The following is a 72,089-nucleotide window of genomic DNA, read 5'->3' as shown; positions in this document are numbered from 1 at the left end:
GCCCCCCAAACTACTTTTTAATAATAGTTGATACAGTTCAGCACTCAGTCGCTCAGTCATGTCTGACTTTTTGCTTCCCCATGGACTGTAGTTCTCCAGGCTCCTCCTCCTCTCCAGGCTTCTCCATGGACTTTTCTAGGCAAAAATACTGGAATAGGTTGCCATTTCCTGCTCCAAGGGATCTTTAGGACCAGGGATTGAACCTGTGTCTCTTGAGTCTCCTGCGTCTTTGGGCAGGTTCTTTACCACCAGTGCACCTGGGAGGCGCAGGCAATTATAATAATGATGATTATATTTTTGTATGTGCCTTTTGAACAGAATGGGTACAACTATTATTTAATATTTGTAATGACTTAATGAGACTTAAGTTATCTATTATTAGCCCTGATTTTAGATAAGAAGAGTCCACTGGAGATTATATGCCCAAGATCACAATGCTATTGAGTAAGAGAATTAAGATTGGAAACAGATTTGCCTTTTGGTAAAATTTTTGCAGATAATGTTCTACACTCTGGGTGATTATCTCAGATGAAGCAATTCATCAATTATCTCTTCAGCAATATATAATCTTCCATTCAAACTGACAACAGAAAATTTATTTTGTTTTTCATATCTATATTTTTCTTATAAAAATTCTATTTGGTTCTTACAATAACCTGCTTATATTTTCTTCCTGGTTTTGTTTCCCTTGTCCTCCAATATAATATTAATTTGAATGTTTTGATTATGTTTATGAAAAACCTTTCATACTGGTCCTCTATCTCAGTTTTGGAGTGTATGTTTTCTTGTTTTTTTCTTTTCCTTCTGCTGACTCTTCCTCATAGTAGTAGCTTTACTTATGGCTATGAAACTTTTTAATGTAAACTAAGTTGTAGCTTCAGCAGTTTTCTGTGGCAATGTCCTATGTTCTTGGGGTGGGAAGTAGACGGTGAATGGAAAGACGTTTATGGATTTCAAAGTCCTAGGATAATTTTTATGTTAATTTATCTGCCTATGATTTATTATGCATAGCATAAACAGAAACATGAAAGCTATGCATGATGGAGTCCTCTACTCCCTATTTCTTGCAGCTAATTCTTTTTATATCCACGAGATGTTCCTGCAAGATATTACCTTCCTTAGTGACTGAGTAGTTTTTTCTTAATCCATTTCAGGTATGGAATAATTCTTTGTTTCATATTATTCAGTACTTTCAATTCCCTACAAACATAGGTTCTATAGTTTTAGCTCCCAAACCCAGCAGGAAAATCATTGCTGATAGAGAGCTAAGTTTTAACTTTTACTTACAGCCCAAACTCTAATTTTCTCTAGGTTTCTTTCACTAGGCACTTGAGAATTTCCATTTCTTGATTTCTGGCTCAGTTGTGTGTGTTTATAATTTTTATTTATAGTAAGTTCCTTACATACAAATGAGTTTCATTCCAAGGGCATGTTTGTAAGTCCAATCTGTTTGTAAGTCCAACAAAGTTAGCCTAGATACCTAACTAATGCAATTGGACATATAGTACCATACTGCAATAGGTTTATAGTACTTTTCACACAAATAATACATAAGAAACAAGCAAAACAAAAAATAATGAAAGCATTTTTAATTTTATAATTTGGTACCTTGAGAAGTATGGTAGTACCAGCTACATCACTGTTGCTTATCCTCTTGCTTCTAGACATCCTGGGCTTGAAATAAAATCCTGTACTCTCCTGCCAATACCAGAGATGTGGGTTAGAACCCTGGGTTGATTAGATCCCCTGGAGTAGGAAATGGCAACCCACTCCAGTATTACTCCAGTATTCTTGCCAGGAAAATTCCATGGACAGAGGACCCTGGTGGGCTACAGTCCCTGGGTAACAGAAGAGTTGGATTTGACTGAATAACTAAATGGCAACAGTGACTACTGTACTGTACACAGTGCTGTAAAGTGTACAACGCACAACCCCTTGCCGATGGTGCACGCATGTGACAATGTGTGCTGGACACGCGAACTAACTTACGTGATTGGACATGAGAATCCACATTTGCATTTTTGAAAGTTTGCAATTTGAAGGTTTGTATGTATGGGACTTACTGTATTTATTTATGTATCCATTCATTCATTCCTTCATTTAAATACTCCATTTCCCAGCTGTTTATGGTTTAAAGTAGGAAGGAGAATTCCTTCTTAGTCAACCATATTAAACTTTTATCTATCTCCTGGGTCCTAAATTGTATCACTTCTCAATATTAATCTTCCACTTTGAAATCTGTAAAATAATTGACATTGTGGAAACAGTAATTATGGCTTGTTCACAAAATCTCAGAAGACCATAATTAAGAAGCAGATGATAAAAATCAAAAGAGCAATCTGATAATGAGTAAAAGGGAGGAGATAGGGTCAAGATGGCCAAGAAGGAAGACCCTAGCTCACCTCCTCCCATGGCACACTGAAATTGCAGCTAGTCACAGAGCATCGACCTATGAGAATGACCTGAAGACAAGCACAAGTGATTTTCCACAACTAAATATATAAAGAATGAAGAGCATGCAGTAAATGGGAGACATGGAGATACAATACAGTCAAGACCCCCGCCTTGGGTAGGCCACACACAACAGGAGGATAATAACAATTTCAGAGGTTCTCCCCTAGAGTGAGGGGTTCAAAGCCCACACTGGACCTCCCAGCTGGGGGGTCATGCACTGAGAAGACGGGCCCTTAGAACGTCTGGATTTGAAGGCCAGTGCAGGGCTTCCATGGCGGCTCAGAGCTTTGCAGTGCAGGAGACACAGGAGATGCAGGTTCTATCCCTGGGTTGAGAAGATCCCCTGGGGGAGGGCATGACAACCCACTCCAGTATTCTTGCCTGGAGAATTCCATGGACAGAGGAGTCTGGCGGGCTACAGTCCATGGGGTCACAAACAGTCAGACACGACTAAAGCAACTTAGCACTCTAGTTTCCGGGGCTTACCCATTTGTCAGTGGGCCAGCCCCAGCTCTGGGCCTGTGGAACCCAATCTTGAGCCACACTGAAGATCAGTTCCACCTGATAATGGGCCGGAACCATCCCTCCTGGGACCCTTAGCTAGTAGCCCTGGAGCCCAGCCTTGTCATCAGGGGTTCAGCAGCCACTGCACAAGGCAGGGTCTGGCAGCCAGCCAAGCTCAATGCCAACCCCACCTATCAGCAAGCTCACAGTAGTTAGCCCAGCCCAACAGAAGGACTCACACAGCCCATCTTAGGAGTACTGATATAGCATATAGTGTGGTCACCAGGGTTGAATTGCTGCTGGTTCTTATAGGATATCTTCTATATAAGGTTATCTATATATCTATATATAGATATATATCTATATCAGGAGATCAGGAGGAGTAACTGAGCTTCCTTATACACAGAAACAAACATGGAGAATTAGGCAAAATGAGGGAACAAAATAATGCATTCCTAATGAAAGAACAAGACAAAACCCCAGAAGAAGAACTAAGAGAAGTGGAAATAATAAATTTACTCAAGAAAGATTTCAATAGACATAAAGATGCTCAAGCAACTTGAGAGAAAAATGATAAGAGAGTTATAAAAAAAGAGTTGGAAAATATAAAGAAGCAAATGGAGCTGAAGTATATAATAACTAAGATAAAACACATGCATACACTGCAAAGAATCAACAGTAGATTAGATGATGGACACAGGAAAGCAGTTCTAAGAGGGAAACAAGTAAAATCACTTTACCACTGAGCCATCCGGGAAGCACAAATTAGCATATGCATATTCATATTTTACACAAATGATATCATATTAATCAAACTTTCTGTATCTTGAATTTTAACTAAGCATTATACTTCAACCATAATTTTATACCAATGCCTACAGGGACTCTTTATCCTTTTTAACACTTACATAACAGTCTATTGTTTCCCGTTGGCTCAGTGATTTAAAAAATCTGCCTTCCAATGCAGGAGGTTGGGTTCTGATCCCTGGGTTTGCAAAATTCCCTGGAGGAAGAAATGGCAACCCACTCCAGTATTCTTGCCTGGGAAATCCCATGTATAGAGGAACCTGGTGGGCTACAGTCCATGGGGCCACAGAGTTGGATACAACTTAGCGACTGAGCAACAGTCTATTGTATGGATAAACTAGCTGGGTAGTCATTGGACTTTATACGGTTTCTAATATTAAGTGATATTTTAAAAATGTAAATCCCAAATACATTTTTCTAATTAAAAGTCTTAAGTGACTTATATGATACTTAGAAAAAAATCCAAAGATGTCACGCTAGCTTTTTATCCTAGCTTATAAAGCCATTAGTATCTGCTGCCTCTCTTCCATCCTGATTGCATCCTGCATTCCTCTTTTGTTTGCTCACTGTGATCTAGCCAAATTAACCTTTTTTCCTGTTTCCTCATTATATCAAGCTCCTCTTGCCTGATAGGTTTTGAACTGATATGTCCTTGGCATGCTATTCTCTCCAAGTTTTATGTGATCATCTTCTTCAGATTTTAATTTATATGACTATTCAATTTAAAGTAGTCACCAAGTTTTATTCTATGTAGTGTAATACTGGAATGGGTCACCATTTCCTTCTCCAGGGGATCTTCCCTACCCAGAGATCAGAACATGTCTCCTGCGTCTCCTGCATTGCAGGTGGATTCTTTACCCACTGAACTGTTGGGGAAACTCCCTATATAATGTCACACTGTTAATTGTCTGTATATCTATTTAAAGTCAAACACTGATAAAGATTTAGTGTGATCTCTGAGTGTGGCAGCCATAGGAATGCACATCTCAGAACTCTGACTGCAGTGACCAAGGGCTCCAGCTGTTGTTCTCTGAAATCTATGGCTTCATTTTCACCAAGGGCACACTTCCTTAGGGCTGTTCCCAGCTAATGATGGATTGGTGGCAAGGATGACAAGGAAGTGCATTCCTGAGATGTGTGGGACTTCTCTGATGAAGGTTTTGGCTTGAAGCAGACTTTCCTTAGAGGTGAAAAATGTAGGCAATGGTTTTTTTTTTTGTTGTTGTTGTTCTTTTTTAATTTGCTTATAGCAAAGGAGAGATTAGAGCATGTTTAATGGTGTATGGAAAGAATTCAGAAAAGGTTGAGAAACTGAAAACATAGGAGAAAGGATAACTACAGGAGTCAAATCCTCCAGGTTGATCGAATGGACAGGAACAAGAGCACAGCTGGAGTTTTGACTTTAGATATTCTCTATCAGAAAAATAAAGGAGGGAGTACAGACGTTGGTATAACTTCTGTTGAGTTCAGAAGTTAAACGACTTGTCCAGTGGATTCTTTTCTCTCCCTCATGCTCTCTTGCTCTCTCTCTCTTTAATCCCTCTGAAACAAAAGGCAAAGCTATGTTTTGAATGAAAAGGAGGAGAAAATGGGAGTCTTCAGGAAAGTAGAGAGCTTTTAAATAATTTTATTAGGAATGGGAGAGCAAGTTGACCTATGCTGGCTGTAATTGGTGACCATACATTTATAAATGTTCAACATTTATAAATGTTCAAAAATAAAACTATAATACAGTGCACTCATTCTAGAGTAGAGTTATAAACAGTGATTTAAAAGTACAGAAAAGAGAATGATTTATTGTACCTTAAATTATATTTAAGTATAATAATAGCTAACCTCTGCCAGGCTCTGTGCAGAATACTTATATCCATGACCTCAATTAATCTGAACATCAATGAAAGGCTGGTATTTTCTGAATTATCAGATAGCATATGAATGGACTGAGTAGCATGGACATGAGTAAGTTACCAAAATCTCACAGCTGATAAGTCATAAAAATAGGATGTGAACTCAAGGCTGACTAACCAAAAAACAAACAAACAAACAAACAAACAAAAACCCACCTGAGTTATTTTCATGCCTCAAACGTGTGATGTTAAAACTTGGCCTTAATTTGAGATCCAAAATGACCATGATCACTGAAATGTTTCTGAGCACTTTAAAAATGAGACTTCCAAGGTGCCACCGTGGTAGAGAGTCAGTCTGCCATTGCAGGAGATGCAAGAGATGCAGGTTTGATTCCTGGGTTGGGAAGATCCCCTAGGTAGGAAATGGCAACCCACTCCAGCATTCTTGCCTGAGAAATTCCATGGACAGAGGAGCCTGGTGGGCCACACTTCATAGGGTCGCAAAGAGTTGGACATGACTGAGCACACCTGCGATTTTTTTGTTTGTTTTTTTTTATTGTTCCTCAAACACTCTTCTAAATCACAGTACTAGTTCTGAAGCTTTTATCTTCTGAGGCCATGGTAGACATTGCTACTCAATCATGACACTAGTTTCCAGTAAGCTGAATGATCCCCATCCTGTTCTATCCAGTACTCAGGGTAGGCATGATTAATTGATCAAAGTCAACAGGAAAGTTGAGCATAGTATTTGCTGTCTCTGTTCTGAAAAGTAAACAGCCCTGTTGAATACAAATTTAAGAGGGAAATAGACTTTTAAAGGAAGATAAGATAGAGGAATCCTGTGGAAGATATCTAGATGAAGATTTAGTACATAGTGGGTGCTTTTGAATTTAGTAGACTCTTGATAAATTACAGATTGTGTACATATCAAAGAGAGAAGATGACTTCCTTTCCTTCCTTTTCTCTGTATTACTTAATCTCTGGAATTTTTGTGATATATCAGGAGGGCTTGTAAGTGGACGTTCTACTTTTCTGCTGTGAATATAGACTTCAACATGACTTGCTCTAAGATGAGCAAGAAAAGAGAATGTGAAGTGCTGTCTCCCAGTCTCCAAGATGCCTGTTCAGAACACTGACGAATGGCTGAATGAGGGCTGAGGGTAATTAGGTTGGTCAGCTGGAGGGCTTTCTCAAGTCCTGTAATCTGTCACCCCTTGACGCTGCCTTCCCCTGGAAGTGACAGATGATGCATTGAGCCACAGTGGTAATGTAAACCTTGGTGTGTCCCAGAATCCCATGTCTGCTCGTCTTATGACAAGCACTTCTTTTATAGACAATTTATTTCTCCCTGGAAAGCTCTGCCTAGACACAGCCTTAGTTTCTAGGATATTTCTTATCATGAATGCATTCTTCCCAAATTTGAGAAGTGAAATGCAGGATAGGCAATGAATCTTTCTGGAGGTCTGAGTTAGGATCCGTTTAGCATTGGAACTGTGGTCCACTCTGAATATGTCTCTTATGCATCATACTAGAGTTCATGGATCACAACAAACCCCATACTCCTACTATGTGAAAATTTTTACTATACTAGTCAAATTGAAAAATAATATTTCTATATGACGTGAAGTGAAGTCACTCAGTCGTGTCTGACTCTTTGCGACCCCATGGACTGTAGCCTACTGGGCTCCTCCGCCCATGGGATTTTCCAGGCAAGAACACTGGAGTGGGTTGCCATTTCCTTCTCCAGAGGATCTTCCAGACAAGGGATGGAGCCTGGATCTCCCACATTGTAGGCAGACGCTTTACAGTCTGAGCCACAAGGGAAGCCCTGTAATATTTTTACATATTTTCCCAAATTTACCTTAAATGGTTTATATTCCATCAATATATGAAATATATTCTATTTCCAGATAATAAAATATCACCTTCTCCCATCTCTGTACGTTTGTTATCCCCCTAACCTGGCTTTTTCTTTTCCTTTCTTTCCCTGCTTAGCATGACTTCCTGACTTGTGAAAGTATTAGTCACTCAGTTGTGTCCGACTCTTTGCAACTGCATGGACTGTAGCCCACCAGGTTTCTCTGACCATGAGATTCTCCAGGCAAGAATACTGGAGTGGGTAGCCATTACTTTCTCCAGGAGATCTTCCTGACCCAGGGATCAAACCGGGATCTCCCGCATTGCAGGCAGATTCATCTGAGTCACCAGGGAAGCCCATATGTATTTGGTCCTTTGTTTATTGTCTGACTTCCTACACTAGAGTGTAATGAACGATAACTTTGTCCTTTTTTGGTACACTAACCTTGGAATACTGCAACCACTTGGTATATATTAGTTCAAGTTTAATTAAATGGCAGATATAAAAAATAATTCTTTCAGTTCAGTTCAGTAGCTCAGTTGTGTCTGACTCTTTGCGACCCCATGAATTGCAGCATGCCAGGCCTCCCTGTCCATCACCAAATCCCGGAGTTCACTCAAACTCACATCCATTGAGTCGGTGATGCCATCCAGCCATCTCATCCTCTGTTGTCCCCTTCTCCTCCTGCCCCCAATCCCTCCCAACATCCCAGTCTTTTCCAATGAGTCAACTCTTCACATGAGGTGGCCAAAGTACTAGAGTTTCAGCTTTAGCATCAGTTTTTCCAAAGAACACTCAGGACCGATCTCCTTTAGAATGGACTGGTTGGATCTCCTTGCAGTCCAAGGGACTCTCAAGAATCTTCTCCAACACCACAGTTAAACAGAACAATTTGCATGATACAGTAGTGAGAATACTGAATTTGGAGTCAGAGAGGTTCTTGTTCCCTCTGAGACCTGGTATCTAAAAGCAAAGAGAATAAGCCTTGCTCCACCTATATCACTGAATTTTCCTGAGGATCATTTGACGTGACAACACCTTGAAAGTTTTCGATAATGCAAATATCAATTATAATCACTCTAAAATGTGCTCATAAACTCAGGAATATAGAGCAGGCTGTGTTTTGGTGGTCCTGTCAATGTGCAGAATTTTGGGGAGGAAGGCATGAGATTTTGGTTGCAGAGGGGCTCTTCAGAAGTGTTCTTTATCCAAAATCCTGCTCTTAGCCTCCCTCCTCCCTTTCTTCTTCTTTCCTGCCTTCCTTCCTTTCTTCCTTTCCTTCTCACTACTACATACATTCATTTGTTCAAGCAAAAAACTTTTCTTAAATAAAATTAGCATTTTATCTGTCATATGCCAGTAATAAATTTATACTGTTGAGATGAGCTGGCAGCTGGAGTTAAAGTCAATTCATTGAGGATATGTAGCTTTCTCTTTCCCTTGGTCAAATCAGTCCTTTTCCACTCCAAGTGTGAATTTGAAGCAACCGCAAGGAAAGAAGTAAGTTTTGGTAGAATCACAGTGTGTCTTATGCCCAAGAAGGGTTGAATGAGCAGATTTCTGGCTGGACTTATAGTCTGTTTATGCCATTTCACTCAAGTCTCTCTATTGCCAGCGAGATGACACATTAAGTTTCCTCTTAATCCATGTGGATAAAGACTGGACTTGAACACAGTGTAACTGGGGAAACAGTAAGAGGTTTGGAGTCATACAGAGCTAGTTTTGAGTCTTAGTTCTGACACCCATCTGTCATTGGTTCATGAGAAAGTAAAGTCTCTGAGAAAATAATGGTGTCTACCCCATAGGTCAGTGAGACTTCCTTGCTAAACCAAATGAATAATATACTGGGCACGGATTACAAGCCAAGAGCAATGACCAGAATTGGGATGTTGTGGAGAACAGCAAGTCTTGCCTTCATATGATCACCACCTCACTCCACATAATGACTCTAGCTTTCCCCTTTTCCTGACTTCTGTCACTCCTGGCATAGCAGCCCCAAACACAACCTCTAGATAAATGGCCATGACCAATGCCATTTACCAAATATTTCAAAGTTACAGGGTCAGGTCATTGTTACTTCCAAGAATCCAATTAATAAAGATGTGGAATATATTCTAATTTGTTTTAATAAGCTAATGTAAAGACAGGAGAATGGAAACTAATCCCAGCGTTCTCTCTCTAGGACTGTTCAGTTGACCAGTACCTCCTAAAATGCAGATGACTTCAGCTAGGGGTATGTAAACTGATTTCACATTATATGTGAACAATACTTTCAGTTTTAATTATTATACTTTCTATTTATCAGAAAAAATAACTAAATCCCATGAATTTTCCACAGTTTATTGTGATCCACACAGTCAAAGGCTTTGGCATAGTCAATAAAGCAGAAATAGATGTTTTTCTGGAACTCTCTTGCTTTTTCCATGATCCAGTGGATGTTGGCAATTTGATCTCTGTTTCCTCTGCCTTTTCTAAAACCAGCTTGAACATCTGGAAGTTCAAGGTTCACGTATTGCTGAAGCCTGGCTTGGAGAAATTTGAGCATTACTTTACTAGCGTATGAGATGAGTGCAATTGTGCGGTAGTTTGAACATTCTTTGGCATTGCCTTTCTTTGGGATTGGAATGAAAACTGACCTTTTCCAGTCCTGTGGCCACTGCTGAGTTTTCCAAATTTGCTGGCATATTGAGTGCAGCACTTTCACAGCATCATCTTTCAGGATTTGGAATAGCTCAACTGGAATTCCATCACCTCCACTAGCTTTGTTCGTAGTGATGCTTTCTAAGGCCCACTTGACTTCAAATTCCAGGATGTCTGGCTCTAGGTGAGTGATCACACCATTGTGATTATCTGGATCGTGAAGCTCTTTTTTGTACAGTTCTTCTGTGTATTCTTGCCACCTCTTCTTAATATCTTCTGCTTCTGTTAGGTCCATACCATTTATGTCCTTTATCAAGCCCATCTTTACATGAAATGTTCCCTTGGTATCTCTAATTTTCCTGATGATATCTCTAGTCTTTCCCATTCTGTCGTTTTCCTCTATTTCTTTGCATTGATCACTGAGGAAGGCTTTTTTATCTCTTCTCGCTATTCTTTGGAACTCTGCATTCAGATGCTTATATCTTTCCTTTTCTCCTTTGCTTTTCATTTCTCTTCTTTTCACAGCTATTTGTAAGGCCTCCCCAGACAGCCATTTTGCTTTTTTGCATTTCTTTTCCATGGGGATGGTCTTGATCCCTGTCTCCTGTACAATGTCACGAACCTCGGTCCATAGTTCATCAGGCACTCTATCTATTAGATTTAGTCCCTTAAGAAACCTAATGCAGGTCAGGAATCAACAGAACTGGACATGGAACAACAGACTGGTTCCAAGTAGGAAAAGGAGTACGTCAAGGCTGTATATTGTCACCCTGCTTATTTAACTTATATGCAGAGTACATCATGAGAAACGCTGGGCTGGAAGAAGCACAAGCTGGCATCAATATTGCCGGGATAAATATCAATAACCTCAGATACGCAGATGACACCACCCTTATGGCAGAAAGTAAAGAAGAACTAAAGAGCCTCTTGATTAAAGTGAAAGAGGAGAGTGAAAAAGTTGGCTTAAAAGTCAACATTCAGAAAACTAAGATCATGGCTTCCGATCCCATCACTTCATGGCAAATAGATGGGGAAACAGTGTCAGACTTTATTTTTTTGGGCTCCAAAATCACTGCAGATGGTGAGTGTAGCCATGAAATTAAAAGATGCTTACTCCTTGGAAGGAAAGTTATGATCAACCTAGATAACATATTGAAAAGCAGAGACATTACTTTGCCAACAAAGGTCTGTCTAGTCAAGGCTATGGTTTTTCCAGTGGTCATGTATGGATGTGAGAGTTGGACTGTGAAGAAAGCTGAGCACTGAAGAATTGATGCTTTTGAACTGTGGCATTGGAGAAGACTCTTGAGAGTCCCTTGGACTGCAAGGAGATCCAACCAGTCCATTCTCAAGGAGATCAGCCCTGGGATTTCTTTGGAAGGAATGATGCTAAACCTGAAACTCCAGTACTTTGGCCACCTCATGTGAAGAGTTGACTCATTGGAAAAGACTCTGATGCTGGGAGAGATTAAGGGCAGGAGGAGAAGGAGACGACGGAGGATGAGATGGCTGGATGGCATCACCGACTCAATGGATGTGAGTTTGGGTGAACTCCGGGAGTTGGTGATGGACAGGGAGGTCTGGCGTGGTGCAATTTATGGGGTCACAAAGAGTTGGACATGACTACGCGACTGAACTGAACTGAACTGAACTGAAGCCCATGAAAAATTATGATTGATCTTATATTTATTATGATTTATGTCAAAAAGTGAATTGAATGAAAACCATTAAGTAATTATACAGATGTTATGCAGAGATGTCAAAAACAGTGAAGGGAGAGTTTAACTAGTTGAGGTTTGGAAAGTCCACTTTAAAGATTCCCTCTGCCATTTCCTTATATACTAAATGAATAGTTCTTGAGATAAGAATTTCCAATTTACTATAAATGAGTGTTGATAAGATTATTATATAAATGTAAATGTACATATGTTGGTCAATTCCAAGTCATTTTCCACATACGGTCTTAATTCATCTTATAATAGTGCTGGGAAGTAGCAAGAGAGAGAGAGAAATAGAGAATCAGAGTGAGAGAGAGCACTGGACAAGAGGGCAGAATATTTGGGCTAAGAATTAAACCCCTGCAAATCACAATGTAAAATGAGAATATCACAGAAGGATGGAGGAAATTGTGGCTGTTCTGAAAGTTTTATTATATGAGGATTTATTGACCAACCAAGAGATGATTGATTTAGAGAAAAGATAATTACAGGAAACATGGGAATTTTTTTTAATATTAAAGGCTGTTTTGTGGAAGAGGAAACAAATTTATTCTGCATTGATCGAGAGAGAGAACTAGGATTAATGGCTGAAAGTTTCAAGAAAGCAGCTTTTAAATCAATGTAAGGCTGACCTTTCTAATAATTAGAATGTTCCACAATCAACTTCTGATCAGCTTTCCTAGACTACACCTACTCCTCCTTGCTGAATTCATAGTTTTTCTAAATATTCCAGTTTTCTTTTCAACTAACTCACATGCCAAAATCACTAATACAAGGTTTCTTTTCCTTCCTATTTCCTCCACATGAACATTAACTGAAACATTGCATTTAGAGCACAACCAAATTTAAATATTTGGCCTCTGTTAATACATCATTTCAGTCTCTCAGTCATGTCTGACTCTTTGCAACCCCATGGACTGCAGCATGCCAGGCCTCCTTGTCCATTGCCAACTCCTGGAGTTTACTGAAACTCATGTCCATTGAGTCAGTGATGCCATCCAACCATCTCATCCTCTGTCATCCCCTTCTCCTCCCACCTTCAATCTTTCCCATCATCAGGATCTTTTCAAATGAGTCAGTTCTTCACTTCAGGTGGCCAAAGTACTGGAGTTTCAGCTTCAAAATCAGTCCTTCCAATGAATATACAGGACTAATTTCCTTTAGGATTGAGTAGTTGGATCTCTTTGCAGTCCAAGGGACTCTCAAGACTCTTCTCTAACACCACAGTTCAAAAGCATCAATTCTTCAGCGCTCAGCTTTCTTTATAGTCCAACTCTCACATCCATACGTGACTACTGGAAAAACTATAGCCTTGACTAGATGGACCTTTGTTGACAAAGTAATGTCTCTGCTTTTTAATACGACATCTAGGTTGGTCATAACTTTTCTTCTAAGAAGTGTCTTTTAATTTCATGGCTGCCATCACCATCTGCAATGATTTGGGAGCCCTAAAAAATAAAGTCTGTCACTGTTTCCCCATCTATTTGCCATGAAGTGATGGGATCGGAAGCCATGATCTTAGTTTTCTGAATGTTGACTTTTAAGCCAACTTTTTCACTCTCCTCTTTCACTTTCATCAAGAGTCTGTTTAGTTTCTCTTCACTTTCTGCCATAAGGGTGGTATCATCTGCGTATCTGAGGTTATTGATATTTCTCTGGCAATCTTGATCCCAGCTTGTGCTTCATCCAGCCCAGCATTTCTCATGATGTACTCTGTATAGAAGTTAAATAAGCAGGGTGACAATATACAGCCTTGACATACTCCTTTCCCTGTTTGGAACCAGTCTGTTGTTCCATGTCCAGTTCTAACTGTTGCTTCCTGACCTGCATACAGATTTCTGAGGTGGTCTGGTATTCCCATCTCTTTAAGAATTTTCCAGAATTGGTTGTGGTCCACACAGTCAAAGGCTTTGGCATAGTTAATAAAGCAGAATTAGATGTTTTTCTAGAACTCTCATGCTTTTTTAGTGATCCAAAGGATGTTGGCAATTTGATCTCTTGTTCTTCTGCCTTTTCTAAATCCAGCTTGATTATCTGGAAGTTCATGGTTCATGTACTGTTGAAGCCTGGCTTGGAGAATTTTGAGCATTTCTTTACTAGTGTGTGGGATGAGTGCAAGTATGCAGTAGTTTGAGCATTCTTTGGCATTGCCTTTCTTTGGTATTGAAATGGAAACTGACCTTTCCCTGTCCTGTGACCACTGCTGAGTTTTCCAAATTTGCTGGCGTATTGAGTGCAGCACTTTCACAGCATCATTTTTCAGGATTTGAAATAGCTCAACTAGAATTCCATCACCTCCACTAGCGTTGTTCATAGTGATGTTTCCTAAGGCCCACTTGACTTCACATTCCAGGATGTCTGGCTCTAGGTAAGTGATCACACCATTATGATAATCTGGGTTGTGAAGATCTTTTTTGCATAGTTCTTCTGTGTATTCTTGCCACCTCTTCTTATCTTCTGCTTCTGTTAGGTCCATACCATTTATGTCCTTTATCGAGCCCATCTTTACATGAAATGTTCCCTTGGTACCTCTAATTTTCTTGAAGAGACCGCTAGTCTTTCCCATTCTATTGTTTTCCTGTTAATATTGGACCTAGACTTCAAATGTATGAATTATTTTTTGTAGGTAGGTTTTCCCTGTGTTAGAATAGTCTTCAATCTTTTCTCAAAAGCCTTCTTTTTAAACAACATAATTTTGAACTTCTCTTATCTATGGTTGTATAGCTAGCTCAGATCAAAAAAAAAAAAAAAAAAAAACCTGAAAACTTGGCCTAGCTTTACACAAATGACCTTGAGCAGAACATTTACGCCTTCTGGTTTGCAGTAACCTTCTTTTAAAATTAATCATTTGGATTGAATGATTGCTAGGGTTTTTACCAGCTCTAATTTTCTAGGATTCCATTAATCAGCTTTCCTCACAGTGGAGTAGGCAAACTCTTAATTATCCAATAAAACTGTGATGGATTCTCTGTAAATAGTTGTAATTCTTTCTTTGTGTTATACTCACTTAGGCTCCTCCTTAAATAAATAATTAGCTGCCTAATTTAGAATTGCATCCTTAGTCTGTTTAGCATATACATGCAGGCTTACCTGAGTGATACACATAACATGGAATGCTTTATTTACACATGTGAATTTTGTTCATAATGTTGGACTTGAAAACAAAAAGGAAAATGTCTTTCAAGTTTTAAATCTGGAGTACAATTCTTCTGTGTCTAGATGGAAATAGTGGTGCACTTCCTTTCTTAGAAATTGCTAACTTCACATTTCTCCCAGATATTTAAGAGTTGCTTTGGTTTCTTTAATTTCAAAGTATAGCCTAATTTCCATTATGATTTATTATTTTCTTCCATTGGTTATTTAGCAGTGCGGGCTTCCCAGGGGACTCAGTCCTAAAGAATCTGCTACCCGTACAGGAGACTCAGGTTCCATCCCTGTGCCAGGAAGATTCCCTGGAGAAGGAATGGCAATTCCCTCCAGTGTTCTTGCCTGGAGAATCCCATGGACAGAGGATCCTGGTGGTCTACAGTCCACAGGGTCTCAAAAGAGTCAGATAGGACTTAGAGACTGAAAGACAAATTTAGTAATGTGCTGTTGAATTTCCACATGTTTGTGACTTCCCAGATCCATGTTATTTCAGCTTGAAGAACTTCCCATAGTATTCTTTGTAAGGCTGATTTTCCAGAGACAAATACTCGTAGTTTCTGTTTATCCCGTAATGTCTTTCTTTTACTTTCATTTATGAGAGATACACTGCCAGTAAGTGTATGCTGCTGTGCTTGATGGTGTCCTGCGTGTCTCTGACACTTTGTTTGCTTTTCTTCCTCTCTTTTTGTCTCTGTTCTGTAGGTTGTATAACCTCTATTGATCTATCTTCAAGTTAACTAGTTCTTTTTTCTGCCAAGTCAAACATACTGCTGATCCTCTCTATTGAGTTTTTCATCTCATTTATCGTGTTTTGAGTGCATGCGTGCTAATTTGCTTCAGTTGTGTCCAGCTCTTTGAGATGCCATGGACTGTAGCTTGCCACAGTCCTCTGTCTATGGGAGTCTCCAGGCAAGAGTACTGTGCCCTCCTCCAGGGGAGCCTCCTGGCCCAGGGATCGAACCCGTGTCACTTGTCTCCTGCAGGTGTGTTCTTTACCTCTAGCACCACTTGCGAAGCCCTTATTGTGTTTTAGAACTCTAGAATTTCCAATTAAAAAGAAATAATTTATACTTTTTATTGATGTACTTTATTTGATAAGACATTGCCAGTGTTTGGTTCAGTCACTCAGTCATGTTTGACTCTGTGACCCCCATGGACTGCAGCACGCCAGGCTTCCACATCCTTCAGTGTAGCTCTATTTAATTTTTTATTCATGGCTTCCATTCCTTTAATTCTTTGAACATATTTATAATGACTACTTTGAAGTATTTGTCCATTAAATTGTAAATTTACTCATTGTGGTTCTGTTATCTGTTGTTGTTTTTTCCTGTTGTGTGGGTCAGACTTTTGTGTTTCTTAACTTTTTGTTGGAAACTTGATATTTAGATAATGTTCTGTAGCAACTCCAGATTTTGGCTTCCCATCCCCACTGGGATTTGTTATTGTTATTTACTTTTTTACTTTTTAGTGATTGATTGGATTATTTTGCTGAAGTCTATGTCCCCTGCAGTGAGTTAAATTATAACTGTTGATATCTAATTACCTCTAAGATAGACTTTTAGTGAAATTGTGAAAGTGGAGTGCGCAGAGCATGCTCCCAATTATATAGGGGGAACAAGTGGTCTGTCTATGCTTATGTGCGCTTAGTTGATTTCTAGAAAGAGACTTAAGAAACTGGTAAAGAAACTCCTTCTAGGAAGGAGGACCAAGAAGTGATGAGCTATTATGAAGACTAATTCACTTTTCCTTACTTACTATTTTTGCATACACTTTCTTTTGCCATTTGTGTGCAATTCTTCATAAATGTGTAAGGATATAACCACTGAGTTTGTTAGAAAAAGGATCCATTATCTCCTTATACTAATTTTGTGAATACATAATCTAAATGAGAAATTGTTTCATTTAGAAATACTGTTTGAGTGGAGATTCATGTATTATATAATGCATTGTATATATAATTTATTATGTATTACATAATATATATGTATATATGAAATAATATTGCATGATACTACATAATTATACATGTTGCATGATTATGTAACATGTTATATCTTATATAATATTGCATATAAATTGTATATATACATATAAAATATCAAAATGGATTATTGCAAATTTATTTTATAGTTTTCAAAAACCAATCTTGCCGTGCCCTGCTAAATCGCTTCAGTCTTGTTCAACTCTTTTCGACTTTATGAACTGTCGCCCACCAAGCTCCTCTGTCCATGGGGATTCTTCAGGCAAGAATACTGGAGTGGATTGCCAATCTTAGACTAGTGTTTAATCTGATAAAATCATTAATAAAATCTGAAAGTTCAACAACAAAAAAAATTATTTTAGAACTGCAGTGTTTATCTGGAGGAAATGCACATATTTGTTGATTGTAGTATTTCCTGCTTGGTTAGCCTCCAGTGATGGTTAGTAGCACAGCCCTTTGTGTTCATTTTGATACCACTAGGATCTCCACTTACAAGGCTGTTTCTCCTTGCTTTCATGAGAGTTCCAAGACCTTTCCCAGGGTGTATTTATTTCTCAACAGCTGTAGGCAACTCCTTCTCAAACTTCAGTGTCTGCATTCCTCTCCTGAGAGGCGTTCCTGCCTTCTCCCTTCAGAGTATGGCTCCTCTCTGATCACGTTCACCACTGCAAGATTAACCTGTCATTAAAAAGATATAATTGTGCTTCAGTGTTCTCCTGTTTCTTAAATGGATGCTGAACAGAGCTCCAAAGCCCCTTGCCAGAAGGCGGCTGCAAAGCCCTTGGCAACAGAAAGCTGATTATTTGCAAAACGGGGACTCCTAATTGGAAAATGTGATGGAATGAAAATAGTGAGTCCTCAGTAATCTCCTTTTAAAATGATAATGTGTGCCACTTAATGAATATTAATGTGTCATATTCATGAGCCTGGAAAATTTGAACCTGTGAGATAAGAATTTGTTCTACAGAGGAACCAACATTCTCACTCATTCACACTTTCCCCATTCACAGAGACAAGCAAGCTGCCATTCTTGATGGGATACCTCTCAGAGACAGCAATTAGCATGGATACAGACCTCTAATTGGTTGTTAATTTTTCTTATTTTTTTTTTCTGTTCCTGGGGATAATTATGCATGCTTTCATATTCTTTCTTCTGTTTGCTATAAATTCTTAACAGCAAGTGACCATGTATTTTACCTCTTTTTTAAATTCCTTACTGCCCACCGGTAACATGCAGCCTATGAGATTATAAAGAAACAAAATGGAAACTACATCCGGATATGTGTCGTGTGTATGTCAAGACTTCATTGAGGTTCTGCTTGTTCTGATAACGTAATTAGTACTTAAAACATATTTGGAAATCGATTTTGGGACCCAGTCAATTTTCCCAGTAAAGAGTGAAGTGAAGATCTGTACAATGATTAGCTGAGTAGAGCCAAATGTGATTCATTACTGTCTTATTTTTTTTTAATTATTTATTTTATTTTATTTTCTAGCTGTGCTGGCCCTTCGTTGCTGCTGGTGCGCTTTCTCTAGTTGCGGTGAGCAGGGTTGCAGTGTCCAGGATTCTCACTGCTGTGGCTTCTCTTGCTGAGGAGCACTGGCTCTCGGTTCTCAGGCTTCAGTAGTTGCAGCACGTGGGCTCAGTAGTTGCGATGCATGGGCTTTGTTTCTCTGAGTTACGTGTGCTCTTCCCAGACCAGGGGTGGAACCTGTGCTGCCTCCACTGGCAGTGAAAGTGAAAGTCGCTCAGTCGTGTCCGACTCTTTGCGATCCCATGGACTATTCAGTCCATGGAATTCTCCAGGCCAGAATACTGGAGTGGATAGCTTTCCCTTCTCCAGGGGATCTTCCTAACCCAGGGATGGAACACAGGTCTCCCACATTGCAGGCGGATTCCCTCCATTGGCAGGTGACTATCAATTACTGGACCACTAGAGAAGGCCATGATTTATTACATTTAAGACACAATTTTTGTATAATAATCAAAAATAGACCCAGTCAGGGACCCAGCATTGTCAGAATCTGTCCTTGAGATAATTCCAATTTTTAAAACTTTGGACTTAAGGACCAGCTTTTTTGGACTTCCTTGATGGTCTAGTGCTTAAGAGTATGCCTGCCAATTTAGAGGGCAAGGGTTCGATCCCTGGTTCAGGAAGATTTCACACGCCTCGGAGCAACTAAGCCCATGCACTCCAACTGCTGAGCCCAGGCTCTGGAGCCTGTGAGCCACAACTACTGAGCTCGAGCACCACAGCTAGAGAGAGTCCTCACTCAGTACAACTAGGAAAGCCCATTCGCAGCAACAAAAACATAGCAAAGTCAAAAATAAATACCTAAAATTTGAAAAAAAAAAACTTCATTGAGATTTATTTCATATGCCTATACCAGTTAGTGACCTATTTCAAGTATATGTTTTCTAGTACACTTTAATGCAAAGAGTCGGACACGACTGAGTGACTGAACTGAACTGAATATACTAAAGTGTAAAGTTTTTAGTATAGTCAAAAGATGGGCAACCAACACCACCAAAGTCAATTTTAGAACATTTTTATAATTTCAGAAAGAAACTGTATAACCATTACCAATCGCTTTCCATTCTGCCTTCTCCTGAGTAATCACTAATGTACTTTCTTTCCTGTTCTGGACATTCCCTTTAAAGGGAATCATACCGTCTGTGGTCCTTTGCAACTGGGATAGTGTTCTTAAGCAAAATATTTTCAAAGTTCATCTATGTTGTGCCATATTTCAGCATGTCATTCCTTTTTTTTTCCCTCAAAATTTAAAACTTGGAACTTTTAAAGAGAAAAACTAGTTATAGTGAAAACCTGCACAGATAGAATTTATTTTTTAATCAGTGGTGCATACATACATGAATATTTGTTAGATATACAAGTATGTGACAAACACCAAATATATTTTGTAGCAGAGAAAAATTAGATATTTCCCTAGCATCTTCTAGGATGAATAGAATCAGTGTGGAGAATCTTTTGTTTTATTTTGAGCTCAAAGCCAACCTGTGTGTAATGGCTTTTTCTTAGAGTTGAAATATTGGCTGTGTATAAGAAGTGAGGAAATGTGGGAGAAGGGGGGAAGTTTCTGAAGGGTGGGAGGAGGTAGGGGCTGCCTGGTGGAAGGGGTTCCCAGAGAGATGAGAGACCTAGGAATAGTAAGAGAGAAGACATTGGGAAAGAAGAGACAAGTTTGATGGAGGACTTATTGAAAAGTAAAATACTGTGTCTTAGGTTACTATGGTAGAGAAGGCAATGGCAGCCCATTCCAGTGCTCTTGCCTGGAAAATCCCATGGATGGCGGAGCCTGGTAGGCTGCAGACCATGGGGTCGCTAAGAGTCGGACATGACTGAGTGACTTCCCGTTCAATTTTCACTTTCAGGCATTGGAGATGGAAATGGCAACCCACTCCAGTGTTCTTGCCTGGAGAATCCCAGGGACGGGGGAGCCTGGTGGGCTTCTGTCTATGGGGTCGCACAGAGTCGGACACAACTGAAGCGACTTAGCAGCAGCAGCAGCAGCAGCAAGTTACTGTGGAATGAATTGTGTACATTCAAAATTTATATTTGGAAGCTCTTATCTCTAAAGTGATGGGGTTCAGAGAAGGGCCTTTGGAATATAATCAGGTTTGGCTGAAGTCATACAGGTAGAACACCCCCGATGGGATTAGTGCCCTTATAAGAAGAAGAAGAAGGGTTTCCCAGATGGCCCAGTGGTAAAGAATCTGCAATGCAGGAGATAAGGATTTGATCCTTGAGTCAGGAAGATCCCCTGGAGGAGGAAATGGGAATTCATTCCAGTTTTCTTGCCTGGGAAGTCCTACGGACAGAGGAGCCCGGTGGGCTGCTGTCCATAGGGTCGCACAGAATTGGACACGAATGAAGTGACTTAGCATGCATGCATGCGTTGGGGAAGGAAATGGCAACCCACTCCAGTGTTCTTGCCTGGAGAATCCCAGGGACAGAGGAGCCTGGTGAGCTTCCGACTATGGGGTCGCACAGAGTCAGACACAACTGATAGCAGCAGCAGCAGCAGCCAGTATTCTTGCCTTGGAAATCCTATGGACAGAGGAGCCTGGTGGGCTACAGTCTACAGGATTGCAAAGAGTCAGACAAGACTGAGCAACTGAACATTCACACAAGAGGAAGAGACAGTAGAACTTTGTACACATTGGCCATACAAGGACACAGCAAGAAGACAATTATCTGTAAATCAGAAAGAGCATTTCTCACCATGGGTTGGATCAGCCAGCGCCCTGATACTGGATTTCTCCTCCTTCAGAATGCTGAGGGATATTAATGAATGTCTATTATTTAAGCCACCTGGGCTATGGTATTTTGGTGTAGCAGCCCGAGCAGACTAATATATTTTTAAATACACTTTAAATTATTAAAATCTATACTTAGGACATCCTTGGTGGTCTAGTGGTTGGGAATCTGCCTGCCAATTCCAGGAGCACAGGTTTGATCCCTGTTCTGGGAAGTTCCCACATGTTGCAACTAAGCCTGTGGGCCACAACTGCGGAGCCCACACCCTGCAACTACCGAAGCCTGTGTGCCTAGAGCCCATGCTCTGCAACAAGAGAAGCCACCACAATAACAAGAGAATAACCCCCAATTGCAGCAACTAGTGTATAGCAATTAAGACCCAGCACACCCAAAAAATAAGTAAAATTATAAAAAAAAAAAACACCAAAAAACCAAAACTACACTCACAGAAAATCCTCAGTGAAAACTCAGTTTCATTTTGTGTTGATGGAGATACATACTCAGGGCTCTTTTGAGGGTTGTGTGTGAAGATCACAAGAGACTCCATCCCAATAGTTATGTTCCATTTCTGTGCACATCCATGGTAATATATGACCAGATGGGGTTGTATACTTTCTATGCTTCCTCCTGTTCTCAGCTTCCTCCTCTGGAGTCCCTCACAGTTTATTGCCAGCCACATGAATCACTTCCTTCCCGATCAGTGCTGACATATTAACTTTGAGGAAATCTCAGTGCAGAGATCCCAAGCCAAATCTTAAGAAACACCAAGGTTGGCAAAACTGTCACTGATAAAATCAGTTTCATAACAAATATGAAATTAGAGGGAGAACAATAAACAGTGGCATTGAATGTATGTTTTACTCTAAAAAATAAATAAAATTGTAGAGAATCCATTCCCCCAGAGAAAGAAAATTTCTCATCATTCTGAATCTGCTTAGGAAGGTAAATGTTTACCTGGCTCACTATTTAGGGTACATTGGTGCTGGCCACTGAGGAGCTGAGACAGACCACAACATTGCAAAGCAACCCTCACTTGCCTAGAACTAAAGGTCTTTTCAACTTGCATTCTCTCTGTTTCATTTTTTCCTGGGACTGAGAAACAGTGTTGAATGATGGTTAAGCGCCCAGACACTGAAGTTTGAAGACTCAGTGTGAGATTTACATAACCTCTCTGTCTCATTTGTAAACACAGATGAAAATCTTACTGTAGAGCTATCAGGAGGATTCAATGACTTGATGTTAGTAAAAGGTTTGTATGGATAGGAAGCATATAGGTGGCTCTTTGTACTTATTTCATTTTTGAGAAGATTAGGTAGGAAGTTGATGCAATCACTGGCCTTTTCACAAGTTATCTCATTGGTTTACAGTTGTCCAGGGATGACTGATATCCTGTGTAACTGGCTAGAAGGATGGAGTGTAAAGAGATTGCTCTTGGCACTGTTCAACGCCTGGTCCAGTGACTCTTTCCATAAGAACTCTCTACAAAGATGAGGATCAAAGAAGCCCAGCCACTGAGCCTCGGGCTGGCAAATTCGGAGTTGTGATTCTGATGTTTCCATGCACATGCTTATTCAGTCAGTCATGTCCAACTCTTTGCAACCCTATAGACTGTAGCCCCCCAGATTCCTCTGTCCATGAGATATTTCCAGGAGAAAATATGGAAGTGGGTTGTCATTTCCTCCAGGAGACGTTCCCAACCCAGGGACTGAGCTGCATCTCCTGCTGCTCCTGCATTGCAGGCAGATTACCTTTACCCCTGAGCCATCAGGACATCGATTCTGGGATATTTAAGCCTTTCAAAATTAATCATCCACAGATACTGCCCTCTCTGGAAATGGAGCAGGACCTGAGGCATTACAGAGGGAGAGGCTTCCGGCAACCAGAGTAGTAATAGTCCAGAATAAACAAAGAACAAAGAGATGAACAATTTCTTCGTGTCAATGGTGGTAATCTTGTACATTTACAGGTAGTTTTTATTTTTTCTACTGTCAACTGTAATAAATAACAATGCAGTTGGTGGAAAAGAATGAAGAAGATGATACATATAAGTCTATTAATGTTTTTAACCTTTCTTGGAGGAAAAAATCTAAAAGGAGAAGGGAAATGAGGTAAAACAAAGACAACACAGAAATGAAAGTGAGGTACTTCCCTGGTGGTCCGTGGTTAAAACGTCACCTTCTAATGCAGGGGGTGCCAGTTTGATCCCTGGTCAGGGAGCTAGGATCCGACATGTCTCATTGTCAAAAAAACCAAACAGAAAACAGAAGCAATACTGTAATACATTCAATAAAGATTTTAAACATGATCCACATCAAATCCCAAGAAATCTTTAAAAAAATGAAAAAAAAATTCATTGAGGCAAATGTGAATGATGTTTTTTCTTGTTTCTTTTTACATTTTAATAGTTTAAATGTTTTCTGTGTGTGTATGGGCCGACTTCCTAGGTGGCCCAGAGATAAAGAATCCTCCTGCCAATGTGGGAGAACTGGTTCGATCCCTGGGTTGGGAAGACATCCTGGAGAAGGAAATGGCAATTCACTCCAGTATTCTTGCCTGGAGAATCCCCATGGACAGAGGAGCTTTGTGGGCTACAGTCCATGGGGTCAGACATGTGTCTGACTCTTTTGAGACCCCATGGACTGCAGCACACTTCTCTATCCTTCACCATCTCTCGGAGCTTGCTCAAACTCATCTCCTTTGAGTCGGTGATGCCATTCAGCCATGTTGTCCTTTCTTATCCCCTTCTCCCTCTGCCTTCAATCTTGCCCAGCATCAGGGTCTTTTCTAATGAGTAAACTCTTTGCATAAGGTGGCCAAAGTATTAGAGCTTCAGCTTCAGCATCAGTCCCCCCAATGAATATTCAGGACTGATTTCCTTTAGGATGGACTGGTTGGATCTCCTTGCCATACAAGGGACTCTCAAGAGTCTTCTCCAGCACCACAGTTCAAAGCATCAATTCTTTGGTGCTCAGCCTTCTTTATGCTCCAACTCTCACATCCATACATGACTACTAGAAAAACCATAGTTTTGACTATATGGACCTATGTCAGCAAAGTAATGTCTCTGCATTTTTTTTAAATTTTATTTTATTTTTAAACTTTACAATATTGTATTAGTTTTGCCAAATATCGAAATGAATCCGCCACAGGTATACCCACGTTCCCCATCCTGAGCCCTCCTCCCTCTTCCCTCCCCTACCCTCCCTCTGGGTCGTCCCAGTGCACCAGCCCCAAGCATCCAGTACCGTGCATTGAACCTGGACTGGCGACTCGTTTCATACATGATATTATACATGTTTCAATGCTATTCTCCCAAATCTCCCCACCCTTTCCCTCTCCCACAGAGTCCATAAGTCCGATGCTGTCTAGGTCTATCATAGCTTTTCTTCCAAGGAGCAAGCATCTTTTAATTTCATGGCTGCAGTCACCATCTGCAGTGATTTTGGAGCCCAAGAAAACAAAGTCTGTCACTGTTTCCATTGTTTCCCCTTGTATTTGCCATGAAGTGATGGGACCGGATGCCATGATCTTCATTTGTTGAATGCTGAATTTTAAGCCAGCTTTTTCACTCTTCTTTTACTTTCATCAAGAGGATCGTTCATTCCTCTTCACTTTCTGTCACACGGAAAAAAGACAACACAAGACTGCACTAAAAATATTTTGTATGTTGCTTATTTTGTGTGTTTTTGGTAAAATGCTTTGCAGACTGTCTCTTATATTGCAGGCAGATTTTTTTTCCTGCTTGAGACCTCAGGGAAACCCTGTATTTGAGTAAACCTGGCGACTCAGCAGTAAGAAATCTGTCTGCCCATGCAGGAGACAAGGGTTCCATCCTTCGATCCCTGGGTCAGGAAGATCCCCTGGAGGAGGAAATGGCAAGCCACTAGAGTATTCTTGCCTAGAGAATCCCATGAACAGAGGAACTTGGTGGTCTATAGTCCATGGGGTTGCGAAAAGTTTAGACACGACTGAGTGACTGAACTCACACAATACAGTATTATAATGATGACAGAAGGTGTCCCCATCTGATCTCTTATTTTAATTTAGATATTATCCATTTAGGATAATATTTTTTACTGTGTTCGGTAGTCTATATTTTGTTTTTCTCCTTCATTTTTAATTAATGTTTTATTTAAGTTTTATTAAAGATAACTTCAGCATTGATTTATTTGTAAAAATTTTAATCCTTATTTTCTTAACATAATGTATCATGCAGATAAATTTTTTGATATCAACCATCTTGGTTTCCTGGAACCTTTCTTGGTTATAATGTTCTTTCAATAATTTTTCAGGATCAATTTTCTAGGACTCTATTTAAACTGTGATTATATTTTTCTTTTCTGTAGCATCTTTATTATACTTTGATATCAAAGTTAAACTGTGGACATAAATGGATTGGATAAATGACCATCTTTTTAAACTATGGCTGGTTTAAATCACATTGAAATTATCTCTTATTTAAAGATTTTAGATAAACTCAGCTGGAAATTCTCTTGGTCCCAGTGCCTTTTGTTGTAACTTCTGTGGTAATTAGGCTATTGAAATTTTCCACTTTTTAATGGGTCAGTTTTGGTAATTGATACGTTGCTAGGAAATCATCTATTTCATTCAAGTTTTCAAATGTATTGTCAGAAAGTTGCATGCTTGACAAAATATTAATGGAAAATGTAGACAAGTATAATTTCATCCATAATGTTACTTAATATAAATAGGTAAAGTTGGATATGTATTATACATGGTCATATATTGAAGGATATAAAATGAAAAACTGATTGCATTTGGGGATAGGTTGTTGGGTAATTATTTCCCCCACAGGTTTCTACTATTTTAATAAGATATCAGCAATATTATTAAAAAGGCAAAGCATTGTACCATAGTGGTTAAGAATATATGTGCTGAATTTGGACAGACATGGTCTCAAATCCTGGGTCTGCCAGCTGATCTGTGTATGAGGTAGGCCAGTTACTAGGAGTCTCCTATCCTCTGTTTCCTCATTTGTAACACGTGGACAATAACTGTGCCCCTCTCAGAGGGTTGACACAAGAACCAAATGTGATGCAAAAGAGCTCAGCACAGTGCCTGATATACTATTAAGCCCTAATTTATTGGCAGCTATTGTCATCAGAAAAACAGACTGTAACGGAGGCTGATGTCTGCAGTTTGACTTTCATCACCATTGATACCACTTATGATTATGATTTTGTTTAGCCTTCCAAGCCTTAAGGGACAAGATGGTCAAAATGAATAGTCTTGCAGTATAGCTGCTTTGTTATTATTAAACTTACAAACCCTGAGTCAAGAGTTCAGTGGAATTCAAGTTGATGTGCGATGCAGATGGCATGAAGACCTCCAGGCAGGGGTATCAGAGTGACAGGGCACTACGAAAGAGAATAAATAGGCCAAGTGAGGAAAAGCAGGAGAGTGCTATTGACAGGGAGGCAGTTCAGGCCGTCCAGGTTTAAATCTTTTTTCCACTACTTACCATTTCTGTCTTTGAGACTTACTGTTTCCACCTTTAAAAGAAGACTAATAATAGCACTTGCTTTGTGACATTATTTTCAGAATGAAACTAGATGATGTGTGAAAAGTGCCTGACTCATAGTAGGCACTCATTTGATGTTTCATATTAAGAGGTGGTCAAAGCACTGTATACAGAGGAAGATTCTCTAATAAAAGATGGAGTGGGGTAATGTAAATAGCCGGATGGTCTCATGAACACCTGCTGTCAGCAGAAAAGAGGATGGAAGAGAAATTTCTAAGGAACCCGATTCCTAAATGAGAAAGATAGTTGGGGAAGGGGACACTATACCCTCATTTTCTCTACCCTCATCATTAATTTGTAACGAATTCAGAAGACGTCCATGTTAATCAGTGACGTGGTATTCAAAATCCAATTGGATTTTCTGGATGTTATAGTTATGGCAATATAAGTAATAAGAATTGGCAATAAGTGTGCAGATGTGCATTTAGAAATGGCCATTTGGGGAAAAGTGGAGAATCTTTTAGTGGGGGTGGATGGTAATGTTGTGGAGGCAAGCAGAATCGATAAGAATAGATGTTGGCAGAATTGATAAGAACAGATGTTGGCAGAATTGATAAGAACAGATGTTGGGGAAAGGCAAGATTAGAAAGTGATAAGATGGTTGACACACATGACCAAAAGTTTAGAATTTAGGAGTTTTAACGTACTTAAAAAAAAAAAAAATTATTCTCAAAGCTTTTGTTGTTTGCCTTTTTCTTTGAAGTAGGTAATAATCAAGGAAGCTGACCCTTATGGGTAGAGAAAAAGTTTTCTTGCAGAGAGAATAAGGGAAATACCCAGAGAGACTACAGGTTATGGTTCTTTCTCTTGGATGCAAGGAGAACAATTTTGATTGAAAATCGAACGATATACTTAGGTCAGTTAGAAAAGAGCCTGCTTCCCCAAAGGCAAGGAGTACATAAAAAAAAGAGGTATTAGAGAATATGCAGAAAAAGAGGACTAGCCAGATAGGCACCCGAAGAAAGTGGACAGAGGAGAAATCAATGTAGCTGTGAAGGCTGAAATCTCTGTCTACTTGTAATTTCCAAATTTTCTTGAAGGTTGTACATCTTGGTTCTGTTTGGAGCAATAAAATAGCCCGAGCACTTTAAAGGGATGGCCGAGCATGCCATGCTGAAACAGATTTGGTAGCAAGGAAAGGAAATTATAAGTGAGAGGCAAGGAAAGAACCCCCAGGCATATTGTCTTTGGATCAGAAACCCTGCTTACTGGAATGAATGGCAGAACGATATTTAAAGAACAGCAAAAGCCAACTGGTGCATCGTCAGGGCTATTTTTCGTTTGCTTGAATTTATGTATTTATTTGGGGCTGTGCTGGGTCTTTGCTGCTGTGCACAGGGTGTGCTGGCTTCACGGGCTTCTCATTGCTAAGGCTTCTCTTTTTGCAGGTCACAGACTGTAGGGCATGCAAGCTCAGGAGTTGTGGCACACAGGTTTAGGTACTCTTCAGCCTGTAAATCATCCCAGACCAGGGCTCGAACCCATGTCCCCTGCATTGTCAGGCAGATTCTTATCCACTATACCACCAGGAAAGTCCCAGGGCTACGTTTTTAACATAGATGATGTCTCTGAATCCCAAGTCAAAGAGAGGATTATGCCAAGGGGACTGATAAGGAAAAGGGGGAAATGTTCAGAAGAATGAGTGAGGCATGCCAGTTAAAACAAAGAGATATCACGTATCAACTACCAAATTGGCAAAGACTTAAAAAGAATGATAAAACCTAGTGTTACCTTGGGGAGAAGGAGACTGGTACATTAATCAACACATTACTGGTTGAAATATTCATCAGCACAGTCTTTCTTGACTCAAAATTGGTAATGTGTACAGAGAGCCTTAAAAATGTGCAAACTTTCAAAGCCATTGTTTTAGTTAGGATTAGTTCTGCTGTAGATGATAGAAAACCAACTTCTAAAGTGACTCAAGAGAAAAGTGTATTTCTCCTTCTCTCTGTAAGTGGGCAATCCAGAGCAAGCATGGTACTCCACAGACAGCACCATGAACCCAGAAGGAACCGATCCTACTGCTTGATCAGTCTCAGCAAAGCCTTCTTCTCATGTCCTTGGATTCTTTCAGCTCCAGGCATCCTATCAGCTCTCTGCCAAAAGGAATGCATATAGAAGACTTCAGCTTTAGACAACACTTTGCAGAAGCCACAAACTGTACTTCCACTTAGATCCCAATGTCAAGAGCTTCCGGATCAAACAGTGTCTGAAAACTGTAGCTTTTAATGTAGACATTTGTGTGTGCACCAAAGTTCTGGTTCAAATACTAAAAGAAAAGCAGAAAACAACTACTGGGGATAGTTTAGCAACTCTCTCTGGCCCATCTCATTTTTATGAATTTATTTCAGGAAGCAATCAGAAAATATAACAATACACACACACACACACACACACACGGGTATGTGTGTGACTTCAGTCACATTCAACTCTTTCTGAACCTATGGAATGTAGCCTGCCAGTCTCCTCTGTCCATGAAATTTTCCAGGCAAGAATACTGGAGTGGGTTTCCATTTCTTACCCCAATATGTATATATACACGTACATATGTGTGTGTGTGTGTGTGTGTGTGTGTGTGTGTGTGTGTGTATTTATGGCAGCACTACCATAATATTGAAAAATTAGAAATCATCTAAGATGCCCAATAGGAGAATGATTTAATAATTGTTATACCCATGTACATTGGCTACTCAGTAGTAATTAACATGCTACATAAAATAAATTTTCTAACATGGAAAAGTAATTGTGAGACATTACTAACTGAGAAAAGCAGAGCATAAAGCAGTGTGATAGGTATCATGCTAATTTGCAAAAAAAAAAAGTATAAGAAATAAAAGAATGAATATATTACTCAGCCATAAAAAGGAGCACCATTGTGCCATTTGTAAATGTCTCTGTAGAGACATGGATGGACCTAGAGAAAGTTATACAGAGTGAAGTAACTCATGAAGAGAAAAACAAATATCATGGAATATCAATTACATGCAGAATCTTGAAAAATGGTACAGACAAACTTATTTGCAGTGAAGATTTAGAGACACAGATGCAGAGAACAAACGTATGGATACCGAGGAGGGAAAGGGGCTGGTATGAATAGGGAGAGCAGGATTGCCATATGTATTCTATTGTGTATAAAACTGATAACTAATGAGAACCTACTGGATAGCACAGGAAACTCAATGCTTTGTGGTGACCTAAATGGGAAGGAAATCTGAAAAAGAGAGGATATCTGTGTACATATGACCGATTCACTTTCTGTAGAGCAGAAGCTATCACAACATTGTAAAGAAACTATACTCCAACAAAAATTAATTAAAAAAGAATGGTATACACAAAAATGTTCATCTTTATGGTTGGTTGGTGGAATTATGGGCTATTTTAATTTTCTCCTCTACACTTTGTATTTTCCAAGTTTCTGTCCAATGAGTATAAACGCATACATTACAAAAAGAAAATCTCCAACCAGGACTCCACATCTCCTTTGCACTACCACAGATACTTACCTCTTTGAAATCTGGCTATTTCTCAAACCATCACACTGATCTGCTAACTCTCTGATAGGGCCTACATGGTCTCATTGTATTAGGAGGATGTGGCCCAGAGTGCACTAGGAGTATTTGAGAAGTAGAATGGGATTCACAGAGGCAAGGTCAAGAGCAAAGAGCGAAGAAAGCCTGATCATAGGGGATTTCTAGCCACTTGCCATGTGGCAGAAGTTACTGAGGTCCCATAGAGTATTATACTTGCGAGTTCTGTTTTCTGGCTAGTGGGACCTATTATCAAGTCTGGATTATGGTCAGATAGTGTTAGAATAATAAATAAGTCTTTTTGGTCTAATCCCTCCTTGGAAGTCCAAGGCTTTTAAGTTTCGGAGAAGGCATCCTAGAGGAGTAGATTTTAAGGGTTGGAATTGAGAATTTCCCATTGGGGCCAAATAGGAAGGGTAGACAAGGGAGAGAAAGTGAGGAGAAAGGTCTGAGAGAAAAGGCATCCTTGTTTTCAGAACCTTCTCAGAGAGAAAGAATAGTCTGTTTTGAAATGGGCGCCCCCTATTTCAAAATCAGATGGGGCACAAGGCCAAGGGCTGGAGGGCCGTGGGGCCGCCTAGTGCTAGGACTTGGAAAGGAGGCGAGAGAGAGAGAGGATCTGAGAGAACGGGATTTCACTCGCCCTTGAAACAACTGATGGATGGAACGTGGGCCGGCGTGTGGATGTCAGTCCAGCAAGGCAGTGGAGAGTTCTGTCCCGGAGCTCATCTCAGTTTCTTGGCAAGGTCCAAGGGAGGGGACCACCAGAGGTGGGCTTGGGAGAGGAGCCCAGCCAGTTGCAGTGGATCTTCCCTCCCGGGTTCGACACCAGAATGTACGACAAGTGCGGAGGAAAGAGAGCAAGGCAGTCAGGCAAAGGAAAGGGGAATTTATTAGAGGGAAATGAGGGGGAGAACCAGCATCCTTCCTTTCTGACGGGGTCTTTCTTGTACCCCGCCAATGAAATATTCTCTGAAGGGATGGTTAACTTTTAGCCTGCAGCTATGTTTGCAAGGTCAACATAATGAGCCATTTCTACCATGATCCCCCACATAGGTCCTATCACCCTCCCACTTTTGACTTTTTCTGCTCCAATCCTCCACAAATAAAACTAGGGCATTAGTTTCCCTAGAAGAATAACTCTTATCATATTATTTCTCTGTTACTCTTGAATACTCTGCAATTGCTTCTTGAATTATAATCAATACAAAAATCCTTTCCTTGAACTTCAAAGTTCTCTGCTAGGTGTTCCAAACCTACCGTGTTCACCTTGTCATGTCAAAGACATCTGCCCTGTCAAATGTGCTGTTTGCTGCTCCCAAACATCCAACTGTTTTCTAGTCTATGCCTGAACTCAAGCTGTTATTTTTTTCAGAAATGCCCACTTCTGTATCTTTGGCTATTGAAATCCATCTTCCGTGATTTTTAATGTTTTTCTCAGATGCTATCTCTTCCCTGAAGCAATTCCGGTAGATGTGATCTCTACTAACTTTTTAAATGGCTGTGGTTATCTTTTGTCACATACAACAGCTATTTGGGTACTTGTCTTCTCCCTTTTGTTAGTATCTTGCAAATCCCTGAAGCACAATCCCGCCTGCTATTCCCCTTTGTGCCTCGCTGCCCCCATCCCCATTAAACCTATCACAGGACTGAAGTACAGTGGGAGCTTAGCCAATAGTCATTAAATAAATGCAATTGAATGCAATTTACATCCTAAGAAGGAGATCACCCCTCCTCACAGGGAATTGGGAGAAGGAGAACAGAAGTGGTCAAATGATGTTGAGAAGGTGATTCACAACTGTGAAAGAAAAGAGGCATAATGAGATGAAATAAGAAGGGTTTCCAAAGAATAAAATGTCACTGAACTTTAACAAAAAACATAAGATTTAGGAAAGTTAAGAAAAGAAAACAGTCATCAATGTCTTTTGACATTATACATGGGTCTCTCCATCAAACTGACACTTGGTCTTCTCCTGAATGTCTCTAGTGACAAGGGACTGACTGTAGTTTCTTTAGAGAACAATTCTAATTGACGGAAAGTTCTCATCTTTTTTGTATTTAGACAGAATGAGTCTTTATCTTTGTTTCATACTTCCCATTTCACCTCAAAGCTTCTTTCTCTTTGAGAGCCCTTCATATGTTTTATCAAAGCTCTCATGTCCTCTCCAAGTGTTTCTTCTCTTAAGCTAAGCTTCTTGGTTGTATTCCTCATCCCTCATTCCAAGGTACTTACAAAGGAGCCTATCTTTCCAACAGGTTACCATTCTATCACTGGTCTTATCAGATTTGATGTACATGTAGCCCTTCTTCCACATACAGTGTAGGAGATGTGCTCATATCACCACTTGTTCTACTTCCCCAAAAATCTCGCAGCAGTTTTTAAATTTTATGAAATGTAAAATAAAGCAGCTTAAATAAACAGCTATTTGTATTGACATTTAATCTGATTCACAGCACAAATTCCTAACGCTTTTCACCTTCCAACCAATTTGCCATTTCTAGACATTTGTCTTAGAAATTATGATCCAGCAATCCCACTGCTGGGCATACACACTGAGGAAACCAGAAGGGAAAGAGACACGTGTACCCCAATGTTCATCACAGCACTGTTTATAATAGCCAGGACATGGAAGCAACCTAGATGCCCATCAGCAGATGAATGGATAAGAAAGCTATGGTACATATACACAATGGAGTATTACTCAGCCATTAAAAAGAATACATTTGAATCAGTTCTAATGAGGTGGATGAAACTGGAGCCTATTATACAGAGTGAAGTAAGCCAGAAGGAAAAACACCAATACAGTATACTAATGCATATATATGGAATTTAGAAAGATGGTAACAATAACCCTGTGTACGAGACAGCAAAAGAGACACTGATGTATAGATCAGTCTTATGGGCTCTGTGGGAGAGGGAGAGGGTGGGAAGATGTGGAAGAATGGCACTGAAACATGTAAAATATCATGTAAGAAATGAGTTGCCAGTCCAGGTTCAATGCACAATACTGGATGCTTGGGGCTAGTGCACTGGGACGACCCAGAGGGATGGTATGGGGAGGGAGGAGGGAGGAGGGTTCAGGATGGGGAAGACATGTATACCTGTGGCAGATTCATTTTGATATTTGGCAAAACTAATACAATTATGTAAAGTTTAAAAATAAAATTAAATTAAATTAAAATAAAAAAAAAAAAAGAAAAGAAATTATGGAAGCACTACTGAATATGTGGATTCCCATGTGGCTCAGTGGTAAAGAATCCACCTACCAAGGCAGAAGATACAGGAGACGCAGGTTTGATCCCTGGGTCAGAAAGATCCCCTGGAGTAAGAAATGTCAGCCCACTCCAGTATTCTTGCTGGGATAAGCCCATGGGCAGAGGAGCCTGGTGAGCTACAATCCATGGGGTTGCAAGGAGTCAGACACGACTGAGTGACTGAGCACACAGGCACACACACACACTGCATACAAATAAGAAAGAGAAAGTCCATAAGAGGTGGGTGTATCTAAATATTATCCCATGACTGCCTCAGAGGCACAGATGTTCGAAAATCAAGAGTGAACACCAAAGACAGTGTGGCTGAATCAGGTCTGGGTGCTGGGAGCTCAAAAAGTCAATACTCAAGTGAGAACAAAAGTTGGTAGAGAGGAAGCTGCTTTTAATCAGAATAACAGTAATCTGGGGAGATGTAGCATTCCCCCCAAAACCACTTCTGAAAATTCTATCATGAAAGCTCTAAAAGGAAAAAGGGAAGTCATCTCAATCACTGAGATGGAGGGTCAGAGTCGTCACCATCCCCCAATGAGCACAGGCTGATCAACTTCCTGTGATCCTCCTCTAGATGTTATTTTGTTCACAAAGCTTTGTTCACCCCATTTGTTCAGGCGATTACTGAAAGGGAAGCTAGGGAAGAGATCTGGTCATCTGTAAATTATTTATTCTTCATTTCTGCTTCTTTGATCTGTAGAAAGAACCAACAGGTTAGGCAAGGTATTGTGTGATCAAAAGATGCGAAAGGTGCGCTTGGGCTGGAGATCAGCATGGGGCACCTGGTTTAAAAGTTAGTTACACTACAGCTTTGCTAAAAAAGAAAAGGGCTTCACGCTGAGGGTGGGTTCTTGCAAAGAGCTGTTTACAACAGTGCTCACAAAATAAGTCAGTCTTTAGACGGAGTGATTTCAAATCTTGCCTTATCATTTCTTTTCTGTTAATCATCTCAGTTAGGAAGCTGTGTTTCTAGAAGTTTGGAAATTAGAAATGGGACATGGTTTAGAGGGGAAGGATATCTTGCATTTTGTAACTTACTTTCAGGTCACAAATACATGCTAAACTCTTTTCCATGTATGTCCATGAAATAGTGTCAGACATACAGAAAGTAGGAAGTGGGTGAATGAATGAGTGAATGAATGGATTGTATACAGTGTACAACTTATGAGACTGTGTGAAGAATCTCTTTAGAGACAGGAATAAGTAATCTTCGTCATGGAGGGATGGTGGATCAAAATAAGATAAAGAGATAAATAAAAACATCAGGGAAAGTTTCTTCACAGGTCAAACACCTAGTAAATGCTAGTTCCATCTCCACCAGCTGAATACAATTTTTGTGAAGTAAACATTCAGAACCAAAGGGGCACCAAGTACATCTTTATATGGGTAAGGGAAAAACCTAAAAGTCAAATATCTTGTACTTGACAAGGTCATGTCCCTGGTTGGTTGAACAATTGGTGTGAAAACCTAGGCATCCTGACTTCCAATTCAACATTCTTTTTGTCACAAAGAGAAAGAGATTTTCTTTCTTACTTTTCTTTCTTTGTTTGTTTCTCTTTCTTTTTTTTCCTTTCTGGCTTACAATGTTGGTGGGCTTCCCTGGTGGCTCAGAAGGTAAAGCGTCTGCCTACAATACGGGAGACCCGGGTTCGATCCCTGGGTCAGGAAGATCCCCTGGAGAAGGCAATGGCAACCCACTCCAGTACTCTTGCCTGGAAAATCCCATGGACTGAGAAGCCTGGTAGGCTACAGTCCATGGGGTCGCAAAGAGTTGGACACGACTTCACTTCACTTCACTTACAATGTTAGGCAAAATACCTCGACTATAATATATCTGAAAGAGGCAGAAGTGGGGAGCCAGGGAGAAGCAACATTACACCTCTATTGTATAGGAGGCAAGAGACCCAGGCAAGAAAGATGACTCAAACTGGGCCACCAGTATGCTGCCTGCAGGATGGGGACACCAACAACTTGAGTAAATAGAATAGGAAACAAAAAGCAAATTAGAGTTTTAAAGCCCTATTAGACATAGAAGAGCCACTAATATATGATTTTCATCTCAATAATGACTCCCTAACTTGAATGCTGTTTATTTCATTGATTGATTTAACACTGATTGAGTGGTTAAGGGAAATGAAGGGATAATCCCAAGTCCTCAAAGGAGACAGAACAGCTGCTCCTGACAGTATCAAGCTGGGCTCATTAACTGCTGTTTGTAACCCTTGAAAAAGGTCCCACTGGACCAAACTCTGTGGATTAGTTGGGTTAAATAACAAAAATTCAACTGAGTAAATTTAAAGACCAAACTGACTTTATTAAACAATTCATGAATCCAGCAATATCCTAGCTAACAAGCAGAAAGAGCATTGCCAAGCTATGGAATAGGGATGGTTTTTAAAGGAAGAAAGTGGGCAAAAAAGGAAGTTATTAGCAAAGAATGCATTGTTTCTAGGAAGGTTGCCAACTTAACGGGAATATACGAGTTCCTCAGGGTGAATAACCTACTAATGCTGACCAGGTAATTCCAGATTGTCTGGTAATGGTGATATTCTTGAGAGAAACTAAAACTGCAGTTAGGCTTGGTATTAAATCTCAATTTGATAATAAGGTCTTAGTACTAGTGACTCCATTTTGGGCCTGCTGTCTCTCTCTTTTTTTTTTTTTTAAACAATTTCCCCCTTTTGATCAGAGTCTTAGCTTAGCTGAGAGATGTGATCAAAATTTTAAAGCATCAGCTAGCACTACTCTCAGCTGCTGCTCTGTAATTCTTGTACCTTTTGTTGATTCTTTTTGTGGCTTCAAACCTCATGGTATTTTTTGCCTAATGTCATTCACAGGCTGTGACTTTAGGTTTACATGTTTTTTCTTGGCCATTCTCTTCATTTCTTTTCAAATATTCCACTCTTAGGGAGATTGTTTGCTTGGTGGTTAGCAGTTATGAACATGGATTTGAAGCTTTTGAGAAAATACAGCAAACCAGGGAGTTTATAACTATTATAAACAAGATAATTCCCAATGTTTGAAGTCCACTGTACAGCCAAGGTCCCCCAAATCCAAACTAGTTAAAATAGAATAAGTCAAGGAAAGATTCTGTGGAAGGAGTCACCTTTTAAGCCCAGTATCTTGCTCAGTGAGCTTATGTAACTGAGTTTCAACCTTCTAAGCAGCTGGCTGTTGCCTGGAGCACAGACACCTCCTTGCTCAGTTAGAAGCTAATTGAGTGGGATCCTATTATCCAGAAAAATTTTACCAGAGAATCTAAGGATTATTATTATTATTTTAAATTTTGGCAGCTAGCATTTTAGGAGTAGATTCTGCAGTATTATCAACAGTAAGGATAGATTTCTGATCATATCATCTGTTACATTTACTCTTAACCAGGGAAGTACAGCTGTGTCAAAGGAAGTAAATCTTGAGTCAAGAATGCCTCCTGATAATTTCTTTCTAATTAAACTATGTGAATTGAGGGGGTTTGACCAATACGGTAGCTCAGTCTTACTGTGAACAGTTAGCAGCACAGTTAGGTAACCCAATAACATTATTGGATTATGTACCAGACATCCAGGGCAAGGAGAGTGATAACCACCATAGACAACAGTTAATCTTCTTGAGCACAAACCACTTCCACTAAGACGACACTGTTAACGAATTCATTTGTGGGAATTGTTGCCTTTGCCCATTCTCACTAGGGATCAGTTAGAGTTTCTTCTAGCCTAAAATAAAAATTTGCTCTAAATTTCAGAGTTTACTAGCTTTAGCAATGCCTTGGGAGATGTGAATGATGGTTTTATCTTTCTAGGCCAATGCAGAGTAAAGAAAAAAAAGGGAAGAAGAAAAAAAAAAGGATTTTATGTTAAAGTATAAAGTCTTATTCTGATATCTTGGGAGGAAGTATCCCATCAATCACTTCTCTTCTTGGGTCAATTCTGTTTGGAGGTCTCCATCATTTGCACAGGACCAAAAGTCAGGTAGAGCCCTCTTAAGCTGGTAGACACATACCAAGGTCCAAGTCCTTGAAGTTTGGCTGTCCTCTGGGTAGTGAGGAGGAAGTGGTTAGTCCCTTTCAAGAAAATATGAGGGTAATCTTTGCTCTTACTGATTCCAGATAAGAGGGTAGGAGAAATTTGGAATATTATTTTGGGAAGTCACAGTCAGACATTTGAAGAAATTATAATAATTGATAATTCAATCCAACTTACAGGTAAATAACAAAACCTCAAAGACTAGAATCTGATACAGACACATGTTCAAACCTGATTTTTATTTCTATAATTATACCCATTTCTTTTTTTTTTTTCTACTATTTTTTTTTAATTTTTTAACTTTACAATATTGTATTGGTTTTGCCATATATCAACATGAATCCACCACAGGTATACACGTGTTCCCCATCCTGAACCCTCCTCCCTCCTCCCTCCCCGTACCATCCCTCTGGGTCGTCCCAGTGCACCAGCCCCAAGCATCCAGTATCATGCATCGAACCTGGACTGGCGACTCATTTCATATATGATATTATACATGTTTCAATGCCATTCTCCCAAATCATCCCACCCTCTCCCAAACCCATTTCTTTTTTCCAAGGATGATCACAGTAAGACTAACTTGTTTGCATTAAATTTTGCTTGATTATTTTCATAAGAGTAGCAAGAATAATGATTGACCATATGAGCTCTTTCTAAGACTATTTTGCTGGAGCTTTGCAAGCAAGGTACCAGGTTGATTTTTCCAAGGGGAAAATTTTTTATTGTCTCTATAAAGTCAACCTAATTCCTTAAAATTATCTGTCATATCTGAGTCCAGGAACACCTATCTTAAGCATGACATACAAGTCAAAGATTTGGTAATATAATCAATATTTCCAATTGTGTTCTATTACAAGGAGGACAGATTATTCTATATTTTTTATTTATTTAAAAAATAATTAAAATTTTAAATTGAACTATATTTGCTGTATAACTATGTAGGTTATACAGCACTATATAGTGATTCACAATTTTTTTTTTTTTACTTTTTGCCCTTTAAAATCTTAATATATTTTTATTTTTAACTGAAGTATAGGTGATTTACAATGTTGGGCCAATATCCGAGATTCAAAATTTTTAAAAGTAATTCTCTATTTATAATTATTATAAAATATATTGACCGTATTCCTCTATATTCCCCATGTTGTAAAATACTCCTACGTAGCTTATTTTATACCTAATAATTTGTACCCCTTACTTCCCTACTCCCTATACTGCTCCTCCCTGCTTCCTCTCCCAATGGGTAACTATTAGTTTGTTCTCTATACATGAGTCTGCTTTTTTTCTGAAGGAAAACAGATTCTCACCGAATTTATCTAATTAAGTTACAATTTTGCCATAAAAAAGAATACTCAAGAGTTTTCAAATTCTGGAGGGATCAGATAGGGAGAAAAGCATAAACATTCTTTCTTTGTAAGTGTATACATTACCAAATTGTTGATTGTTGTAGATAGTTTAAGGTAAAAGTTTTTCTTATTAAGGAACCACCCATTGGAGAAGGCAATGGCACCCCACTCCAGTACTCTTGCCTGGAAAATCCCATGGACAGAGGGGCCTGGTGGGCTGCAGTCCATGGGGTCGCTAAGAGTCGGACACGACTGAGTAACTTCACTTTCACTCTTCACTTTCATGCATTGGAGAAGGAAATGGCAACCCACTCCAGTGTTCTTGCCTGGAGAATCCCAGGGACAGGGGAGCCTGATGGGCTGCCGTCTATGGAGTCGCACAGAGTGGGACACGACTGATGCGACTTAGCAGCAGCATGTTTCAAGCAAAAAGTCACTAAAATTATAATTATTCTCCTGAGTTCATTCAGACATAAGTAATTCATACTGGTTCTGTTTGAATCCAGTTTTTCCATTAGTTCCAGAAATTCTTACCCAGTTCAACTGTATGATTTCAAAGTTATCAGGAATCTGTGTTTGTCGAAGTTCTTTCCATGAATCTCCTTGAAGATAAGGCTTTTCCACAGAAACATTTTGGTAAAAGCATCAGAGTAACACAATAACCATGAAAAGACTTAAAGATGCTTATTGTTAAAATCTGAACAGAGTTCATTGTAATGGAACTGACGTGGAAGTTTGTTTTTTCTGTAAGAGGCAACATTGTAAGATAATAACTTGAATTAGGACTAATAGCACATACCAAGACATATTGAAATTCTAGGAATTACAAGGAATTTCTACAACACTTGTAACATATACCTATACAAATACAGCATAAAGAATGCTTAATATTGCCTCTTACTTGACAATGTTTTCCATGTAATTTAATATGTCAAATAACTCTAATTAGTTTAACATCTCTCTTTTTTAAAAAGAGAGAATAAATGTTTTGAGATACTCCAGGACCCCTCTTGAAAATTCTGACGTTATTTCTATGTCAAAAAGACTTCATCTAAAATTTTACTTTTGGAAAGTTTGTCAAAATATCTAAAGGTTTTAAAACTCATGGTCACATAGGATCATGGATCACTGTGAAACAATACTTAGTTATTCACTTAACTATACTGACAGCTAAACACTTCATGGGCGAAAACAGAAAGTTAAATAGTTGTAAAAAACAAAGAAATAAAAAACCTTAGCTCTTTTAACAGAGACAATTTAGCTTTCTAAACTTTATCATTTTAGCAGAAAGAGAAAAACTAATTTTTTTGTACCAATGTACTTTCAATATTACAGCTTATTAAATAAATTTATTTCAATCTTAGTCAGCTTGCCTATGCATAAAATTACTTTCCCAAGATTCTTTTTTCACAAATCTTCTATAACTTTCTTCTTGTATTAAGATTTTGTCTTCTGTTTTTTTCTCTTTTATACTGAAATAACCAGCTTCACTTTCAGACAAAATTACATTATTTTCCCTTAATGAAAATACATCTCCATATCTCATACCTTTTCATAACCAAAGCACATTCTACTTGCCTTGTAAAAGGTTGTTTCTCCTATTATTTTTAATAGCTTTAGTTGCATATATTAATTAGAATTTTAACCTATAGAAATGTTAATTTCTATTGAAAAATAAAACGTAAGCAATTGCAATGTATTGCAACAGTATTCTTTAGATTGACAAATTTATGAATATATTTCATAATTTCTAGAATGATATGCTTTCATATAGTACAATCTTTTAACATGGCACACAGAATGTTTACTAACAGAAACAAAGATCTCTGATTCTGTTGTAATAAGAAAGCAAAAGTAGATAAATCTGTTTAGTAGTTAATGTTTTATTATTGTATCTTATTTGGAAATAATCTGGATGTTCAATGAATTTAACTTAACTCACTATTGAAGTTAACTTAGCAAAACTTAAGCTATAAGGTTACCAAAAATATTTGGGAAACTATAATATTAGACAGAGTCTGCCATGATCTCAAATTAGTTTTCTTGTTGACAGATTTTGTAAGAGATAACATGAATTGATATGACTTTGAGAAAGCCTAGGTATAATAAAGGTATTCCATTTAATGTTGATAACTAAAGACATGCTCATTTTAATTCAGCCAAACAAATTTTGGGGGAAGAAGTGGCTACCCACACCAGTATTCTTGCCTGGAGAATTCCATAGACAGAAGAACCTGGCATCAGACATGACTGAGTGACTAAGCACAGCACACCACCATAGATATGCTGTAGATATATAGACATATACCATAGATATGACATATATATGCATATATATATATTATATCACACAGAAGCATATAGACAGATATACACAAAGACTTTATAGTTTCTGTTTCTTAAATTACTACCCTGAATCAGGTATACAAAACTTACTAGTTATAAAGAATTTGCATCTCAGTTGTTTTTTAACATTTTCAAAAGACCTTTCCAATTTTGATTGGTTTTATTTTGCTTTTGATAAGAATTACCTCCCTGATTTTTCTACTTTCACATTTACATCTCAGAGGCACAGGGGGAAAATGCAGTTATAAGCCTTTTTAAGATAAATATGAGAAGCTTGGGGATTGATTAAAAAGAAATAGCTGAACTTCAAACTGCTTATAGAGCTGCATTTCTGGTTTTGTAGAGATTTGCAAGATAAAGACAGTTGTTCTCAATTTTCCCAAAGGACTGTGTTGCAGTATAAATGACATCATAGGGTGATCCATCCACTCCGTGACATTAATCTTAATTTGCTTTTTTAATATGTATGTTTTGGGGAGATTTCTAACTAAGATGGTAATCAAAAGATTTCTATCTTCTAGATTTAGAGCTATTTGCCTTTGAAATGTTTTTTAGTAAATCTTTTTATAAAGGCTTCAGAAGGTTTTTCTTTCTCTCTGGGTACACAGTTTTATTTTTAACTTGGTTGGGGGAAACCTAAAAAAATACCTATTGGGTTCTGAATATCAGTTTCCTATATCTGACCAATCTCAGATCACAGAGCTACTTAAAAATTCTTTTAAGTATCTTGTCTATTTTTAGCAGAGACAAGCAGTAACATTTCTGGCAATATTAAACATCTCTTCTTGGGATGTAAGAAGAGTCCCCAAACAGGGTGCAAAATATATTTTACTTTTCTCTCTCTACTGGATATTATGGGCTTCCCTGGTAGCTCAGTAGTAAAATATCCACCTGCCAACGCAGGAGACCCAAGACTCAGATTTGACCCCTGGGTTGAGAAGATCCCTTGGAGAAGGAAACAGCAATCCATTCCAGTATTCTTGTCTGGAAAAATCCTTTGGACAGAAGAGCCTGGTGGGCTACCATCCATGGGGATCTCAAAAAGTTAGACATGACTGAGCAACTAAGCATGCACACACAGGGCATTATATAGACAAAGATCTAGGGGGGGTGATTCTGGTGAGCAGTTTTACCCTTAGCCAACTTCGGCCAGTTTTCCCAGCATCCCCTTTACAGGCTCCATGTGGGTTTTAAAGTGGAGGATTTTAAAGTTTTAAAATGGGTTTTAATGTTTTAGTATCCCAAATTTGGCATTTTTCAAATTAATTTAATTTTAGTTTTTTTTAGGTGTTTAAAAAAATAATGTAAGAATTTATGAAAAAATCTCCCAAAGTCTACTCCAATCTAGGAGGGACCCATTTGAAGGGTTAGGTGTGACAGAATTGGTGCAATGCCATGGTGCACGCTCAGTCGTGTGCAACTCTTTGCTACCCCATGGACTGTAGCTCACCAGGTTCTCCTGTCCATGGAATTTTTCCTGGCAAGAATACTGGAGTGGGTTGACATTTCCTACTCCAGGGGATCTTCCCAATGTAGGGGTCAAACCCATATCTCCTTCATTGAAGGCAGACTCGTTACCCCTGAGTCACCTGGGAAGCCCCATGAGGGCATTGGAGTTGACGTTAAAATTTTTGCATAGGCGTTTTGAGGATCTGTCTCTTTTCCAGTGTTCCAGCTGATTACAACCGAGTCAGGGATTCCTGGCCAATGCTATTTTTCTTTTTTTTTTTTTAAATATTATGACCACACTGCAGGGCATGTGAGATCTTATTTCCCTGAACAAGGGCCGTGGATTGAACCCATGCCTCCTACATTGGCAGAGTGGAGTCTTAGCCACTGGACTACCTGCGAAGTCTCCTGGGTCTACCTGGGTCAACATTTTTAACCCCTAGGAAAGTGCAGTGTGTGGGGTCCAGGTGTTATATTAGGTGCCTGGGGTTGGAATTGTTGTAGCTATAAAGTTAATGGATTGGCAGACTGTTGTTTACAATCTTGTGTCTTTAAATTTTCATTATGTTTTTGCAACACATTTTTTAATGAAGCTATTTTGGAAACTTGAAGCTTTGGGGAAGCATCTACACATCGGTGAAAATAGGCATCACATTCTGTTTGTTTGATAATGGGAACCCTTACTTTCAAGGGCACTTCTTTAGTAAACAGTCTAGTCTAATTGGATCATTCCCCATAATGGCCATTGTAATCCTAATTTGTCTTTAGGAAGATTTTGCTGTTTGTGTAGGTATTTACAGCTTCTGGGATCACAGCTCTTTGACATAAAATAAGCAAGTGTGCCAGAAGGTGGCATGTTAAACAATTTGGGTTTTGAGAATCTCGTTTTATGTATTTGTTTGCTTGCTAAGCCTTTTGGTCTTTTAGAGCCAAGCTAATACCTAAAGGGGGGCTTCCCTGGTGACTCAGTAGTAAAGAATCTGCCTGCCAATGCAGGAGACTGTGGTTCAACCTCTGGGTCAGGAAGATCCCCTGAAGAAGAAAGTGGCAACTCAGCCCCAGTATTGTCTGGGAAATCTTATGAATAGTGGAGGCTGGCTGGCTACAGTCCATGGAGTTGCAAGAGTTGGACATGACTTAGTGACTAAGGCAACAACAATACCTAAAGGAATGTGCTGTGAGGTTTGGAATTATGTGATGTTTACAATACACAGACATACGTGTCTTTTTTGCAGGGAACTTTTCTTGATGTTGGTGAGTGATCTAGTGTCAGTCCATCCCATTCCATGACCAACTTATCCTAACACAGGAATCTTTGGGTTAGGTGGCAAGAACTGTAAGAACTCTTAAATGTTTGATCCATGCTCACCACTTGTGGCTTTTCTTTGCACTTCTAGGATCCCCATTAGTGGCAGATTTTATCTAAACAAAACATGACAAACAGACACGTCTACCTTAACACACCATCAGTGACCAAGAGAAATTACTGCAGACTGACCAAGAGAAAACCATGCACACTATCAGCAAATTCCAGCATGTAACCAGCAAGCTCCAGTAAATGAGGACTGTGGTCTGGAAATAGTGTAAGGGATTCCCAACAGCTAGGGAATTGCAGAGGGAACCAGCGCCTTCACTTCTACATAGAATGGTCTGCCAACTCAGAATGACTGACTCAGCCATCAACTGGAAAACCAATTAGATTGAGAACTCAATGCAAAGATAGTGGAGCTCAGAGGCGAGAGTCAACTTACCCATGACTCTCAGAATAGTGAGAAAGACCATGAACTCAAAGGGTTTGTGAGATACCATGACTGTGTTTCTCATTGTTCCTGTAACCGTTGAACGTTCTCCTTCAGTCCCACTGCTGACACCAGATCTGTTAAATAACAAAAATAAAAGTACAAATGAGTAGATTTAAAGACTAAATTGACTTTACATGAATTGGCAGCATTCCATCTAGTAATCAGAAAGAAGCTCCACCAAGCTAGAGAAATGAGTAGATTTTTAAAGGTTGCAAAATGGCAGAAAAAGGAAATTATTAGCAACGAAATTAGACCTTTCAGGAAAGGTCATTCTCCTAAGGGGAACATTAAGGTTCTGTAGGGCAAATTACCGCCCTAGGGCTGACCAGGTAATTCCAGACTGGCTGGATAAAGCTTGCCTTCCTGGAAGAAGCTAATCCTGCAATTAAATTAGGTATTGTCTCTCTTTGGTGATTTGGCCTTAGCACAGGTGACACATTTTGGACCTGTTGTATCTTTTATGGCAGTTAATATTTTTTCAACTTTATTTAAAATATTAAGTTTTTAAAAGCTGGCAATACACAGCCAAAGACAAGTCCCTTATCTCTTTTTAAATTATCTTATTTCTTTTACATCACAACCTTGTTCAGGACTGTATCCTGGGTTTTCCTTTTTTAAAAATTATTTGTTTTTAATTGGAGAATAATTGCTTTACAATATTGTGCTGGTCTCTGCCATACATCAACATGAATCAGATATAGGTATGTACATAAACCCTCCCTCTTGAGATTTCCTCCCATTTCCCACCCCATCTCACCCATGTAGACTGTCACAGAAGGATTTTCCTCTTTAACTCAACCCACTGCACACTTCCGGGAAGCCATTGTGAGGGCCAAGGTTGGGGTTCATGAAAGGGGAGGTATTGTTAGCACTTTGGACAGTGATGACCTGCACTAATATTTTGTATTCTTTTTTGCTTTCTTTGGGACTTGACTATGCAAAAAAGCAAATACACAGACAAACAAACAACAACAACAACAAAAACCCTTCTTTCTCTGTAACAATGTTCCCAAATGGAAATAATTAGACCATTTGGGAAGGTGGCATCTAGCTCAGGGGGACACACAGACTGGATTTTCTAGGACAATACCAATATCAAATATACATTCTTAATGTCTCTGTAAATTCATGACATATGCTCAAAATTTAATGTTCAAGTCTCCATCCTGTGTTTTCCACCTTGCTTTTTGTAGAAAACACATTTTTTTCATGCATTTTGCTTTGAGAATTACGTGTGTTCTGTATAGAGACCTGTCAGACTTTGGTACACAAAATCTGGTCCCCAGATCGGTAGCAGCATCACTACTAGAACTGGTGTTTTAACATGCCCTCCAGGTAATCCTTTTGCGTGGTATAGACTGAGAAGCACTACTGAAGGGTATAGTTTCTTAATTACCAATTTTTGATACAGTACACATACAACAAAAAATGTTGAGATTGCATGCAAGTCCCAGGGGTCTCTGTGACTCCAAAAATGAATTTTAAAATTTATGGGATCATGTAAGATGGTAAGTATATTTTATCAACAGTTCTGCTTCTTCAGCAAAGACGTATTTATGAAGTCCTGTGATGGCCTTTATGCCCCATAAACCATTGTAACTATACTGTCTTCTCCATGAAAGTCTGGACGTGGAAAGAGGTACACGCTTGGTAAAGATTATTTCCAAGTCTTGCTGGAAGGGTTAATGACTCTTGAAGCTCTGATTACCTAAGAGTTGTGTCCAAGACAGTATAGACTACTGGGAAGAATAAAGTCCTGTCTTGCCACCTTATTTATTTTTTACTTCCTGAGGGTGATAGTTCTACTCAGTTGCTCTGCCTATCGAAAGTAGATGGCCATCTATTACTGTGATTAATTAAAAGACTGCAAGATGGGACCTATACTAAATATTTTCTTTGTTGGGTTATGAAGGCTTTGTACCATGTTGCTTGAACATAGAAGGGATTACAATATATAAGATATGCCAAGTGGAATGTGTCAAGACTAATAAGATACTCTATTGTATGCCAAGTGGGTCACTGATATATGTTTTTCCAAATCTTACAAGCCTTCCATGGCAAGTCTTTCTAAAGTAAAAACCTCCTCGTCTTTCACCATCATCTCACCCTCTTCTGTTTTCCATAGCTCTTAGCACGGCATGCACACATTTGTTTATTTTTCTCTATTTGTTTTTTTCCCATTGAAGCATAAGTGCCAGGAGAGCAAGAATAATGTCTGTTCTGGTTCCATCTGCACGATGAGTATCTAGAACAATATTTAGCTCATAGAAGGTGCTTAGTGAGAGACAGAATATACAAATAGGCAATGACCATACCGTATATAAAAACAGAACTTTGACACACAACCTGGAGCAGCCAACACATTAACTACTACAAACAACCAAGGAAGTCAGCCTGCTATAAATAAGAAAGATAGAATCTTTAGTAATAGCTATCTACTGGTGGGCTGCAGTCCATGGGGTGGCAAAGAGTCAGACACGACTGAGCGACTTCACTTTCACTTTTCACTTGCATGCATTGGAGAAGGAAATGGCAATCCACCCCAGTGTTCTTGCCTGGAGAATCCCAAGGATGGGGGAGCCTGGTGGGCTGCCGTCTACGGGGTCGCACAGAGTCAGACATGACTGAAGCGACTTAGCAGCAATAGTAGCAACTATCTCTAGTAACCACTCAAGAAGTTAAACAATGACTTTTGTAGTGATCAGCCCCGAATAACCAGAGATTCGTTAAGAACTTACAGCTTCCCTAATTTTTGTTAACATTTCCAATTTAAGACCAACTGGAGAAAGTCAAATATGTACCTCCTAACCAACCACATGGGGGCTTCCCAGGTGGCTCAGTGGTAAAGAATCTGCCTGACAATGCAAGAGACATGGTTTTGATTCCTGGGTCAGGAAGATTCCCTAGAGGAGGAAATGGCAACCCACTCCAGTATTCTCCCCTGGAAAATCCCAAGGACAGAGGAGTCTGGCAGGCTACAGTCCATGGGGTTGCAAAGAATCAGACATGACTGAGTAACTGAAAACACACGCATGCAACCAACCATATAGGATGTCTTGCTTCAACTTAGCTTGCCTGAAGCATCCCCATGTCAACTGTTCCAATCAGGGCACATCTGAAGCCTTCCTGCCGGGAGCCGGCCTATTGCATACTGAGTGCATATTGCATATTGAGTGCAGCACTTTCCACAGCATCATCTTTCAGGATCTGGAATAGCTCAACTGGAATTCTATCACTGCCGGGAGCCAGCGTGAGGAGCTCCACCCATGACAAAGGTCATGAGGAAGGAGGCTCGGCATACGCAAAGGCGAGATCGAGCCTCAGGAGTCCCCCTGGAAATTCTCGAGCATCTACCCCCAAAACCAGAGTCTGCCTACTTTCTGCTTTGTGCTTTCACCTACACCTCTGACTTTACGGGGGGCTGTCCCCCACTACCTCTCTCTGAAAAAAGAGTTAGCTTACAGGTCCAGTTAATAATTCCTGGGTGTGACAGTGTTTCAACCTACAAACTCCTTTGGAAGTCCTCTAGCCTGCCTGAATAGGTTTTTCCGGCCACATATGATTGCTCAGATCCTCCCATCTGTGAGAGGCATGAGATGTTCTAAACCGTCTAAATACAGATTCCTTTGAGCAGTTAAAAGATTGATTAGAAATTGTATTGGTGAAGGGATTTTCACTTGTTGGGCCAATGTTTGCTGCTAAGTTTCCATATCCCTTATCTGCTGTGTCCCTGGCAGTGTATTGATTAATATAATTGGTGTAAATAGTAGCTTTAATGTTTGTAACCTGGGACCCTTGAGTTAATTCTTTTTCTTGTTATAGCCCACCACACCTTTGCTCTGTAGGAATGCAACTTTATCTAACGCTTTTGGAGGGTGGCTCCTGACCAATGACCTTTAGAGAAAAATAAGTTTTCTGAAGAAAGGGTCTTAAAATGTTAACAGGCCTCCGGGCCAGAAGATGATGCAAATCACCTAAGCTTTTGCATATGATAAGTTTGCAGGAAGAAAGCCTGGCTTGCTGCATGACTCTACCCCTTCCCCCATTATCCTCTATGCATAACTTAAGGTATAAAAACTACTTTGGAAAATAAAGTGCGGGCCTTGTTCACCGAAACTTGGTCTCCCCATGTCGTTCTTTCTCTCACCTTCTGGCTGAATTATTCAGCCTCTTTTCTCCACTGAATTTCCTCACTGAGCTATCCTTATTTCAGCCTCTTTTCTTCACTGAATTTTCCTACTGAGCTATCCTTATTCTATTACTCTTTATATCCTTAATTAACGTTTAATTAAGCAGTTGTTTCCTGATCCTCGCAGACGCCATCCCCGCTTCGAATTCCGTGGATCCACCGGGGCTGGACCCCGGCACCTTCCCTTTTTCCACTATAAAAATTTCCCCGCTTCTGCCTGCATTTGAGTTTCTGCCAAAACATCAAGTGATGGGCAAGTGATGGTGGCTGACTCTCTTGCTACTGCAAGCTCAGAATAGTGTTTGCTTTTCCCATTTTGTTAGTCATTGTTTATTTCCACATCAATAGAGGGTTAGGAATAAGATGGGTTAGGGAGACCAGCAAGATAAAATTATGAAATCTTATAATAAGTGGGATACTTTTTGAAATATACCATCTATGTTGTAACTATAGTGTATGTGTCGGTGTGTGTGTGTGTGTGTGTGTGTGTGCATACTCGTATGCGTGCATGTATGTGGGGGGAGAAGGAGAGAAAACTAGAGAATAAAAGAAAGGCAACAAGAAGGTCTTTAGGTGAGACTCACAAAATAGCCCTGAGGGGATTAAGAAACACCAACAGTCTTGATGGTTCTGTCAAAATCTTAATGTTGGATCTTTGGAGAGAAGCTAATTACCAGTTTACCACTAAAGAAATTTCAAAAGTGAGCCTAGAATGAGAATTTAAGAATCAATAAGTATCAAGTGTAGCACCAAGATTAGAAACCCCAATGTTTCACTGGCCAAAGATAAATTTCAGTAAACCCTAAAGACAGCAGAAGTTAAAAAAAAAAAAAAATTAGCCACTGATTGACAACTCCTCTAAAGATGGGAGCAGCATTTATGATTAGGTCAAAATTTGGGCTTAGGTGGCACTAGTGGTAAAAATCCCAACTGCCAATTCAGGAGATATAAGAGATGCAAGTTTGATCCCTAGGTGGGGAAGATCTGCTGAAGGAAGGCATGGTAACCCACTCCAGTATTCTTGCCGGGAGAATCCCATGGAGAGAGGATCCTGGTAGGCTATGGTCCATGGGGTGTGTGTGTCCAAGGAGTTGACCATGACTGAAGTGACTTATCACACATGCACTGGTGATGATAGTGGTGAAAATGTGTGCCCTCATCCAACAAGGCTGGCCAGAAATTGATCCAAGCAGCCTGGGAGATTTGAGAGAGCATCTCATTGTATGGATCTAGAGTTTAAGTAACTGAAAGGGAGATCACCTAAAATATGTGTATTACTACTGATGGCTTTTTTTTTTTCATGTCTTGGACAGTAAATTTGCCTTAAAGACTGAAGTCCCTTCCAGTTAGACTTTTCTGGTTGGTCCATTTCATAGGAGACGGTCAGCAGACAATTTTGTATGCATGTGTGTTGATGCCTAGGACACATCTCCGTGTTGGGTCAGGCAGCACACAAGGGTATTCTTGACCTTTATTATGCATACTATGTGTGCCTTGGTCTTGACAGAATGTGATTAAGATGGATAAATTAAAGGGCAAAAGTGGAATCCAGTTATTTTCAAAGCAACTGTAATATAGCAGATCAATAACTTGCAACTTGTTTTTACACCAATCTTTATTGTTTTTGACAGATCCCCCACTGCATTAAGTGCTGTCTATTTCAGTGTTATCTAGGCACCCTCTGACAGGTCAGCTGGTTTCACTGGGATTATTTTATCCTAGGTTGAAGTCTAATGGTTCATTCTGGGCATGCTGAAAGGCAGAATTTGTAGCAATGTGTGAGCCCTATGATTCACTGGTGAGATTGTGATGATGAATTGCTTGCCTGAGGGGCAGACACAAAATGCTATGAGATAAACCAAGGCCATTATCCAGGCATTCTTTAGTGTGTCTGGTCGTTTTCAGCTGCGAATATAGCTGAAATGTTGCTTTTTTGTAGAACATGGGACAGAGAAAAGTTTTTTGCTGGTAAAATGCTGGAGGGACAATGATGGAGCATGTTTTCATTCTTGAATAATGAGGCAGAAACAAATCTCATGACATAATCTCATAATCTGGTCATTTTTAAGTCCCTGGCAGGACTTCATTTAAACTATTAGGAGAAAATGTTTTGAATACATAAAGTGTGATATACAGTAATATCATTATATATAACAGATTTCTTGATCTTTGCTAATTGTCCTTAAGAGGAGAAGTCCAGAGTTGTCCATTGATAGATTATTTCCGTGTCTCAGATTAATTAGTTTGTCTTTTCTTATATCTTAATGATTCTGGGTTTTTTTTTCTTGTTTTTCTTTAATGATAGCAGAAAAGCAGTTCTGTTTATGCTTACCCTTACACTCTCACTTCTGAGTATCCAAAGGATTGAGTAATTCCGTAATAAACAAATTAATCCTCTTTGTTGTCACAAAGAAATTCCAAAATCTCAGTGGCTTAATACAGATAAAGTTAATTTCTTGCCACAAGCAAAGATTACTCTACCTCAGGTGGCCCTCCTCTATCTTGGGGCTATTTTGAACCTAAGGTCCCCAAAATCATCGTGGAAGTAAAATAAAGACCGAGGGCACGAGTTAAATCTGCTTGGCATTGCTTTCACTCATATCCATATGTGCCTGGTTAGGCACATTGCCCTAGTGGGAAATGGAGAGTAATGATTCTTGGGTATTTGATGAACACTAGGTTTCCACACTGGTTCTTTGAAATCTTCTCTTTGCTAGGCATCCCTTGGGATTTGTTTTTAATTCTTTATTGACTGAAATTTATTCCCCCAATCCCTAACATGTTCACTCAGTGGCCTAAAACAAGAGGAAGGTACAAGCAGTATATATAAAATAGATAACTAACGAGGACCTACAGTATAGCAAAGTGAACTCTCCTCAATTATTCTGTAATGACATATATGGAAAATCATCTAAAAAAGAGTGAATATATGCATGTGTATAGCTAATTCACTTTGTTGTACACCTGAAACTAACACAGCATTATAAATCAATTATATTCCAATAAAATTTTTTAAAAATAAATATAAATCAAGGACTCATTTGTATTATCTTGGAATCCTTAGATCCATATCAAGACCCAAAGTAAATATTCTGTCTCAATTATCTAAGCTGACTGCTGACATGGTTCATTTCAAAATTTAACTTCATTTGAAATAATAGGCTTTTCCCAACCAGGAGTTTTAGTTATGTGTTTATTTATTTTTAATCTTATGAAATCAGCTGAAATTTTTACATACACAATCCACATTTTAGTTTCTCTCTCTCCCTTTCTCTTTTTGTTTTGTTATTTGTTTGGTTTTTCTTTGGTTTAGATGCCTCCCTAAGACTAGGTACCCAGGTGTCCAGCAAGAGGTTGTTTCTCAGTGAACAGTTGTTACCAAGTGGTGTAGAACAGGAATGGCCTCACTTTTTCACTCATCTTATTATTTTCCCTTTTCAATAAAGTGTGTGCCCTCTGGGATTAATTCACATTAGGAAGCAGGGATCAAGTTAAACACACATCCGTTAAAATGCATATGAAATGAAACAGGAGAAGATTAAAAGAGTCTATATTTTAAAATACCAAAATACATGGCCATTTTCAAAGAGAAACATATAGTTAATGAAGTCCAGCAGCTGTGTGTGTGGCCTAAGAGGTGGCTAAGAGGTGGCCTCCCTCTGTCCTTCCAGCATCTCCTGAGAACCCCTTTGTATGAGCTCCTCCTGCTCTTCTTCAACTCTTCACTTAGGAAACTGAAATCTTGGTTCAAAATTATTTTAAAACGAGTTGAAACTCTTGTGAATAGACCATTATATTCCCAGCTATCCACCTGAAAAGTGGATGAGACTGTTCACATTTCTCTCCATCGTGGGAAAAAAAAAAAAAATAATAAATAAATCTTAACCAGCAGACATGCTCATTTTGAGTCTGACCAAACCAGGGCTCCCTTGAACCACAAACTTTGGTACTTAAGCATTCATTCGGTTGGCTAGAACATCGTTCTGTTTGAAGGAGGGAACTTTTTCAGGAATGAAGTCTCTATAACATGCGGTGTCACAGAAAACTGGAGACAACAGCTTCTGAAGTTGCATAGATGAGGGTTAAGTCTGGAACCTGATGTCAAGAGCAGCGTCTCCCATAGGAGAGGGGGTTGTTTTCCTTCTAAGAAAAATGGGCGGTGATCAACCTGATTTGTAGAATATTTGTGGGTATTAATTAGAAATATATGGATATTAGCCTGGTGTCCTCCAGAGGATTACTATTGGGTTGGCCAAAAAGTTCATTTTGGTTTTTGCATAAGATGTCATGGATTTTCTGGGTAACATCTGTAAGACATTATGGGTCTCACAATTCAGATGTAGCAATGTTCTAGCCAACAGACTGAATGGTTATGGAAAGAGCCAAAGTTAGGGGTTCAAGGGAGCTATGGGTTGGTCAGACTCAAAATGAGATGATCTGCTGGTCGTTGTTGTTTAGTTGCTAAGTTGTGTCTGACTCTTTGCAGCCCCATGGACTACACCATGCCGGGCTCCACTATCCTCCGCTATTTCCTGCAGTTTGCTCAAATTACTATTCATTGAATCAATGATGCTATCTAACCATCTCATCCTCTGCTGCCCCCTTCACCTTTTGCTTCTACTCTTTCCCACATCAGCATCTTCCCAGGTGTCTCAGTGGTAAGGAATCTGCCTGCCAACATAGGGAATGCAAAGAGACACAGGTTTGATCCCTGGGTCAGGAAGATGCCTTGGAGTAGGAAATGGCAACCCAATCCAGTATCCTTGCCTAAAAAATTCCAAGGACAGAGGAGCCTCGTGGACTACAGTCCATGGAGTCGCAAAAGAGTCTGACACAACTTACTGACTTCGTGCACACACACACTTTCCCAGCATCAGGGTCTCTTCCAATGAATGAGCTCTTAAGATGGGCTTTTTTTCAGGATGGAGAGAAATTGGAATGGTCTCATCCACTTTTCAGATGGACACCTGAGAATATAATGGTCTGTTCATGAAAGGTTGTTGCTGACCCATGAAAAGACGCTGGGATTCTTGGCCTCCGGAGGAGTAGAATTCAATCCGGGGCCACAGATGAGGCTTGATTGCTCAGAGCTTTTGTGCAATAGAGTTTTATTAAAGTATAAAAGTGATAGAGAAAGCTTCTGACATAGACATCAGAAGGGGGCAGAAAGAGTACAGTGTTAGTTGCTAGCAACTACCTTTCAATTAGTTATTACAATGAATCAAAAGAATGTCTCAAGTTTGTGAAAATTTTACCAGACCCACTCCCACAATTTACATTTTAGGATAACAAGATTAGAATTTAACAATGGAAAGATCCTCCAGACCCACTCCCATAATATACATTTTAAGATATCAGGATTAGTCAGAAGGTTTTCAGGAAGGTGAAACGTCCTCTAGCCAGCCACATTGTTGTTGTATAATCCTTAGTACAGAGTTTAAACTGAGTTGTGTAACTGACTAAGACTAAGGAATGTAGAGGGGAAAAAACAAACAAACGTTTGTCCTTTTCTCCTCCTTGAGAATTCCAGACCCCCAACCTCCGCTTTGAGAGCCCCAGACCCCTTTCTCCTCCTTGGGGACCCTGGACTTCTTATCAATCTGCCTAGGAATTGACTCTCTCATTCACAAGAGCTTCAACTAATTTTAAAATAGTTTGGGTTTTCTGAGTCCAACTGTCTCTCATCCGGCAATACTTGGCACCATTTATTTGAGTTTCACTTCAAAACACAGATAAATAGAAACCCACTCTGGCTAAATGCCTTGCCTAAGGGCATAAAGTTATTGAATCACCCAGAGCCAAGGCATTAATCCTGGTTTACTGAGAATGATGCAAATCTGGTGGCATGTTTCTTTTACTTCTTGAGTTGGGAGGAGCTTTGGTTATCACCTAGTTCCCATAGGCAGCCTTCAGGGACTTTGTCTCAGGAATGGATATTTGGGAATATTTTTCTTTCTGAGCTACAAAGGATCTTTGTCTTACCTCATTTCCATTAGCACTGCAAGGTGAAGGGCATTTCCTACCACTAAAATTGAAAATTTGTGGTAGAATCTGGTAGATTTTCTATTTTATATACCAGGAGGTTTTGCTTTTTCCTCATCTTAGGGTTAGCCTTTGAAGGAAAACATGATGAAACCAGGGAAATGTTATGAGCTAAGGGAAAAAAAAGAAAAAAAAAGAGAGAGAGAGAAATTTAAGTGAGAATTTTCTGTTGCTATGATTTTATATTAGAAACTACAATCCAGGGAGACTTCCCTGGTGGTCCAGTGTTTCAGATGCTGCATTTCCAATGCAGGGGGCACAGGTTCAATCTTAAATGGCTTTATATTAAAAAAAAAAAGAGAGAGAGAGAGTTGTATGCTAGGGTGGAGATTTACCATGTGCAGAATAGATAGCCAGTGGGAAGCTGGTGTATAACACAGGCAGCCTAGTCCAGCACTCTATAATAACCTAGAGAGGTGGCAAGGATGGGGTTGGTGGGGAGGTTCAACAGGGACGGGATTTATACACACACACACACATATATATATATATGAGAGAGAGAGAGAGAGCTGTAACTAATTTGTGTTGATGTATGGCAGAAACCAATACAACATTGTAAGCAATGATCCTCCAAATTAAAAAATTAATATTTAAAAAAAATAGAAAAAAAAGAAGCAACAGTCCATGCATACTGGAGATAAGGGCCAACTGCAAAATCTTGTTTTATCCAATTTTAATTCACAAAATGTACTTAATGTATTCAATGCCTCCTCTGTGCTTAGCATTGCCACCGTGACTAGGTAAATGGGAGCTGTGTGGCCTGATATCCTTACCCTCACATTCCATAAAATGTTTCAAGGATAAAATTTACAAGTGATTATTTGTGGAACTGGCATCACAAAATTAATTACCACTATTTCTGTTCCAAGTAGTAAGTGTTGTTATTGTTGCTACTGTTGTTATAGTTCAGTCGCTAAGTCATGTCTGATTCTTTTCAGCCCCATGGACTGCAGCACGCCAGGCTCCCCTGTTGATCACTGTCTCCTGGAGTTTGCTCAGACCGAGTGTCCATTGAGTCCACTGAGTTGGTGATTCTGCCCAACCATCTCAGCCTCTGCTGCCCTCTTTTCCTTTGGCCTTCAATGTTTCCCAGCATCAGGGTCTTTTCCAATAAGTTGGTGCTTCGCATCAGATGGCCAAAGCATCGGAGCTTCAGCTTCAGCATCAGTCCTTCCAATGAATATTCAGGGTTGATTTCCTTTAGGATTGACTGGTTTGATCTCCTGGCAGTCAAAGGACTCTCAAGAGTGTTATAGGAGACAAAACAGAAAAAGATGTCAAACCCTCTCAAAATAGCTGGGGAGTTTGTTTTGGGGGAAAGATAAGAATTTTTGCCGTGTCATAGGAGGTATTCACCCGTTAGTAGATGGAGAAGTTCTGGAAGACCAATGGACAGACATTATCAGGAATAGATATGGAAATGTGCTTGGCCCCCAAATGGAGGTGATGAACACGAGAGAAATACATTTGTAAATTGCCCATCAAACATGTAAAAAGATACAAGATATTCTACAAATACCTATTTTAAAAAAATAAATGGTTTCTTATTTTATTAACAATTTAGGAAATGTTAAGTAAAAATTAAAAACAAACCATCAAACATGTTCTACAACAAATTTCAGCATACTGGAGTATGCTGATGCAAATAAATATCTTGCCAGTACAATTCATTTTGTGCAGGCATTAGATTAAGCTTTTTTTGGGTACCTGTATATATATTTGATTCTTTTGCACAGGAGCTGTGGATTTATCTTTTTTTCCTTTTAAATGTAGGCATTCGTGTTCAATCATGGGAACTAGTGCAAGCAAATTCAATCACACATCCCACAGTGCTAGTATTATGTTGTAAATAGTTCTAATGTTTTTCTTGGTAGCTTTGGGTGATATATATTATAAGGGATTCAACTGTGGAACAAAATGTCCTGGTACACTTAATACTCAGGAAAAAAATGCAGTATAAAAGTACAAAAACTGTTATTGTTTGTAACGATTGATCTGTGAGAATCAGGATTTTCTAGATTTAGTGAATCTAATAAAAAAGAGTATAGAAATAAATTACGCTATATCTGATGTAACAGCTCCTTCCCCAGTCCAGTCTAAAACTAAACATTTTGTTTTCCTGAAATTTTTCTTATTGTTCCATTGGTTTATTTTTAAGCAGTGATTTTGATAATGTAGAGTTTAAAATATATCTATGCTGAACATATAAGCTTTTTCAAATATACAATGAGATTCTACAGTAGATTGTTCTTTTTTTTTTTTTTTTTGATAAAGAAGTTTGTGAGTAAAAGATATTTGAAAGGTATTGATTTAGAGACAGAGAAGCTGAGGTCTTAGCTCTGAACCTTGGTATCCCCAGGCCATGAAAAAATATAGAGAGAGGTAAGGGTGCAAACACACAAAGAACAGAGTTAGCAAAGGATAGAATTTATCAGCCTTAAGTTTCAGCAGCTTTGATTTTCCATGGTTATCCTTTTGATAAAGCATTAAGAGAGCTAGAGTATCCCAAAATTGGATAATTAATCCCTTTATAATTGCTAGATGACTCATGCTTTAGTGTAAAACAAAAGTCTTTCTCAAAATTAGCATGTGTTTTCTGGGAGTAGCCCCAATTTGGCTGTGGTCAAAGGCAGTGCATTACATCTAAATTTGGATGCTCTTGTTGCTCAGGGATGCTCAGTGGCCGCTGCTGGCTGAGAAGAGTCAGTGATGCAGAGATGTGGGAGGACCTGAGCCATGAGCCCTGGGGAGAGGGAGTAGAAGTAACCCAGTAGAGGTTTCTGGGTGATGCTGAAGGCTGAGAGAGCCCTTGGAGCTAGCTGTCATGGAACAACATTTTGAAGAAAACAGTTTCTCATCTCCAGTTACTCAGGGGAGGGAAATCAGCAGGGAGGGGTGTTCACTGGTGAGGTCAAGCAGATGTCACTGTTTATCACAATGGACAGAATTTATTTTGATGTAGAATGGCTCATCTGTGATCAAACAACTTTGCTGAAATAACTCATATTATGTATAGTATTAATAGAAGAAAAGGTTAGGAAGGGGAGACTCCCCACCTAGCCCACTGAGAATCAGAACTGAAGGGGGAGCCAGATGATTGGAGGGAATGGAAGCTCCATGGACCACTTCTCTTGGTCTGCACTCACCTGAGTTTACTCTGGGCCAGTCTTGACAATAGTTCTAATGGCTACACAGATGAAGAGATAACCTTCATTTTCTAGGAGCTTGCACCCTCAAGGGAACATGATCCATAAGCGATGGGAGCTCATCCGATCTTTAATACAAGGTGGGAGAAGAGCCCAAAGAACATCCAGTGTAGGTTGGTCAGGTCTTAAAAGATTATCTACAAAGAGAAATGGAGGGACTTCCCTGGTGGCCCAGTGGTAAAGAATCCACCTAGTAATGCAGGGGATGTGGGTTCAATCTCTGGTCAAGGAACTGAGATCCCACATGGCAAAGAGCAACTGAGCTGACCTGCCACAACTACTGAGCCAGTGCACCACACTAGAGTCCATGCGCCACATGGACGAGATCTCACATGATGCAATGAAGATCCTGCACGCTGCAACTAAGACTAGATGTAGCCAAATAGATAAATAAGAGGGGGTGGAGTAGAAGGGCAATTTTTGATATAAGGGTCAATGCAACAAAGGCAGGAGGTAAGAGAAAAAGATATATGTGAAGAACAGCAAAGGGTGAGCCTTGGCTGGAGAACAGGGGAGATGAAGCTGGAAACACATTACAGGAAACATCACAAATGAACCAAGGTCTTGGACTTCAAGTAGCATATATTCTCCTAGTAGAAACCACAAGACCAAAAAATGAACATATCTTATACAAGATAGAACTGTAGTTTGTGTTTCTGTTGCTAGAACCCATAATCAAATTCACGAGGATAAGTGGAGAATAAGAGGTAACTTCATCTTTACACTGGCCTGTAAGCACATTTGAATAAACAACATCATAATACTCCTTGATGAATTGCATACACTGGAAATAAGCAAGGCTCTTTTTGATCATGAGGGAAAAGGCAGTGTTATAAGTATGATGATAAATATCAAGAATCTGAATGTGATAGAGGAAGAGAAAATATCTTTAGAAGAGAAGAGGAAAACAGTCTTCCCAGAGGAGGTGAAATCCAGTTGGGTCTTCAAGGATGAAGAGATGCTCAAGAAGTCAAGGCAGGTTAAGGGCTTTCTAGCAACAGACCAGCCCACGTGGAGTCATAGACATGAGAAGCGGCAATGGAGAACTGAAGGATGAAACGTAAGCTGGGAACCTTTGATCCTGAGACTTGAAAATGTGTGTGTTTGCAGAAAGGGTGAAGGATAAAGATGAGAGATCTAACTTTGTCAGTGCTGGAGATCCCCTGAAGGATTTGGAACCAGGAAAAGATAAGATATAGAGACTTTCTAGAAGAACTAAATCAGTTCTTTAAGCTAAGAAAAGTTAATTAGGAAATGTGAGAAAATTGCCTCTATAATGTTCTTAATCCTGTATGTAGTTGCTGTCAGAAATTTTGTTGAAATGCAGTTTTGCATACAAAAGATATAATCCAAATTTTTTTGTATGAAAAGAGATGCATGGTGGACATAACTTTGATCTTTCTAGCCTGGTTGATGTGCCCTAAGTTGTTTCTTCAGGACAGGGTTTAGCAAAAAGTGGATCTTGGGTATGATCTGTTAACATAAGGCCAGTCATTCATGCTACATGCTCTTTGTGGACTTTTCAAATCAGAAGATCAAAGACAGTGTCAGATTCTTACCTCTGGCCCTAAAGAGGCTTCCAGGAGGGCAGAAAACCTGGATGGGACCATATTCATTTCTGTGCTTTGGATGACAGGATCTATGGTTGGAAAGTATTACAAAGCAGTTGTTTAGGGGGCCTCTACTGATTTCACCACATTTATATTGGTTAGTCCTAATTCCAGTTCTATTTCTCAAAGAAAATGATGAATTTTTCTCTTGAGACAAGAGGAAGAAGTATGTTTTGCTCTTGTTTATGAATGGTATGTTTTTTCTATTATTTTGCTTTACAATCAAATCCCCCTTCCACTGAAAGAACTTCCAGATAGTCCTAGCACATAGAGCTCACCTGTTCTCTGAAGTAGAAACTATCTCTGCTTCCCTGTATGACCATTTACACATGCAGCCATAGGGCATTTTCAGTGGTGTGCTAAATATCTTACTATTTTAATGTTTTATTTATTTTTATTACTGTATCGCTATTTACCAATTTCTAACACATCCCCTCAATTAGATCGAAAGCTACCGTGTGGGTCTACTTAAGCTTCCTTCTTTATTTCTATTAGGAATTGGTAAAGAAAATAATTGGTAGGAATAGCTAAACCAATATGAGGGAATGAAACAGTTTAATGTAGTGTCAGTCTAAGGGGAAAGCGGTTAGTTTTCATTAATAAGCCTGATATTTGCTGTAGGTTTTCTTGTAGATGACCTTTATCACCCTGAGGAAATTCCCTTCCATTCCTAGTTTGCTGAGAGTATTTATCATGAATCGATGTCAAATTTTGCTAAAGGCTTTTTGGGTATCTATTAGATTATTGTATGAGTTTTTTTTTTTCTCTTCTATTATATCATGAATTACACTAATAGATTTTCTTTTTCTTAATTTAAATTAATTTTAATTTTATATTGGAGTATAGCCAATTTACAATGCTGTGATAGTTTAAGGTGGGCAGAAAAGCCACCCAGCCAACTAATTGATTTTCTAATGTTGAACCAAACTTGCATTCCTCCTTGGTTATGAGGTATTATCTTTTGGAAATCTTGTTAGCTCAGTTTTTTAATATTATGTTGAAGATTTTTCTTCCTATATTTCTCAGAGATGTTACTCTGCAGATTTCTGTTTGTGTAATGCTTTTTTGTTTTGATCTGAGGGTAATTCTGTCTTTATAACATGTTGGGAATGTTTCCTCTACTCTTGTTTTCTGGAAAAGCTTGTGTAGAAATGATGTTATTTCTTTCTTAAATGATCAATAGAATTCCCCAGTGAAGACGTTTGGGTCTGATGTTTTCTTTGTGGGAAAGATTTTAGCCACAATCTCAATTTCTTTAATAGACATATAACTATTCATGTTAGCCATTTCTTCTTGAATCAGCTCTGGTAATTTGTGTATTCCAAGAAATTTGTTTATTTCACCTAGTTTGTTCAATACATGACCTCAAGTTTTTGTTTTTCTTTACATTATTATCTTTTAATGTCTATAGGATCTATAATAGAATCCCCTATTTCAAAATTTCTGTTATTGAAAAAATATGTATTCTCTCTTTTGTTCATTAATTGCGTGAGAGTGATATAGAATTTGGTAAACTTTTTGTATAATGGATCATAGAGCAAATATTTTGGATATCCAGGTCATTTAGTCTCTGTTTCCACTACTGAACCCTCTTATAGTGGAAAGCAACCATAGAAAATAACCAAATGTGTCTATCTGCTTTCTAGAAAAACTACCAAAACACACAGTAGGCTTGATTTTGCCCGCAAGCTGTGGTCTATTGATATTGGACTAAGATATTATTAACTTTTTTAATTTATTAAAGATATCAGTTGTTTTAATTGATCTCCTTCTATTGCTTTTCTTTTCCAATTTTATTCATTTTTGCTCTTATTATTGTTATTGTGTCCTTCTTTCATGTTTGTTATAGGTATAATTTGTTCTTCTTTTTCTAGTTTTATAATCTAAAAATGTAGGTGATAGATTCCAGACCTTGCTTTTTTGCTTACAGAACATACCTTTAATTCTATACATTTCTCTTTAGTCACTGCTTTAGCTGCATCTCACACATTTGATGTTGATATTTTCCATTCAGTTAAAATATGTTCTAATATCTTTTGTAACCTCTTATTTAACTCATAGGTTATTTAGAAGTGTGTGTTTAAGATATAACATTTGGGAGGTTCTAGATGTTTTTCTGTTACTGAGAACTTTATGATTAATTTCCAATAGAGTTTACATAATTTAAATTAACTTGAATATGTTGAGGCTTTTTTTATGGCATAGAATATAATTCTATGGAATATAATTCCATAGAATAGCTTGAACTACGATGGATTGTCTGTAAATGACAACGTGGTTACATTGGGTGACACTATCTTTCAGACCTTCCACAGCTATACAGGTATATTTTCACTTGGTTTATGTTTTCCTGAGATGTTTTCTGAAATCATAAGCTATTAGTTTTTGCTTCGTATATGTTGAGGCTTTTAAGCTACATGCATATGTATTTATGGTTTTGTTCCTTCTTTATCAACATATAATGCTTATTTTTATCCTCAGTAATATTTGTTGTTCTGAAGTCTGCCTGATATTTATATAGCCATTCCAACTTCCTTTTGCTTAGTGTTTTCATAGCATGTCTTTTTCTCACTTACATTTTATATTTAAATTGGGCCTTACATTTTTAATCCAATATGATCACATCTTTTAATTGAGATGTTTAGAATATTTACACTTAATGAAATTAATGTTGTAGAAGTCTAAAATATATCACTTGGGTATTTTTTAAAAATTCATTATTTCTTGATCTTTTTATCCATTTTTATGCTTGCTTTAAGATTGACTACAAGGAGTTTTTGCTTTTTTAAAAAATGACCAAACACACTGAAATCGCACAAAGTGGTTGTAAAAATCAGTGGGATAGTCTAGGATTGTTCTGTGGCCTTTTTTAAAAAAACATTATAGACTCATAGGTAAGTTAAAGATGTATAGGAAATGAAAAATTAGCGACACTAGTATATTTCCTGAGTACATCAATTTAAAACAGTAGAAACATTAATAATTAAGGTTTTATTCCTTTGTAAGACAGTTATCAAGAGTAGATTGAACAGTGGCTTCATTCTTCTCCTAGTGTAACACATCACATAGAGTAAGCGTCTTGTCCATGTCATACTCTTCTCTAAGTCTGTATCAGCTTTCAGCATTTTGTCCCTTGTGCTTCCATATCATGAAATATTTCCCAGAGTTCCTTGAGTGTATTTTTACCAGCAAGACTTCTGGGCACTTTTTTCCTTCAAATGCTTCCTTTGTGTCAGTAAGTTTTCCCTACATTCTTCAGGCTGCATATCTGTAGTCTGACAATAATGTATCAATGAACCTATGCTCGGCTACTTCTTCCATAACTTTTATTTATATCCAATTTGAATATCAACTTATAGCATCATCACTTTTTGTTTCTTTGCTGCACATTCATCTTTGTTGGCTAATTCTTTCTTAAGATTATCCATTTTTTAATAAGACGTCATATTACTTTATCACTGGGTAACACGGAAGCAACAAAGCTACACACTTCTGTTTACATATATTGCTTGTTTTTCACCAGATTCTTTAAGATTCTAATCAGAGATAGTTCAAGAATCAGTTCCAATGCCTGAGATAGGTTTGAGATTTTTGTTGTCATTATGGTTAATTTCAGTGCATCATAAAGACATAAAGACGTAATTTCAGTGTCTTTAAATTCTTCTGGATGCTTTTTCCTTAAGGTGGAAGCTTGAGTATTGGAAGATTTTTCTCAGCTCTTGTACCCTACCCTCAGCTTTTAGCCATCACTGTGTGTACTACAGACAGGGTAGCTTCCATAATATTTCTTCTACCCTAGTTATACGCTCTTTTTACTTGTTACCTTGGCTTGCTAGGATAATATCATTCATCGAAGAGGGATTGTTCTAACCTGGTCGGTCCTCACTTTGGTAGGCTGTATGTACCTGAACTTAAAGGAAGAGAGTCTTGTCTTTCATCTTCTCTGTGTCGGGTGGCAGATATCTTCTATTTATGATAGGCTTTATGTGGAAGTTTTCTGCTCCTCCTCTAATGATAAAAACCTCTTAGATCTGATTAGGATTCTGGGCTCAGAACAATCTGATTCCCCTCCTGCAGGCATAGATGCCGTTTTCTTTCATACCCACTCCCATCACAATGGATCTCTAACTATGCTCTGGGAATGATAGTGTTGCTGCTCTTTCCTCTCTGATTCAAGGCTTTTTGCTCCACATGACAGGAGACAGAAGGTTCTGAGCAGGACCACAAGGTTCTATGTCTTTCCATCAGTGGCAGCCTGTTCTCTCTTCTATGTCAGTATACCATTTTGAGAGATTCTCTCCAGTTTCCTGCCGTGTCTTTAATCTTTCTTAACATATCCAGCAGAAGCCCATGGACAAAGAGGTTGGGAGTGGACGTCAACATTCTATCTGCATCTCCCAGCATGATGTACCCGCAGGCTATCTCACACTTAGCCTTTAGCAATTTATTCGCTATGCTGTGCTATACTCAATCGCTCTGTTGTGTCCCACTCTGGGCGACCCCATAGTCTGGAGCCCGCCAGGCTCCTCTGTCCATGGAATTCTCCAGGCAAGACTGCTGGAGTGGGTTGCCGTGCCCTCATGCAGGGGATCTTCCTCACCCAGGGTTCGAACCTGCATCTCTTAGGTCTCCCGCATTGGTAGGCAGGTTCTTTACTGCCTGAACCACCAGGGAAGCCTCATTTCTTCCTCTCACTTGTAGTACAGACTCATCTTTGTCTCATGCTTGTGCAGTCCATTGCTCTGTGGGTGAAGCCTGCAGGGATCTTCTTCCATGGGTATTAGATCACTTCGTTGTCCTGTGACTTCACAATCTGATGGATATGGACAATGTTGTAATTTATTTTATCTATTTTTAGAGAGGAACACATGCCACCTTATTTTTATTTGTTAATTTTTTTGTGGTTGCCTTCAATCTTAGTTGTGGCATGCAGGATCTTTGCTATGTCATGCAGGGTCATTAGCTATGGGGCATGGACTTTCTGTACATTGTCAAGAACCTCTGTCCATAGTTCATCAGGCACTCTGTCTGTCAGATCTAATCCCTTGAATCTATTTGTGACTTCCACTGTATAATAGTAAGAAAGTTGATATAGGTCATACCTGAATGGTCTAGTGGTTTTCCCTACTTTCTTCAATTTAAGTCTGAATTTGGCAATAAGGAGTTCATGATCTGACCCACAGTCAGCTTCCGGTCTTGTTTTTGCTGACTGTATAGAGCTTCTCCATCTTTGGCTACAAAGAATATAATCAATCTGATTTTGGTATTGACCATCTGGTGATATTCTCTTGTGTTGTTGGAAGAGGGTGTTTACTATGATCAGTGCATTATCTTGGTAAAACACTAGTAGCCTTTGCCCTGCTTCATTCTGTACTCCAAGGCCAAATTTGCCTGTTACTTCATGTATCTCTTGACTTCCTACTTTCGTGTTCCAGTCCTCTATATTGAAAAGGACATCTTTTTGGGGTGTTAGTTCTAGAAGGTCTTGTAGGTCTTCATAGAACCATTCAACTTCAGCTTGTTCAGCATTAGTGGTCAAGGCATAGACTTGGATTACTGTGATATTAAATGGTTTGCTTTGGAAATGAACAGAGATCATTCTGTCAATTTTGAGATTGCATCCAAGTACTGCATTTTGGACTCTTTTGGTGACTATGATGGCTACTCCATTTCTTCTAAGGGATTCTTGCCCACAGTAGTAGATATAATGGTCATCTGAGTTAGATTCACCCATTCCCATCCATTTTAATTCAGTGATTCCTAAAATGTTGATGTTTACTCTTGCCATCTTCTGTTTGACCACTTCCAGTTTGTTTTGGTTCATGGACCTAATATTCCAGGTTCCTATGCGACATTGCTCTTTACAGCATCGGACTTTACTTTCACACCACATCCACAAATGGGTGTTGTTTTTGCTTTGGCTCTGTCTCTTCATTCTTTCTGGAGTTATTTCTCTAAGGAATCTCCAGTAGCACATTGGGCACCTACCGACCTGGGGAGTTCCTCTTTCAGTGTCCTGTGTTTTGGCCTTTTCATACTGTTCATGGGGTTCTCAAGGCAAGAATACTGGTTTGTCATTCCCTTCTCCAGTGGACCACGTTTTGTCAGAACTCTCCACCATGACCTGTCCATCTTGGCTGGCCCTACACGGCATGGCTCATAGTTTCACAGAGTTAGACAAGGCTGTGGTCTATGTGATCAGTTTGGTTAGTTTTCTGTGATTGTGGTTTTCATTCTGTCTGCCCTCTGATGGGTGGAGCCATCCTCAGTAAATCTTCAATCCAATTTTCTGTTGATGGTTGGGGCTGTATTCCCTCCCTGTTGCTTGACTTGAGGCCAGCAGGTCAACTATGGTGGAGGTAATGAAGATAATGGCAACCTCCTTCGAAAGGTCCCCAGCAGACACTGCTGTACTCACTGCCTCAGACCCTGCAGCAATCCACTGCTGACCCATGCTTCTGCTGGAGATTCCTGGACACACGGGCAAGTCTGGGTCAGTCTTTTGTGGGGGTCACTGCTCCTTTCTCCTGGGTCCTGGTGTATACAAGGTTTTGTCTGTGCCCTTTAAGATTCTGTTTCCCCAGTCCTGTGTAAGTTTTGGCAGCTCTATCAATAACTTCAGATATGCAGAGGGCACTACCCTTATGGCATAAAATGAAGAAGAACTAAAGAGTCTCTTGATGAAATAGAAAGAGGAGAGTGAAAATTCTGGCTTAAAACTCAACATTCAGAAAACTAAGATCATGTCATCCAGTCCCATCACTTCATGGCAAATAGATGGGGTAACAGTGGAAACAGTGACAGTCTTTATTTTGGGGGGCTTCAAAATCACTGCAGATGGTGACTGCAGCCATGAAATTAAAAGACGCTTGCTCCTTGGAAGGAAAGTTATGACCAACCTAGGCAGCATATTAAGAAGCAGAGATATTACTTTGCCAACAAAGGTCCTCTAGTCAAAGCTATGGTTTTTTTTCCAGTAGTCATGTATGGATGTGAGATTTGGACTGTAAAGAAAGCTGGGTGCTGAAGAATTGATGCTTTTGAACTGTGGTGTTGGAGAAGACTCTTGAGAGTCTCTTGGACTTCAAGGAGATCCAAACAGTCCATCCTAAAGGAAATCAGTCCTGAATATTCATTGGAAGGACTGATGCTGAAGCTGAAACTCCAATATTTGGCCACCTTATGTGAAGACCTGAATCATTTGAAACAACCCTGATGCTGGGAAAGATGGAGGGCCAGAGGAGAAGGGGGTGACAGAGGATAAAATGGTTGGATGGCAACACCAACTCAATGGACCTGAGTTGGAGCAATTTCTGGGAGATAGTGAAGAACAGGGAAGCCTGGTGTGGTACAGTCCATGAGTTCACAGAGAGTCGGAAAGAACTGAGTGCCTGAACAACTGGTTATTTTTATCCTGATCATTTTCAAAACCCTAATGCTGACTCATTTGAAAAGACCCTGATGCTGGGAAAGATTGAAGGTGGGAGGAGAAGGGGACAACAGAGGATGAGATGGTTGGATGGCATCACCAACTCAATGGACATGAGTCTGAGCAAGCTCTGGTAGTTGGTGATGGGCAGGGAAGCCTGGCCTGCTGCAGTCCATAGGGTCACAAAGAGTTGGACATGACTGAGCAACTGAACTGACTCTCTAGTTGTGGTGTGCAGGCTCAGTAGTTGTGGTGTACAGGCTCCAGAGCATGCAGGCTTCAGTAGTTGCAAGGCATGGGCTTAGTTGCTCTGAAGCATAGGGGATCTTAGTTGCCTGACCAGGGATTGAACCCATGTCCCCTACATTGCAAGGCAGATTCTTAATCACTCAGCCTACCAGGGAAGTGCATGAAAGTTGCACAGTCATATTCAACTCTTTGCGACTCCATGGACTGTAACCCACCAAGTTCTTCTGTCCATGGAATTCGCCAGGCCAGAATACTGGAGTGGGTAGCCATTCCCTTCTCCAGGGGATCTTCCCAAACCAGGGGTTGAACCCAGGTCTCCTGCATTGCAGGTGGATTCTTTACCATCTGAGCCACTGGGGAAGCTCAAGAATACTGGAGTGGGTAACCTATTCTTTCTCCAGGGGATCTTCCCAGTCCAGGAATGAAACTGGGGTCTCCTGCATTGCAAGACAGATTCTTTATCACTGGATCACCAGCGAAGTATCCTGTTGTAAATTTCTAGTTTAGCTGCCATTTGGGCTTCCCAGGTGGTGTTAGTGCTAAAGAACCCCCTTATGCACGGAGGAGATAAAAGAGACCCGGGTTCAATCCCTGGGTTGGGAAGATTCCGTGGAGGAGGGCGTGACAACCCACTCCAGTATTGTTGCCTGGAGAATTCCATGGACACAGGAGCCTGGCGTGCTGCAGTCCACAGGGTCACACAGAGCTGGATACAGCTGAGGCAACCGAGCATGCATGCAACTGACTTCTTCTTGTTCTTTAGGTGGAGGGGTGCTCTTTGTCGTTCTCCACATCCTAGATTCTATTGCCTCTCATTCTTCATAATATATTATCTGGCATTTAAAAACATGATACATACTAACAGAAAAGGAAAAAAAAAAAGTTTCTTTTTAAAATATTTTATTTTATGCCCATGCAGCATGTGGAATCTTAGTTTCCCCAACCAGGACTTGAACCTGCACCCCCTACATTGGACATGCAGAGCATTAACCACTGGACTGCCAGGGAAATCTCTCCCCAAATTATTTCTGATACACGTTTTATACCTGTCACTCAGTCTGCCTAATGGAGTTTGGATAGTAGAGGAGGAGCAAGAAGAAAAGGAGGGAGACTCTTTGGCAATATTCTGAGTGGTGTGGCCGACATGGACTAAGATAGAAAGGGAGGTGACGATGAGAAATGGTTGGATTTAGGTTATGTTTCAAGGGAGTGTTTGTGGTTCTTGATGCACAACAGTGTGCGTGGGAGAAATAAGAGTCAGGACCCCTGTCAGATCCTGAGCTTTACCTGCTGGGTAGCTAAGCTGATAACCAGAGTTATTTTACAGAAATGTGGATACAGACTTGTCTTACATGGAACATTACTTTTCTGCACACACACACTCACACACACATGCTTTCCAGATTGGCTGAGACAATATAAAATCAGAACAGAATGAAAACTCAGAAGAGAGGACACGTGTAATGCAGTGGGGAGTCATTGTCAACTCTTTACTAAGTCATTGCATTAGCTTAACTAAGAAGCTGTTGTGTTTTTAAGAAAAAGGATGCTAAATAAACCCCAAAGTGATTTATGGGGAACATTTGTCTAAACTTTGTTTTTTTATGAAGCACCAGCTGATGTAGAATTTTACATATTATAAATTGTTTTCATTTACTCCTGTGCATCCCTTAGCATTTGCATAAAATACTCTTTTCTGGTGCATCTCATTTTTTATAATATAATGTCTGGCTTTAAAAAAAGAATCATGTAAGTAATAGCAGAAAGGAAAAAAGAATAAAAAATGAGAGGAGGAATATAAATGACTTTAACAAGGGCACTATTAATACTTAACATAATTGCAGCTTATGCTTGGAACACTCACAAATCTTATATTCTTTCCAAGCTTTATTCTTAATATTCCAACAATACTGTGAGGGTGTAGGGGAAGAAAGCCCAGGAAGATTTGGTAGGGTCAGTGGGTCCTGGCTTGGAAATCATCACTTTTAGGTTGGAAGTCACTTGGAGGAAGCTCCTCTTCCCAGTCTTACTGTTGTAAGTACTGACCATCTGACATCCTGCACCCTGACTTGGGAGACAGGAAGGAGGGCTATTACTGGGTTTGATGAAAGAGGATTCAAATTGTTAAGTGAGCAGAATGTAGAATGGGAAATGTGCAGAGTACTCTGTCTTAGAATAGAGGAAAGCGACCTTTATTTATCGAGAGACTGGTCTATTCTGAGGTAACCAGGCGTGGCTACACCAGCACCCTCCTCCCTGAGTTAATTATATAAATGATGCTGGCATATGCAGAGGCTATGAACATTTACACAGCGTGTTCTGAATTAAGCCTCCAAGGAGTTAGTGGCATAATTGTAGAAAAATGAATCCTCATGCGTTTATTAAATTAACATTTACTATGGAAAATGCACTGGAGACAGAATTTTAAGAGATATAAAACTTCACCTCAAAAATCAGTTGAGGTGCTTCCCTGGTGGCTCAGTGGTAAAGAATCTGCCTACCAATTCAGGAGACATGAGTTCAATTCCTGGTCCAGGAATATTCCAGTTACCATGGAGCAACTAAGCCTGTGCACCACAACTGTTGAGCCTGTGCTCTAGAGCCCAGGAACCGCAACTACTGACTCCATGGGCCGCAACTCCTGCAGCCTGCAGGCCCTAAAGCCCGTGTTCCATAAAAAGAGAATCCACTGCAATGAGAAGTCCGCACAGTGCTGTGAGTAACCCACGCTCACCGCAAATAGAGAAAAACCCATGCAGCGGTGAAGACCTGGCACAACCAAAAATAAATAAAATTACTTAAAAAAAAAATCAGTTGAGTGCAAAATGATGCAATAGTTCTCTAGAATAAGATTGAATCTGGCTTTAAACCTTTTCCTTCTTGCTTACTAAGGAAATCAAAAGTTCCAAGGGGACTCCTTCTTATACATTAGCTTGCTTCTACTTTCTAAAACGGCTTGGTGGTCTTCAGGTCATGCTGCTCAGTGCTGATGCACTTGGCATCCAGGCCAATAGGTGGGGGTCTGAGTCCCTGGAGTTGCTTTGTGAAAGCCTGGAGTCCCCATCAAGCCTCCTTTAGCAGATGACACAGTTTCCCTTGTTCTTGCCAAGTCCTTGGGGAAGAAGGCAAGTTTCCTGCTGTTCATTTATCCCTACCCACCAGGTCTCTAGGTCAGTCACTGGACAACACTTTCCCCTCTCTGCTCTGCTTGGTCCATACCCTCCTCTAATCTCTCTTTGGTTTGGGTAACAAGAGGCAGGGAGGCTTTTTTTTTTCCCCCCCAAATGAAATGTTTGTGTTTCATTTTGTAGCATAAACCATGCTAGGTGCAGAAAGTCTGGTTTGAGTTGTTCTAGAAAATATGGAGAAGAAGGGCATTTTGAGAAGAAGGAAGAGCTTGCATAAGCGCTCAGAAGCGTGAGACAGCTTGTTGCTCTAAGAGGACAGGTAAGAGGTAAGAATGAAATGAAGCACATGGTGCATTTGGGGCTGGACTTTAGATGATGCTGATCATCCGTGCCACCGTGTCCCAAGTTATTCCTTATCTGGAGTATTTTTTCCCAGCTAAAAGGTATACTTTTTGATGGAGAGAGTAAAGTCATGGGGAAAAGTAAAGCATCAATTTGAAGAATTTCCTTGAAAAGTTGAATTGTGATAATGCTAGAAAACCTCCCATTTATTACTTTATCTCCATGTTAAAAAAACCTATCCCATTTCCAAACTATGAGTTCAAATAGTCCTCGTTATTGTCCAAAATCTCATTTTTTCCATGATAGCAAGACCTAGATGGACTCAAAATCACTTATTGCTAATCATGCTGATGACCTAGTGAAATATAAATGTCTGTGCTCACTTTAATAAGTAAACGATGGTTCAGAAAGGCTCAGAAACATTTCCAGCTCTTATGTTAAAGTCCGGAGAAGGCAATGGCACCCCACTCCAGTACTCTTGCCTGGAAAATCCCATGGACGGAGGAGCCTGGTAGGCTGCAGTCCATGGGGTCACTAAGAGTTGGACACAACTGAGCGACTTCACTTTCTCTTTTCACTTTCATGCATTGGAGAAGGAAATGGCAACCCACTCCAGTGTTCTTGCCTGGAGAATCCCAGGGACGGGGGAGCCTGGTGGGCTGCCATCTATGGGGTCACACAGAGTTGGACACGACTGAAGTGACTTAGCATAGCATGTTAAGGTCACTCCATGTCCCAGCATGTCCTGTAGTCTCTCCAACTTACTGGCATCTCACCTGACATGGACGATGGTGCAAGTCGGAGGGGCAGGTTTTCTTTTGAGCAGTAGAATCACTATCATTCAGGAGGGGGGACATCAGATTAATTGCCCTAAGCATGAATTGGGAGAATTGCATGGTTGTGACATAATACAGGACTTCCTTGGTGGCTCAGATGGTAAAGCGTCTGTCTACAATGTGGGAGACCCGGGTTGGGATTTAGTTTTTATTCCCCTAGAAGGAGTGGCATTGCGTGACCATAGTATTTCATACCCAAATCTTTGCTTCCGAAACAAGATTAGTTTTAAGAAGCCCCTTACTGGGATTGTGTGAGAATGAACACCAATAATGATCTGTGCATGAAAAATGATTTTGAACATCATGTATTAATAGAATTCTCAATAAGATATGGTTGTACCGTGGGCTCGGCAGGAGCAAGGCACTCTATAAATAGAAGGCGACATTATTCTTATAATAATCTAATGCTGCTCATATTCTAGACCTCATGACACCTAACCCTACCATGCTTTCCAAACTGTGTGGGTGATCATTTGCCTAGATGATGTGTGTCATACCGTGTATGTATACAGACAATCTTC

The sequence above is a fragment of the Bos indicus genome, chromosome 21, assembly GCF_029378745.1.
Source record: "Bos indicus isolate NIAB-ARS_2022 breed Sahiwal x Tharparkar chromosome 21, NIAB-ARS_B.indTharparkar_mat_pri_1.0, whole genome shotgun sequence".
Lineage (NCBI taxonomy): Eukaryota > Metazoa > Chordata > Mammalia > Artiodactyla > Bovidae > Bos > Bos indicus.
The sequence above is the reverse complement of the archived record's forward strand: the minus strand, read 5'-3'. Positions refer to the sequence as shown.